The sequence below is a fragment of the Pinus tabuliformis genome, chromosome 2_1 (genome assembly GCF_031772625.1).
Source record: "Pinus tabuliformis cultivar Carrire ecotype Pingquan chromosome 2_1, CPIR1, whole genome shotgun sequence".
Classification (NCBI taxonomy): Eukaryota; Viridiplantae; Streptophyta; class Pinopsida; order Pinales; family Pinaceae; genus Pinus; species Pinus tabuliformis.
Genome location: NC_142299.1, coordinates 542,456,473 through 542,528,561, shown reverse-complemented (window position 1 = coordinate 542,528,561; position 72,089 = coordinate 542,456,473). Strand labels below are relative to the sequence as shown.

The 72,089-nt window shown below is 35.5% G+C and overlaps 1 protein-coding gene across 1 annotated transcript; it reads left to right on the top strand.

Moving 5' to 3' along the window:
- Window positions 1-45,876: 45,876 nt before the first annotated feature.
- On the top strand, window positions 45,877-47,106 carry LOC149201430 (Snf1 kinase interactor-like protein). Its single transcript, XM_089399720.1, has 2 exons — window positions 45,877-46,513; window positions 46,619-47,106. Exons 1-2 carry the CDS (start codon window positions 46,259-46,261, stop codon window positions 46,826-46,828), a joined length of 465 nt encoding a protein of 154 aa, XP_089255846.1. The 5' UTR covers window positions 45,877-46,258; the 3' UTR covers window positions 46,829-47,106.
- Window positions 47,107-72,089: the final 24,983 nt, after the last annotated feature.

Genomic DNA, 72,089 nt, shown 5'->3' with positions numbered 1-72,089 from the left:
GAATATGTATGGGAGCACCTTGGGATACAAATGAGAAATTTTTTGATAAGGACAATATATTTCTCAGTACATCTTGGACTACATTATGTGAGAAGATGGACACGAAGTTGAAGAGGTCTGCAACATTCCATCGATAGGCAAATGGGAAAACATAAGTAGTCAATAGTACTTTAGTGTATATTCTGAGGGGTTACAATTAGAAGCACCTAAAGACTTGGAATGAACATATGGTATATATACAACACTCTTATAACAAGTAGTCCACACTTCTATTGGTAAGTACCCATTTGAAACTTTTTTTTTGATATTTGCTACCCTAACCTTTGGATATTTCATAATGGAAACAAGGATGAGTGTGGGAAGGATATCAAAGGGGATTCTTTAAGAGAAAAAAAATTGTTGAGAAGATTAGGTAGATCCATCTGCAAGTACAGGAGAAATTGAAGAATTCAGAGGAAAAATACACCACTAAGTATGATCAACAGAGAATAAAGAATTCATTCACAGTGGGAGACAAAGTATGGTTACAATTGTATAAGGAGATGTTATAAGGTCTTGGTAAGAAAATCAAGGCTCTATAATATGGTCCTTTTGAGGTATTAGAAAAGGTCTAAGATAATGCTTGCAGACTCAGTCTACCCCCATACATGCAGTTTTACTTAGTTGTGAATGTGGAAAATATCAAACTCCATGAGCCTTCCATATTGGACTAGGAAGAGGAGAAAATCCTACCTTCCATATAGGATCTAGCTCTAGATTCCCAAGAAGAGTTGAAAGAGGATATAATTTCGCATAACATCTCTAGAATTACAAGACAAGTGTAACATGACTTTTGGCATATTGCATTGAAAGGAAAACTTCTACACAAATCAAAGTGGTGCTATAAGGATAAAGTAGGAGGAAAGTTTCCTCATCTCATTTAATAAAATATTTTAGGGACTATTACCACTCAAACTAGCAGGGGTCCTAGGAGGGGATCCTATGGAGCAACTACGAGATCAAGGGGTAACAATGGAGTGATAGCCCAGTGTCACCTCAGCTAAGGCTCCCTTCTCTTTATAGACTTCGATTGATGGGAGAAGACCTGGTATAAGGGGAATCACTATATTAATAGATCAACAAGAGGATAATGAGGGGTTCATAAGGTCGACTCACAAGAGAGACTCGATTATATGGCTTTATTGCTTGGGAAGCGAGGTAATATGCTATCTAGGAAGGGCTAAGAGGATTGTCAAGGCTAGGGTTTCAGAGTATATCTTGTAAAGATGATTCCTAGGCCTAGAAATCCTTATGGAGAGTTGGTATTTATGTGATCTTTGTGGAATTTGAGTTTTAAAGTTCCAGGACCAAGTGGACCTAGAATTAGGTTAAGGGTGTGGAGTTGATCAACCAAGGAAGGGCTTGACCAAATTATGGAAGAGAAGAGGATCAAAGGGGAAATTTTATTTTGAGATTTGAATGCAATGATCCTAATGAGGTCACTAACCAAAATCAACCTAGGGCAAGAAATTGTTTTGTAGCTAGGGCTTGCTATATCTCGGGATTCCACCATCATAATTGCTTGAAATTTGGAGGACCTCTTGAGTAAAATACAACGCAGTAGTGGACCAATTTTCAAGGGTTTACGATTTTGTACAATTCCCTAGGATACCTTCTCAGGTTAGGCCTAGAAGTAGAAGAAAGTAAGAAAAGAAATGTTATTTTGACCACTAAAGTGATACGAGGATCAGTGCCTTATTGCTTGGGATTAATGGAGTCAAGATACATATAAATCATGAATTTTTGTGATCTAAGGAGCCCTAATTGATCTTTGCTAGCCTCTCTAAGGGAAACAACTAGATCAATAAAGATTTATACTTAAAATTTGCGATGGAGACAAAGTTTCAATGTCTTTAATCTAAGAGGTGCCTCTAGGAACATTCACCTAATCCCTCAAAGGTAAACACATGCATTTAATCACTTATTCAAGGTCCCGTAAGAATTATGCATTACATTTAACCCATACAAGAATAAATATAACAACATACATGCAGTTAACTAGTAAGATAACAAGAATATCATCAAAATTTTGACTCACAAGAGAGAGATAGTATATCCATTTATCAACTTCACATTAGCGAAGATCCAAAGACAATAGCGAAATCCAAACATCATAGTGCATCAAGAAAATCTCCAAAAATATATCCCAACAAAAAGTGTGAAAATTTCATAAGAGATACTAATCCAATTCAAGTGATGGTGATGAAATTGAATCACCTCACTTCTATTTATACAATCACTAATAAGTTTGATTTGCATAATTTTTCCTTATTGAGCCCCAGATAATAAAATAATGTGCAATAATAACATCCCTTGGTGACAATCCCACCAAATAGCTCAATAACATAATAGTAAGCCTCTCAAGAAGGTCGAATGATCAATAAAGCGAGTCATTGGGCCTTTGAGGAGGCCTAATGAAGTCCTGAGTGTGCCATGATGTGAGAATAGACCTCAAACATAGTGTATAAGGGGTTGGCCCCTTTTTGTCCAAGAAAATCCCTATGGTGCCCCCAAGTGGGTGTGAAGGAAACAAGGACATCCTCATGGGTGACCAAGTGGATCAAAAGTGCATGTAAACCATCTGTGAGGGCTAGGATGATGGCATAAGCTTGATACATCATCATCTGGACCCTCGAACATCTGACAAGTGTTTGGTGAAAGTGTGGAGCTGGATGGGCATGGTGATCCAGGTGCATCTTCCTCATCCAAAAGGTGGGACATAAGAAATCAATGAGTGGTGCTAGGGATCCATGAAGTACTCTCTATTATGGTGGAGGCCCATGGTTCTCAACACTCACCCTACAAGTGCCAATGTGTTCCACTGGAGGGCTAGGACCCCGTATAGGAGACCAAGCCCCAAATGGAGACCCACCTGCAATCCTGCATAAGATCCAATGTGTCCCCTTGCCTTCCAATATAACACATCATTAGAATAATCAAGTAAAAGAATTTACAAGTCACGGAATCATTGGGCCACTTCATGGTGGCATGCCCTTCCATATCGAGTTTTGGGATGTACAAGTGTCTCCAAGCTCAATGAGGGGTTAATAAAGGACCCTATTAGGTGGCTTCAACCTTTAAATGGGCTGACATGTCTATGGTACGTTTCTCAAGTGGTAGGTGGAAAATGATATAGTAATGGAATAGAGTGGGGATCAGGGGAATCATCTAGACCACATGTCATGGTATAATGGTAGCTATAATAAGGGCATCCCACACTTGGGTATATGAAGGTAGGAGGGATAAAATCATGGTATGTGAGTTACGCCAACATTTATTTTTCAACCCTTCTTCATATGCATTTTTCCTTTGATTGTTTTTTCTTCATAACTGCTCGGGGCTCTAGGGGATGAGAGCATGAGTGTAGGATATAACAATATATACCCCCTTAAGGTGGGGTAGTTCATTGCCCACCAAGGGTTGGGACAATCATGGGTTCCTTAATGATGGAGAGGGCTCATCTAAGGCCCATAGGAACCAAGGTGATGGCCATGGATAAGGGATTGAGCTCATGTTTAACTTTTTCCCACGTGCTAAGTTTTTATGCCGCAACCATACTTTTCATTTTGTGGTATATTTCCTGTTAAGAGTGGCCAAATTATGTTTTTTCTTTTCCTTTTAGTTGCATCAACTTCTGGGAATTGTTCTAGGCCCGACCCAAGGTGTGGATAATGGGAGCGGGAGGCTAATCCTATGTGGACCCAGTGGACACAAGTGGACCCGAATGGGAAAAGAGATGAATGTGGATAAAATAATTGGAAGGAAGTGATGTATATGGTGTTGGAAAGTGGGACCACACAACCAAAATCGAGATTTCCCATGTAGTGTCAACCCTAAAGATAATGGTCATTAAAGGAGATCCCATGAGACTAGGATACAAGACTAACCACAAAATCAAGCAATTGAGACAAGAGTACAAACCTAACGCACTCTTCTATTGAATCCCCCGACCAATCCATGGCCAAAATTTCTCATGACAAGTGAGGTAACTTACTCAGTTATACCAATGAAAATCCATACCTTTGGGGTTAGGAGGCCCACCTTCAAACATACAATCACAACATATGGGTGAGGGACCACATGGTTGGCTTAGGTAGCGAAGATAATGGCACATCGAGTTATCTCGTGGCTGCAAGGGGTTGTTGGTTGAGGACCATCTAGGAGAAAAAATTTCTCATATATATACAACCCACAGGTGGTGCGTAACAGGGACCAAAAGCCTCCTAAAATGGGGAGGTATGATTTAGATTATATTATTATATTAATTTTCATGTATCTCAATGCTTTTATAATGGAAAGAAATTAGAGGAATCAACATACAAAGCCATTTTTACAAGTGAGTTCGAGTTTCAAGAATTGGGCCTAAAACATTTTGAAGGAAGTTTGAGGAATTAAACAAGCTTTTTTGGGGTGAAAAAAACTCTTTCTTGTGCTATATCCCCTAGTGTTATTTTACACATCTCCAACAGTGCAAGAAAGATGTCAATTAGAGTATGTATAAAAGTTATGCCACCTAGAAGTTGACCTTATTGTTGGACCACCATGGTTCTAAAGGATGCCAAATCAACCTCAATTACTCATGCAAAATAGGTTAGCCATGTGGGGAATGCAAAGAATACTCTAAAATGGTCAAAGTTGTAATTCTAGTTGAAAGTTGAATGAGTGAAAATTTACCCCTAGGTGGCTATTAGACTATGTTATAACTGGGACACAAAGAGGAAAAACAATTTAATTTATTTTTTATTGCATCTTGTTCAACAATAGAGCAAAACAAATTGGGAGTATGGGTGAGAGATCATATTAGATGGGTTTTAATGTCTATAACAACATATTAGGCCACATGTTTCATGTACTCCACAAAGAGTGCCTTCTCCTTTTTTACTTGCATTATTTCCATTTTAGAGAAAGAGGAAAGCAACCCAACCTTCTAGCTGGGTTTTATCCCTTAGGGGTTTCCTAGAGCATATCGTGTCTATTTTATCGTTCTCTATTTTCCATATTTTATTTATTAAATACACAAGCATAACATAATAATAAATAAAATTAAAATCTAAGAAAATTAACCCATATATTATAGATTTCAATCTATTTTTATTAGATCTATTGTGATGATTTTTCCAATGGAATATCCATGGCCTTTTATAGATAACCATGACATAGACATCTAGAGAATAGAAATTGCCTCAAGAACAACTTTAATCAGAATGGATCTTCCTCCCTCTACTTGACAACCACTTGTAACTCCAACATGCTAACCGATTTTCAATTTTAAACACAAGTCAATGCCAATCTTGTTTCAAATGGTCAAAACAAATATTCGTTATCAATATTCCATTAATTATATACAATCATCTGTTGCTTCTCATTATTATTATTATTTTGGTTTTCTATACTATTTTGTAAACTATATTAAGTAGATTAATTTTTATATCAAGCAAGCTAACAAAAATTGAAACCTACATGGAGAGTATTAACATTGTTAATCCCAACTACTCAATTACCCACAATTCGATATCTAATGTATAGTGAGATTTCAAAAGCTAGGATCAAACCAGAGGCTTCCATAGAAATGATGTCCCTCAAGAAATTATAGCATGATAGAGGTAACAGCCACTTGTAACTCCAACATGCTAACTAATTTTCCATTTTAAATTCATGTCAATTCCAATCTTCTTTGAAATAGCCAAAACAAATATTTATTATCAATATTCCATTAATTGTATACAATCATCAACCCCAAGGGATAACTCAATTGGTTCCCTTTGCTAAGTACCTTGCCAATTGGGAGGTCACAAGGTCAAATCTCTTCGACACCCTTGGAGTTAGGCTCGACTAGATAAGTCGGTGGGTAGATCCCTTCAGGTGGATCTACCCATATTATTATCCATGGATGTAGCTCCCTTCGGGTGGATCTGCGCAGATTATTACCCATGGATGTAGCAGCCACTCAGTGATTGTGAACCACAGTTGAAAAAAAATAAAAAATGTATACAATCATCTTTTTCTTCTCATTATTATTATTATAACCTTTTTAGTTCACTATATTATTTTGCAAACTATATTACGTAGATTAATTTTTATATTAAGTAAGTTTATTAACATAGTTAATCCCAATTACTCAATTACCCCTAGTTGAATATGCAATGTTTCAAAATACTTAATAGAATAAGATTTCAAAAGTCACTAATCAAACCAAAGACTTACAATCTTGTTTGAAATAGTAAAAAAAATAAAATTTTATCAATATTCCATTAATATTATACATTCATCTTTTTCTTCTCATTATTACTATTATAACCTTATTGGTTCCCTATACTATGTTGCAAACCATATTAAGTAGATCATTTTTTGTATTAAGTTAGCCAAAAATGAAATTTGTATGGAAAGTATTAACATTGTTACTCCCAACTATTCAATTACCCACAGTTGAATATGCAATGTTTCAAAATACTTAACAAAGTGAGATTTAAAAATCCACCGATCAAACCAAAGGCTTCCATAGAAATGATGCCCCCTAAGAAATTACAGCCTCATAGAAGTGACAACCACTTGTAACTCTAACATGCTAACTAATTTTAATTTTCCATTTTAAGTTTATCAATATTTGTAATATCCCTATAAACTGCTTTTACATTGGCAATAATTATGGAAAAGATTAATTTTACTATGTTTAATGATATGGTTGAAAACAAGAACCATTATGATTTAGTTGGAAACTAATTTGAATCAAATAAAGAAAATGGAAACTCATTGAGATAGTTGGCAACTAATTTGAATCAAATAAAGAAAATGACAACTCATTGAGATAAAGAAAGTTTTATAGGTTCTTTAAATTCATTCACAAAAACGATTTTCATCTTCATCTACTGGATTTTTCATCATGTGAGGTCTCGAGGCATTGATCATCACAACTTTGGTGAAGAATGTTGTGGCTCTAATGAAAGATATTCCTGAATATGAGGTATGCAGATGGGACTTCATGGTATTACACACAAAAGATAAGTAACCATGAATTTATTTGGAAAGAAATTGCATATGTGTTTTGTACAAGGATGATAGGTTATTTCATTAATTGTAATATTGCTCTAGACTCTTGAAAGTTGCAGGGATTTTTGTGTACATGAATTAATTATTTCATTGGAACGTTTTTTATGGTTTCAATGTAATAATTTTCTAAAAAAATGCACGAGAACTTTACATATTAAAAACAAAGAAACCACGTAGTTTTATTAAAAAAATATATTGCAGGGATGTTGCTTCTCTTGGAAAGAGAATGCACGTGAATCCTGCACACAAAAATATATAAGAAGTCATATTACTTTTCATAAATAATGCATGTGAAGTTTCCATGGTAAAAGATAAAGAAATGATATTACTTTCTTGAAAGAAAATTGCATGGTAAAAGAAAGAAATCACATTACTTCACTAAAATAAAAATTGCATGGTAAAGATAAGTTAGGGACGTTTTTTTCTTAGAAAGAAAAAACTGAAACTTGCATACAAAATTATTAAATAAATCATGATATTTTTCATTGAAATAATGTAGGTAAACTTTTCTTATGAAAAGAGAAAGAAACTAAGTTATTTGATTAAAGAAAAGATTGCTAGGAAATTATGAGAGAAAATTAGATTATTAATTTCCTTGAGAGATTAACATGATTCCTATAGACTCTTAATAGGAATATGTGCACAATAATAATATCCATTATATTGGAATTCTTGAAATAAATTTCTATGTTAATTCTTAAAAAAAAAAATATTAATTGCATGCATCATTGTATTAGATTTCGAAGTGAAATGTTTTTGCATACATTATCAGATTCTTGGAAAAGAGAAAAGTTAATTAGATTAATTTTCTTGGAAGAGTTTTGATGAATCTGTATGCATATATTACCCATGTTGTTTATTTAAATATTGCAAGGATTTGAGTGCAGAAAGACTTGCATAGGAGTTTTGTGCATGAATTGATGAAAAATAAATATTGTTTTCTTAAAACATGCATATGAATCTTGTTCATACAAGAACAAGAATGCATGCTTGTTTCTTGAAAAGATTATGTGCATTGAAGTAAGCATCATTGTGTTAGAAAAAACACATGTTTCATGTACAAAAGGGTAGTCATTGTGATATAGAAAATATGTTTTGCTTGTAGATAGAGAAAGTTATTATGTTAATTTTCTTGAAAAGAATAATCTCTTGAAAAGATTGCTTGGCTAGATGAATTTTGTTAATTTCTTGATTTAGGTGCATAAAAGTTTAAGTTAACCTTGTTATTGTTGTCTGAGTGTTATGCATAAAAGATGGGTATATATGGTAATTTCTTGAAAAGGGAAGCATGAGAAACTTGCATGTAGAAAGATAGAAAAACAAGGTTATATTAACTTCCTTTTGAAAAATAAATATGTATTTGTTTACATGAAAATATTAGTTAATGATAGTAGAATTCTAGAGAAGGAAATATGTGTTGCGTACATTAAAGAAGGGCTATTATGATAAGCTCTTGCATGCACAAAGAATAGTCATTGTGTTATAGAGATATGTTCTTTGCATGGATAGAAGAACTATTGAGCTATATTTCTTTAGAAAAGAATTATATGTGATTATTTTTATGCTATCATAACTATTATGTTAGTTTCTTTTGGAATAAGATCATGTATATGCATGCAAGATTTGTATTAGATTTCGTTTGAAAAGAATATACATTTGTATGTGGGAAATGATAGCATGTTGTGTTAGCCTACATTGGAAAAGATTCTTTGGGAAAGAAGATGAATTTACATGCACAAAAAACCATAGTAATGTGTTGGTTTCCTTGGAATATATATGGGTAATGTTCATATGCTTTATTGCATTATTTTTATGGAAATGAAAACATGTTTTTGCATGCCCTATTATGTTAGATTTCCTTGGAAAGGAAACATGTGTTTGCATGCTCTATTGTGTTAAACATTCTTTTGAGAAGATTCTTTTATAAAGTATATGCATTTGTATGCATAGGAACAATATTTGTTGTGTTAGTTTTATTTACGTATTTGCATGCACCAAAAGTAATAGCTGAAGGGCTAGTTCTTTTGATAAAATTTATGTAATTCACATGCACTAAGATCATAAATGATGTGTTAGTTTCCTTTAAAGGAATGTCTGAATAGTTGTAGTGATTTGTCTTGCAAGAATGTGTGCTTATGCGAGGGGAATATTAGTTAATGTGGTATTTGTTTATAGAAATGCATTGATGGTTATACGCTTATAACTAATGCATATGTAATTTTGTTAGAAGAAGCATGTCATGATATTTTCTTTTTATTTCATGAATGCACATGAATAGATGGTGAAGCACCACTAGTAAAGATTTATGAATTGGTATGATTAATATTTAATTTAATCATGATATCAAAGGTCATTAACAATAGTAGTTGCAGGAAAAGGTTGCGACATATAAAGATGGATTAAGTTACCATTATGGTAGGCAATAAGTTAGTGGTTTATGCAAATTGAAGGAATGTCGACTGTAGGATAATCCACTAATGGCAAGAACCATGCCCTAAAGACACAATTCTCAAAGGTTTGTGGGTAAATAATGTCATGATGATTGTAATAGTTTATAACAAGTTATGTTGTTTTTGAGATGATATTATTTGTAATATTTTATGACAATGGTCAAGGGATGGGCTCCCCTTATAACCATTGAGTGAGGAGTGAACACCCTCATGAACATTAATAATAAAATTAAACATTTGCTGGTTTTCACCCTACGGGGTTTCGAGGGTATATCAGTGTCTAATGATGTGGTTGCCTATTGTGCCATTTTTATGATGTTGATTCCTTGCATGATGTGACATTTATATTATTAAGAATATGATTAACTAATTGAGTTAAAAGAATCATGGAATTGATGCAAGGTTACATCAGAAAGTTTATGTTAATATGCTACAACAATGGTTGTTAATGGTTATGTAATTTACTATTCCTTTACTAAAGTTACTCTATGTAATGATAAAGATTCTATATAATGGTTAATGAGGAATATGGAAGAGTAAATTGGATAGTTACCGTGGGTAAATTTTGTCAGAAGTTTTTTTAACTCTGTACATTTTCATGTGAGGTGACCGAAGGATGTTTCAAGTGGTATTAGAGTTGAAGGTTGCAGCACTGGTGCCTTTTTGGAATTGGTAAGCGGAAAATAAGTAAAGGTATGAAACTAGTGGGCATAAACTTAGGTATGATTCTAACAAACTATATAATGAAATATGTAGTAGACTACTTTTGACATGAGATGCATGATGCATGTTTATAACTACATTGAAGAGTAGTAAGTAATAAAGTCTGCTGCAAAAATGTGTTCATGACATTTGAATCTTGATGAAGATAAAATATAATAAAACCTCTATTTCACCTATGAACAATCCTAAGCACTCACTAGTGAAAATGAAAGTTGACTACCAACCTTTGCAAATATGAAAATATTAATGATACATCTAATGAACATGACTATGACTAAAGTTACAATGCACTACTTTTAATGAGTGAACGCATGAATCTAAAATATGGGGAATGTCATTGAAGAGGATGATAGTGTTTTAAAAGGACATTGGAAGAACCCTTTTAGATGTTAAAAATAAACAATGAGTCGAGTAATGAGACTTGACTGTAATAGCTAGTTGTTGATTGAGCCTTGTCATGATTGCATTAATATGGTTGGTAACATTGATTAGTTAGTGTTACATGACTAACTATTAGAAATTATATGCATGAATTGGATTTGATTAAATCTTATTGCAAGTTGTAAACAAGTGATTATGGTAGTTACTTCATGTGTTGGTCTATTGGTAACAATACACTATGGGAAATTGGAAATGTTTGGATTGTTACCCTAATTGTTATTGACATTTACAAATTAATGAATATTTGCATATAATTTTATGCATGACAATATTGTATGTATGAAACTAAAATGATTGCAAAATTGAATACTTGTTTAAACAATGCATATTTATGACTAACGTTGTTGATGGGATTAAGCATGGGCAACTTAATAGAAACATGAGAATATGTGAAGGTAAAACAGTGCAATGTGAATTGCAACAGTAAATGAGAAAGTATAATGTTATGATGTGAATGATTGTGTTATTTGGAAAATCATAGTGTATACCACCTATATGTATTCTTGTCAATCTAGATATTGTGGACACATGTTGAGGGTCAAGTATGAATGTATGATGTATATAAAATGTGCTTTTGCTTTATTGATAATGTGCATATTTCTCATTATGTAAATTATTGTGGGAAATAGTGCTAAAAGAGAATTTCACATGCCAGAAAGTTTTAGACAATTGTGAAAGACCATAAGGCCTGGGGTTGATGGCAGTTTCCTGCCAAGAAGGGGTTGATGGTGCTTGCCTATTTGGATTTCCTTTCCCTAGAGATAAGATGATCTTAGTAAGGGAAAAGAGTTGGCCAAGATGGTGAGAGGGGAAAAATATTGAGGCAACTCTATAGGTTTTGGAGCCTATTGGGGGAGGCTCAAAATTCCTCATATATGGGATGTTGTCAGAGGACTAGGTAGGGCGTTGCCAAGTGGAATCTTGTATTGGACCTTGTGTGGTCACTGGAATTATTGAGCTGGTTGGCCAGTGGAATTTCAGACTAGACCTAGTATGGTCTCTGTTTGAGAACTGTCTGGATGTGAAAATGACTCGATTTGGTTGTGGAAACAAATTCTCATTGGTGGGGGGAGCATTCTTTTGCCCACTAAGTTCTCATAGCGAAACAAGTTAACTAATCAGTTATGTGTTGTACTAAAATGAATTTTCTATGTGATTGTGTAAATATTGACAAGAAAGGAGTCAGCACTCAAAAAAGAATTACTGGAAGCATTAGACAACTTTTGAGGTCTAAAATGGGGTTCCTAAGAAAAATGCGCAACCAAAATAAACTTTATAAGAACCAATAAGATTCAAGATGATGATGTCAACCATGGGGGATGATTCACCATTTTTGGGGTAAAAAATTAAAAAGATTAAAAAATAATAAAATAATAAAACTACTTTTCCAAATTGTATTTTCAACTTACTTACCTAATGTTTTACTCAAATTTTGAGCAATAGTACTCGTTGGATGCAAAATTTAATTCCTCGTCCAAGGAGTACCCATGTTGCATACTTTCGATGGACCCTACTACGCAAAAAATGAGAAATACATGAAAAAGACGTGATTGAAATCACATTTTTAATGTATTTCTCATTTTTCATGTAGCAGAGTCCTTCAAAAGTGTGCAACATGGGTACTCCTTGGATGATGGATCAAATTCTACATCCAATGAGTGTTCCCTATCAAAATTTGAGTAAAACCATAGGGAGATAAGTTGAAATTACAAGTTGAAAAAATAGTTTTTTCTTTTTTCCCTCTAAAATTTGATGATGTAAACTAATCTTATTTTATTATTTCCATTATTATTTTATAATTTCCTTAGGAGGCCCATTTTAGACCTCAAAATTCCCCTAATGTATAAGTTCTTTTATTGTATTACTAATCTTTTTATTGTCTTTGTAGGGGCTAAGACAATATGCACTTGGTGCATTTATTGGTCATTTCGATGATTAGAGAGCTAGGTGCTCTCTGAGTACTTTTAGAAATATTGTGTGGATGTCTTTAGCGGGAGCTAAGATAGTGTGCACGTGGTACAGTGATTTATCATTTTGATGATTAGAGGGTCAATGCTCTCTAAGTACTTGTAGAAATATTGTGGTAAAAATATCTCTTGAAATTGCATGAATGATTGATAGTTAAAAGTATTTCATTTGATTGAAAATGTCGTGACTAATGTGATTACGTTGAATTTGTTGATCATGTATATAGGGTGCTTGCCATGGAGGCTATGAAACCACATACAATTGAAAATTATTGCGTAAGGTAACGATGATTTTCAAGAGTAATTGGTATGTAATGGTAAGTTGGTATAGAGAATTGTTTTTCTCCAAAAACTTGAATAATGGCTAAGTGATGGAAAGTAGAAATTACTTATTTATGTAGTTGTAAATTCTTATGACTATTGATCAATATTATTATTTTTTTGTCTTATTGATATTGTCTAGAAATAAAATCCTCCATTTTAAAGGGAGCAGTTCCTCTTTTGGTTGTTTAGATCATTATATCATGGGTAAAAGTTAATGATAAACACAGAGGATGGTGTTTACTTCAAGGGGGAGTATGTAATATATCTATAAACCACTTTTACATTGGAATTCATAATGGAAAATATTATTTTTACCATGTTTAACAAAATGGTTGAAAACAAGAACCGTTATGATTTAGTTGGCAACTAATTTGAATCAAATAAAGAAAATGATAACTCATTGAGATAAAGAAAGTTTACAGGTTCTTTAAATTCATTTGTAAACTAGAAAAATGATTTTCATCTTCATCTACTAGAGTTTTCATCATGTGAAGTCTTGAGGCATTGATCAACACAACTTTGGTGAGGAATGTTGTGGCTCCAACGAAAGGTATTCCTGAACATGAGGTATGCACATGGGACTTCATGGTTATTGCACACAAAAGATAAGTAACCATGATTTTCTTTGGAAAGAAATTGCATGTGTTTTGTGCAAGGAATGATAGGTTATTTTATTAATTGTAATATTGCTCTAGACTCTTGAAAGCTATAGGGATTTTTGTGTAGAGAAATTAATTATTTTATTGGAAGGTTTTGCATGGTTTCTATGAAATAATTTTCTAAGAACATGCATGAGAAATTTACATATTAAAATAAAAATAACCACGTTGTTTTATTAAAAAAATATATTGCAGGGATGTTGTTTCTCTTGAAAAGAGAATGCACATGAATTATGCACACAAAAATATTTAAGAAGTCATAGTACTTTTTCTAAATAATGCATGTGAACTTTCCATGGTAAAAGATAAAGAAATCATATTACTTCCTTGAATGGAAATTTCATGGTAAAATATAAAGAAATCATATTACTTTATTGAAGAAAAAAAATTGAATGGTAAAAGATAAGTTAGGGATGTTGTTTTCTTGGAAAGAAAAACACACCTAAAACCTGCACATAAAAAAATTAGAGAAATCATGATATTTTTCATGGAAAGAATGTATGTAAACTTTTCTTATGAAAAGAGAAAGAAAATAAGTTATTTCATTAAAGAAAATATTGTCACAAAATTATGAGAGAAAATTAGATTATTAATTTCCTTGGAGATAATAACATGATTCCTATAGACTCTTAATAGGAATATGTTGTAGTGGCTACAACCACCCTCCAAAATTTTGCCTTATCTTTGTTTTGGAGCCTCCCTACAAACCTTTCATAGCACCTTGTCTTGCATCATCAAGTACACAAGATTCAGTGTTTTTCTTGCATAAAGGTAGCTTGTTGATCACAACTTGATGCATTCCCCTCACAGGTTGTTCATCCGAACTTGGTCCAGCTGCAGGTTGAGCAGCTCCCCCAAGAAATTGTACAATTCTAGAGGGAAACCAGCCTTCCCTCCAGAAATTGTGCAATCCTGTCTAGCAGACTTCTAGGCTCCAGAAATGCGCAATTCTTCCAGTCAACCCTCATAGTGCAAAATTGTGCAATTTTCCCCAGTAGGGTTGCTTAACCTAGAATTTGCACAAATCTGGGCAGTAGTCAGCTGATCTGCCCATAAATTGTGCAAACCTCTTGGGCAGCGAACCCATCTCCCAGCTAGAAATGTGAATTTCCTTCTAGCAGTTGAGCAGCTTCATGTATGAGTAGTTGGGTTGACCGGTTCCTCCCGGGACCAAGGAAACTTGACTTTCATGCATGGCTTTCTTTTTCCTAGAATAACAAAAGTCAACATGAAAAAGGCATCCCATGATTCAGGGAGCTATTTTTAGCAGCTATAGGTTACATGCAAATTTTGTTAGGAACTTTCCTCCAAGTGTCGCTTTTTCCTAGATTTGTGGCATGCGCGTCATGAGCTCAACACTTATTTATTTGACACATCAGAGCTCATTCTTTCACATCGATCTTGGAACTTTGAAATCCCACAGCACATCCAGGACTCTTCTCTTCGACACATCCGACTCGGTTATTCATGGGTAAGTGGCCTCAACTTGTCTTTTTTCAGCATTTCTGTCGCTTTTTGTGTTTTCACTTGTGTGAGTGTTGTTTGGTTGATTGTTTTGAACGATTGTTGTCATTTACATGTATACTAGCTTGTCCTAGCACTGTCTTCATTGCTATCCCACTGATGTCGCATGCATGAAACTGTTTTGCACGAATAGTCGTTGATTTAGCGACTTGCTTCACCCACATGCATGTTGATCAGTTTACTGAATCTTTCATTCATGTTTGCATGCACTGTCAATCACTTCACTTATGCTTTCACTTAGTGTCTCCATGCATTCACTTTTAGATTTTCTTTCAGTTGCTCGTCGGCGGGTCTGGGCAGCCTTGGCCTGGACTCTCCCTCATCAAGACAACATTGCGCAATATGGGGAAGGAAGGTTTTGTCTTCCTCTCCAGAAATGCGCATTTCTGCCCAAGAACTATCCTCCAGGATTATTTTGCACATTTCTGAGGGACAGTGATTGTTGACCCAAAAAATTACACAATACAATCCCTGAGCCTGCAGTCACTCCCAGCTGGAATTGTGCATTACGCAATCCCAACAACTAGCGACCAGTCTGGATTGCGCATTGCGCAGATCCAGCTGCCAGTATTGCCTCCTAGACATCCTAGACTAACTTTTACGTAATTCTGGCAGATAGTCACCCAACCTCCCAAAAGAAATTACGCAAATCTTGCCTATCAGTTCCCCAGGTATGTGCTATGTCATTCTCCGAATTTGCTTTGGTTTTCGCTGACAAATTTCTTGCCATGCATGTTGCTTTGTCTCTAGATCTTTCACGTGTTCATCGACCTCTTAGCAGTACAAGATCAATGGCCTCTAAGAGAGCAGGCTCACAAGACACTAACGGAAATGCAGTTGGAGAAGCAGTTTTGCGAGTGTCCTCTAGTCTAACAATCTATGAAGATACCAAGTTGTTTCTAGACAAAGACATCAAATTGAAGTGGTAAGAAGTCAATGAAGCATTTGCTGGCACTTTTGAGGAAGACCTCGAAGACTGTCAGGTGCACGTGAACATTCACAAGTCCGGCTTGTACCGAATTGCATGCAAATATCCCACATTCCCATGTGTGGAAATGATACACTGGATCATCTCTCACACTGATCCCGAGACGGTGACCTTGAGAAGTGTTAGTGGGACGAAGCTTGCAACCTTTTGGGCACATGATTATGATGAGATGTATCAGATGTAATAGCCCATGAATATCATGAAGACTCCCTTCTCTTACCCAACAACAGTGCTAACTCCAGAGAAATTCTGAAGAACTAGGTAAAGGAGCCAGCTTGATTCAAGTTGACACCCAACCAGATCTACAAGACAAAGATACTGTGGAAGGCATATCAATACTTGGTCATATTTTCATGTCTACTATATGGCCAAGAAAGCACGAAAACCTTCCCACAGAGTTGGGTGATCGTGTTGGACCAATTGGCCAAAGAGGGAAAACCATGTAATTGGTCCAACATGATGGCTCATCAGCTGAAGGAACAAGTAACAAAGGCTTGACAGTCACCCGGAGGTATGCATGCAGAGATTTACATGTCCTCCTACATCTTAGATGCAATTTGTGCCTGACACGAGTTCCCAGGCTTGGAGTGGGCACGGTCACCAGTAGAGACTATTGTCAACACATATTTCAAGTTGTTATTCAGATGCAGCTTCAGAGGAGTAATCACATGGTTGTCTGATCATTTTGTCACCCTAGTTTACAGGATGATATACAAACATGATCCAACCTACATGTCAAAGGAAGAAATGGAGTCACTGTTAGACATTGCTGATTGATATGCCTCACCGTCTGACACCTTCATCAGAATGTTCAGTGGGGAGAAGCCTCCACATGTTCTATCGAAGTTTGCCTTGGACATACTTGTCATGCAGGAAGTAGCATATCACATCTCGGCAGGATTGATAACTATACTGCACCGGAAGAAGAAGGCACCTTGGTCCACTCTTCCATTGCGGATTGGGTTATGTGAGATCTGGAGTATCAAGCAAGTGGATGTTGAAGCAGAATAGATGAAGAAGTATCCATTCGACCTCCAAAGTTACAATCCGTATGAACCACATTGCATTGTGAAGGATCACTACAGGAGAGCACAGTTCAATTGGATCCACAGAGAATTTCATCAGGTCGAGGAGGAGCCATGGAGATATTGCTATAGTTTCTCCAGACCTAATGAACAGGTCGGCTTCACTGTGGAGTGGTTAGCGAAGCAACATGAAGCAGCATCACGAAGAACACCAACACTAGTAGCAGCAGAGGTAAGAATACCTATGTGCGACAAGGGTAAGAGGAAGATTTCCGATCGCATGGAGGAGGAGCAAAGCTGCAAGTTCAAGTAGATCCATTAGTACAGAAAGCAGCTATGGCTATAGATGCATAGAGGCACTAGTGCAACATGCAAATCGCGTAGAGGCAGAGGGATAAGAGAAGAATGGAAGAAGCACAGAAGGAGTTACATGAGCTAAAGGAGCAACTCTGAAAGGAACAAGAGATACACAAATAGGAGAGGGAAGTGTAGCAGCGACAAGTACAAAAGGGGGCACAACATGTGCAAACAGATGAAATAGTTCCCGTACGTGTAGTGGATTCATTAGAACAATTGACATCACACAGACAGGGTGAACCATCATAGGAGAAAGACTTCACTCATGAGATAGAACAAGCACTTCAACAGTTGGATGCAGACATGGAGTAGCAGGAGTTGGAACAGGACACCGACCTCATGCCTCATCACCAAGAGGTCGACTTACCTGCTTCACCGCATCCAGATGATGAGCAAGTCTCAAGTGACCAAGGAGGCACTAAGATCCTTGGTGATCAGCCAGAAGGAGAGATGCACAACATCTCATTCGACGAATCTCAACATAGAGTTGTGCAGTCTCACAAAGTATCAACTCTAGAGGATCATACATCCCCTGCACAAGTTGAAGAATGAGTGATCGTGACTGATGTGCGCAAACATCTAGAAGCCTTGGCTGATGCAACCATAGTGTATGTCGAAGCCACAAGCTCAAGTGTTCGATTTTTGATAGCTGAGAATGAGTGAATGGTGAAGGAACTACAAACGACCAAGCAAGGAGGAGAGTTTGTGACAACGTCTACTCGAGCTGAACTGAAGAAGGCAATACTAGATGAAGTATTGTCCCTTGACATGGTTATGTGAGCGTTGTACTCCAAGTTTGGTACCGTGCATAAGGCAGTCATCCATCTCAACAAATGGTAGCAACAATGTGCTAGAAGAGAATGTATCTTGACGAACTTGCATGGTGTTGTTGATGACATGCAAACATGGACGATGAAATACAAGGGAGCCCCACTTCACTTACCTAATATGATGAGGGCTAATGTGGTCGAGCTGAAAGCACGTATCTGGAGTCAGATCTGGAACTATGAAGAGCTCCCGCAACTCATCACTAGCATACAAGCTACCCATGCACAAGTATTCAAGAGTATGGATGTTGTGGTGCGCACACATGCGATCCCATCTATTGGGACTCCTACCTAGGCAAAGACAAAGGCATAGGTATGACTAGAGCTTAACTCTTACTTTGATGAATTGATGCGCATTGCCACCAGCCTAGACTTCCCCATCAACGCAGACATCATGCACAAGTATGTTGTTGGTTTGGCTGCATTGAAGACAATGATGTGCATGCTTTCAGACGAGTTGGACAGAGGAGCCTGAGCAGTGTACCTAGATGCTATGGAGGTAAGAGTTAGGTTTCAGACATATGTCACCGCGGAGCACAGGGACACCATCAAGGACTATTGATCTTGGAATCAGTATGTTACTATCGATCAGCATGAGGATGTTGAGGAGTTGGATTTCCATGGTTGTCTAAGTTAGAGTGATGCCTAGCATGGCTTGCTCAAGCCATGTTGTCTCACATGGGTACATGTGCATTTTAATGTAAATTCATGTCAAGTGTAAGTCAAGTGTCGATAGTTGGATGTAACAGTCATAGAGTAGATGAAGAGTCATCGGGGTAGTTGAATTGTCACAAAGGGGAATGTCAAGGGTCACCCCACCATTTGCTATAAATAGTCCCTCATAACTCATTGTATAGGCTTTTGGTTAGCCAAGCTTTCGATAAGACTATCTTGGAGAGAGCTTGGACAATATTGTAACGAGCCTTGGCTTCTCCACTACGTAGAGCTAGTACATATCTTTGGAGGAGCAAGCATTGTGGTTGTAACGTTCTGCTATTAGGACTAGTGGTTAGACATGGATGTATTGTATGACTGGAACTTACACTTCTTTATATAATAAGAGCCAACACATTTCATGCATATGTTGTATTATATTCTATGTTATCTGGTTTACTCTAAATGATATATGTATTGGTTTTCTTACGCATGCATGTATAGAATCTTATGTATAAGTATGTATGAGTCTTTCTAAAATGTGTGCTTGGTCTAACCATCACTTTGTATTGCTCGCTAACTTGCCTTCCATGTTGTGATGTATATTTTCTCGTGTGTTCCCTTACAAGCTGAGTGCTATCACAGGTTTCCAAGGGGCACGCTCATCTCAATCCTCATGTGTTAGAACCTCTCATGCACCTTCCTTGACTCACTACAATTGTCACGCCCGTACTACCAACAGATTTATCTTACTTGCCTCTGTGCGAAATCGTGGTTGAGGCATTACCATACGACCCACTGTTGGGACTCCTACACCAAACGGTCTGAGGTCTAATTGGGACTTCTTACTGGGGAGATCCCCTGACATTTTGGCGGGTCCAACATTGTCAACATTTCTGGTGCTAGAAGGAGGGCTAGATGACAAGCTGTGTCCTCTCATCCTGTTTTGTAGCTTTGCATATCTTTCATGGATTCTTGCACTCTTCTCCCTCTGTGATGTTTTTTGAATCATGAAGATGTCACCATCACGAGGGAGTTTTTCGATTACTTGTCCACTTACACGTATGATGGTGAAGGCGAAGTGGCATGGATTGAGTACTTACATGCCTTTCTTTCCATGCTTCATGAGGAAGATGGGTGTTCTAACGAATAGGCTAGCTTGATGCTTGCATACACACTTCGTGAATCTCCACTTCGATGGTTGTTCATCCTACTAGCTGACAGTGTGTACTCACTTGAGCACTTCTATGATCTCATTGAAGACACTTTCTATCTTTTTGATCTAAACCATCTTGACTAAAAATTGTTACAACAACGGAAGGCTCCGCATGAATCGATTATGGGTTTTTGGCAGCGCTTCCATGACTTGTATTTTCAAGCTCTAAGGAGCTAGATGAAATTCCTCTATCTTTGGGACCGATTCGAGTATTACATTAAGAAATCTGCTCACCCAAGAAGAGGTTTGAAATCAAGCCTCGCTCAACATTCTTCAGTGAGGGAGCTACGCAATCTCAGACAGATGCGGTCACTGTCACGGGTGATTGTCCACCATCCCTTCATCAAACAGCTCCACCACTGCCGAGTGATGTTGAAGATCATGCTCACACACTTGTTCAACTTTCACATCCTCCCAGCATCACTTCGCTTAATTTTCGTGCATATTTGGTTGTGAGTCTATCGAGTTATCATATGCATTCTTTTCCACAACCTCCGTCTTTGCACTCGACTGTTCCTTCGGATGATATTGTCTTGTGTTCTTCCATTCCAGACTCTACACTTGTTGTGATTGAGGAAAAATCCATTGACGGAGTTGGTGTTGCACAACCAACATGCGTTTCCATTCATGAAGAGTATGAGTGAGAGCTTGAACATCAACACTCGGCGAAGGATGACTCCCTCCGTCTGAGCCTCCTTCATTCTTCTCTGACATCTTTAGTGAACCTGCCATCCATGATTTTGCATGTGTATCTCCATCCACGGATGCACCCATTGTTGATCACTCACGGGACACATCGGATGTCAGTCCATCATTCAACAAAAGAGAGAATAAGTTATTCATTGAAAATCCACTTGATCTTTCATCTGTCTTTTCCGGAAACATAGAGGATGAGTTTGTTCGATTTTCATCTACCCCTTTGTTTGATTCCTCTAATCATGAGGATGTCGGTGATCTCATTGATTTTTCTGATTGTGGCGATCATGATCCATTTGCTTCCATATTTGATCACGATCATGACTCTATCGTAGTTGATCTTTTGAAGCCACTGGTTTATGATGATCTACCTGATGACGAAGTTGAAACACCTAAGACTGTCGAGGCGCTTCATCCTGAGCTAATGGTTATGTCAGGCCCTCACTCTCTATGGGTTAGTCTCATTTCCAATCAGGAAACCATTCAATCACCCAAGGCTCCTCATCACTCATTTGTATGCATTGAAGATCCATCTCACATACAGATCATGCTTCCTCCACTCGAATTACACGATCTATCGCTCATGCATTGGAGGAGTCTTACATTGCAAGAATGCATGCACGATGCAAGTTATCTTTACTTCTTTCATTTTCTTGCATGTCCCAGTCAAGAGTGTGCTTATGCTTCAAAGTTTCACGCAGTGTCGCACAACTTCATGATAAGTCCACGGACTGCTCATCATGCACTTGTACTCACTTACTTATGTCTTGTGGGCACTTTGAAACATGAAGTGTGGTTGTCTTCATTGTTATATATTTCTTGCTTGTTGGTTTGCACAACTAGGTTGCTCGCGGACCAAGCCTTCACCAACATGGGTCAACCAATGCGCCGGTGGCTGCATTGGAAATATCACTTCATGTGATCAGGCCCATGCATCGTTAGCTTAGGAGTAGGAGTAGTGTTTTCTTTCAGTCAATTTGCTTGCATGCTTGTTTGCTTACTTGCTTTGTTGGTTTGTTTGCTTTCTTTCTTGTTTGCTTACTTGCTTTTCTTTCACTTTTTCTTCTGCTCTTGCTTTGTTTTGTTGTTTGTTAGTTCACTTGTTTCGTTCGTAGGTTAGCTTCGCATGAAACCATGTATGACTCTTGAAACAAGCTGGGTAAAGTACAAGAGGGCTTGTACAACTATCACTACTTGGTTATTTGTCATCTTGCCTCTATATGAAGAACTTGTTACTTTTAGTCCATGATACGTTGAAGGAAAATACATATTGTTTGAAGTGAACCTTGGTGAAAACAAAATGCTTGTGTGCTAACTAGTGTCACCTACTATAGTCGGTTGTTTTTGGGTTGACCCTTGTCAGCTCAGTCAAGTAGAGTAAGGTGAGGGGGAAAACCTTAACAAGCACGTCAGAGATATAATAAACTACTTCTCTGCTGGAACAACCTCTTCTGCTCTCAATAAGTCATGATCCCTCTTTCGCCTTCGAAATGAATAAGTGTAATGCACAGTTAAAAAAAAATAAAAATGGAAAAAATGAAAAGTAATAAAAATTCAAAATGAAATGAATAAGGTGAAAGAAGAGAAAGATTTCCTGCGTAGAGAGGTGATACAAGTAACTCCGCCAGGGTATTGACTAGTCTCACTGGCAGTGGAGCCATACTTGTGTTTCTATGTGACTCTGCTGGGGTACTGTCCAGGGTTATTAGTAGTGGAGAAACACTAGAGATGAAACTAAGACTCTACCGACTATACTTCTTGTGCACCAATATACCCCTCAACCCCAATCAAAACAACTGTGTTTCCTTGGCTTGGAATGTGTGTGAATTGATCAAGAGCTTGGCATATGCTACATCTTAAAATTAAGCTAGTGTGAAACCAAGATGAGCTGAGAACTAAATAATAATTCTGGGGGTGTTAGACTTGCTTTTCACGAACAAGGTCCATTCAGAGAGCTAGAGTTCTGCCAGTGTGTCACCACGTGTTGTAGTGGCTACAAGCACCCTCAAAACTTTTTCCTTAGCTTCGTTTTGGAGCCTCCCTACATACCTTTCATAGCACCTTGTCTTGCTTCATCAAGTACACAAGATTTAGTGTTTTTCTTTCATAAAGACAACCTTTTGATCACAACTTGATACATTCCCCTCACATGCTATTCATCCAGACTTGGTCCAGCTGCAAGCTGCGCAGCTCCCCCAAGAAATTGTAGAATTCTGGAGGGAAACCAGCCTTCCCTCCAAAAATTGTGCAATCCTGTCTGGCAGCCTGCTGGGCTCCAAAATTGCACAATTCTGCTAGTGAACACTCACAGTGAAAATTGCACAATTTTCCCCAGCAAGGCTATTCAGCCCATAATTTGCAGAATTAGGCAGCAGTTAGTTGCTCTACCTAGAAATTGCACAAATCTCTTAGGCAGTATGCCCAGCTCCTAACCAGAAATGCATATTTCCTTCCAGCAGTTGAGTAGCTTCATGCATGAGCAGTTGGGTTGACCAGTTCCACACGGGACCAAGGAAACTTAACTTGCATGCATGGCTTGCTTTTTCCCAGAATAGAAAAAGGAAACATGCAAAAGACATCCCATGATTCAGGGAGCTATTTTTAGTAGCTAGAGGTTAAATGCAAAGTTCGTTAGGAACTTTCCTCCAAGTGTCGCTTTTTCCTAGATTTGTGGCATGCGCATCATGAGCTCAAAACTTATTTATTCGACACATCATAACTCATTCTTTCACATTGATCTTGGATCTTTGACATCCCACATCACATCCAAGACTCTTCAACACATCCGGCTCAGCTATTAATGGGTATGTGGCCTCAACTTATCTTTTGCAGCATTTCTGTTGCTTTTTGTGTTTTCGCTTGTGTGAGTGTTATTTTCTTGATTTTTTTGAATGCTTGTTGTCGTTTACATGTATACTAGCTTGTCCTAGCATTGTTTCATTTTTCTTTGCTATCCCACTTTGTCGCATGCATGAAACTATTTTGCACGAACGCTCACCGATTCGGCGGCTTGCTTCACCCACATGCATGTTGATACGTTTACTGAATCTTTCATTCATGTTTGCATGCATGGTCAATCACTTCTGCTTTCACTTAGTGTCACCATGCATTCATTTTCAGATTTGCTTTCAATTTCCCATTGGCAGGTCTGGGCAGCCTTGGCCTGGACTTTGCCTCATCGAGACAACATTACGAAATATTTGGAAGGAAGGATTTGTCTTCCTCTCCAGGATTGTTTTGCACATTTCTGAGGGACAGTGACTGCTAGCCTAGAGAATTGCGCAATGCAATCCCTGAACCTGTAGTCACTCCCAACTGGAATTGCGCATTGTGTGATCCCAGCAACCAACAACCAATCTAGAATGTGTATTTTGTAGAGCCAGCAGCCAGTCTTGCCTCCCAGACAACCCAGAATGTCTTTTGCATAGTTCTAGCAGCCAATCATCCAACCTCTTAGAAGAAATTGTGCAAATCTTGCCTATCAGTTCCCTGGGTATGTGTTATGTCATTCCCCGAATTTGCTTTGGTTTTCATTGACAGACTTATTACCATGCATGTTTCTTTGTCTCTAGATCTTTTAGGTGTTCATCCACCTCTTATTAGTACAAGATCAATGGCCTCCAAGAGAGTAGGATCACAAGACAATGATGAAAATACAGTTGGAGTAGTGGTTGAGCGAGTGTCCTCTAGTCTATCGGTCTATGAAGATACCAAATTATTTCTATACAAGGACATCAAAATAAAGTGGCAAGAGGTCAATGAAGCAATTGCAGGCACTTCTGAGGAAGGCTTCGAAGACCGTCAAGTGTACGTGAACATTCACAAGTCTGGCTTGTACCGGATTGCATGCAAATCTCCGCATTCCCATGAGCAGACATGATACACTGGATCGTCTCTTACATTGATCCTGAGATGATGACCTTGAGCAATGTCAGTGGGACAAAGCTTGCAACCTTTTGGGCCCAAGATTATGATGATATCTATAAGATTTAGAGCCCGTGACTATCATGAAGACTCCCTTCAGCTTACCCAACAACAGTGCTAACTCCAAAGACATTTTGAAGAACTGGGTAAAGGAGTTGGCTCAATTCAGGTTGACATCCAACCAACTCTACAAAACTAAGATACCACGGAAGGCGTATCAATACTTGGTCATATTTTCATGTCGACTGTATGGCCAAGAAAGAAAGGAAACTGATGCAGGAGCATACAGCTCAACAACTTCATTACATTTTAGTTAACTTAGGGGGTCTTGTGTTTTCAAGGAAGTTGGATTCCTATGTATGTAATTATTAATGTTTTGAGTGATTAGAATAGGAATTAATTAGATGTTGTGAGGATATTTGTAAATGCTCTCAAATGTAGGAGAACATGAGTAATGATGAGTGATGACGAGAGAGTTGGAAATCAATTGTAAGTCTTAGACTAGGAAGTGGAGTCATGATTCATGGAACTAGAGAGGATTCGTAGGGATTACTAGAGTTAAAAGTTGACTTAGAGGATATTAAGTATTTAGTTCAGTGAATTAAGGATCTGAACCCGAATTGGTTAAACAGAACCTTTTGTATAAATGTAAGCCTAAAAGGCATAGTAGTTAGAGAAGTAGTTAGTGAGTCAGGTAGTCAGTCAGTCAGATTGTAAGCCTACAGACAGGAGAAGAAAGGCCACTGATATAGAAAATCAAGCCGAGAAGGAATTCACTGTGTAAATATTTGTTTATTAATACAGATAACTCAATTATGAGTTTGTATGATGTGTACTGTGTATTTGAATTATAGGTTGTGTGTGTGACTAGAGTAATTATGCGTAACTTAGGTTGCAGGTGTGCAGAATCAAAGAAGGAGTAATAGAGAGGAGTGTTACGGCTTTACACACAAAAAGTACGGGAGGAAGCTTTTAATGTTACAGCAAAGGTGAAGAAGGCATAAAGGTGCAAGCGAAGATCGAGATCAGAACAAGTGAAGATCGGAAGGCGAAAACAAATACACAGGCAGTAAGCCGAATGAATGGCTATTACACAGTAAGAGACAAAAGAGCATAGAAGTGAAATGCAGTCGTTGGATCAATCAGATGAATGAACGAGAGCGAGGGAGATAGACGGACAAGATTAAGACACGTAGAATAATTCAAGAAGATGGATGGCAGAGATTAAACCCATGTACTAGAAAAGGATGAAGCAGTCTCGCAAAGGGTAAGCAGTTTCTCACGTAGCCTAAAGGTAGTAAATGTTATTCAAAATTATACGCGATTAGCCTTTGACATGTAACACATGGAGGAAAGAGAAAACCACTTTTCTCACGTGCCTTCATTCTGATATCGATCGTGCTTAATTTTGTGCGAGATTGCTCGATAACCATTGGATCAAGTGGGATTGATCAACGGTGAAGATCAGCAAAGCTTGTTGGCAATTGGGTGACGCGACATCCATTGGATTGGGCGGAGCAGATCAATGGTAGACATCAGCCAGGTTAGTTGATGATCGGGTGATGCGATAACCGTCGTATTGAGGAATGAGATCGATGACGGAGATTAAACGCGCTAAAGAGAACATCGATATATGTGCAAAGATTCGAAGAAAGGCGGAAAGGTAAAGGTTAAGTGGCTTTTATGAGTTATTTCTATTATATGAAAATTATAATAGAAATAGGTAGAATTAATGTTCTATGGGTTAAGTTGAGTTTTAACCAAGGTCTAGAGACATGGTATGGTTCAGAAGCGCGGGTGATTAAAACCAAAGTTAAAAGGGTATGGTTAATATGCACGATTAATAAGACTTAAACAAAGCTTATGAAAGGTTATGAAAGGTTTTGCTCAAAAGGTTATTAAGGTCTAAACTTGGGATAGTTAGATGAATATATTTCCTCTTAAAGACTTAACCTTTGATAAAGTGGGTTTTCATCATATGTTATATTTCCATTGGTTAAAACTTTGGTTTAAGAGAATTTTCCTAAGTATGGAATATTTAGGAATTCCTGGGACACACATAGTGTGACATGCAATTGTATTTGCATATTGTGGGTATATGTGGCTTAGGCTGCATCATTATGGTGTTTGCAGCTTAGGTTGGCATCATTTGGTATCAGAGCAGAATAAGGAAATTTTGTGTATAAGAATTCTTTGAGAGAACTCTATTCTAAGAGTTATGTTTTGAAGGTATGTATGCAGGCAAGAGGAGATCAGATTTTAAATCTGAAAAACAATATGCACACATAGATAAAGTGTAGAAAAATTGCAGATGCAAAGGAAATAGAGAACAATCCATTCAAATTGCAGGTGAATGGTAGAACCAGATCATGCAGAGGTCTTGAAGGTGAGAAGATTGCAGCAACCTAGAGCAAGGAGTGCTCAATTGTTTCCAGAGGAGAGAACTAGAGAGATGCCAAAAGACTGAGCTCAGAGGAGAGAAGATTAGTGAGGCATGTGTAACAAGAAGGAGACTTGTTACTATAGAGGTTTTGTTGCAGATCACAGAAAGATCATAAAGGCAATTCCACAAGAGAATGTGGGTAGAATTTCTAAGGAATGAAGAAAGCTGGTAAGAATTTTTGAGTGAAAGAAGAGGTGGTCAGAACCTACTATTTCAATGTGATTAAAGTACAATAGGACATTTGTGTTCTTAAAAGGTGTAGATGAGTTGAAGCCTAGATGGAGCAGAGAGAAGTGCTCAAAGAGGTTCCAGAGATAGAGAACCAAGTGCTTTCCAAAAGACCAAGCACAGAGGAAAGCTTGGTGAGGTAAGTGGCAAGAGGGAGGACTTGCTATTGCAGAAGCTTTAATGCAGCTCATAGTAAGTGAGTAAGGAATTCATGAAGATAGAGAAGAAGATGACTACTGATAGTCATAACAGAGGTAATAGAGGTTCTGAGGAAGACCATAACAAAAGAAAAATGAAGAAGGAGGATTCCAAGGAAAATGGAAAGAGAATGGGTCAAGAGGAGTGTGACAAGGAGATTGGAGAGTTAAAAGAACAACTCAATGTATTAAGGATGATACTAGAGGAAAACCAAAGACAAGGTTGGGTCTTGAGGAAAAAGGTAGTGAAATGGTCTAAGTTATAGAGAAGGCTACAACAGAGGAAAGTGAAGTGGCTAGTGGAAAAACTCAGAGAAGCTGAGTTAGAAATGGAAGTTTCCATTTGTGAAGTAGAACAGGGTGAAGTTCTGGATAAAGATGAATATTGGAGATATATGGAAGATCTTATGAATAATTCAAGACAACAAGGAGATATGATGACTGAAGCATCAAGTGAGACCACAAAGTCTTATGTTTTTAAAACTGATAGGTTGTCTGTGAATGTAGGTATGGAACTAAATAAGGAATTTGTTGCTATAGAGATAGCTAATGACCATTGTTATGATCAAGGAGTCTTTTGTGAACCTGAAGGAAATTGGAATGATTGTTTTTCATTCCATGAAGTTGAATTTGCAGCTCAATTGGAGAAAGAGTCTATGGATGAGTTACTCAATGAGAGAAGACAGCCATTTGAAGCTATCATGGAGAAAGAAGATCAGGATCTTATTCTGATGAAGAACGAAGAAATATTGTCTTAGAGAGGTAATCTAATGACTTTTGATGAAGAACAAATGTAGGAGAATATGCAGATGATGGGGTAAGGATAGCTCTTGAAGAAGGATTACAGAGAGACAGCAAGGGAAAATGTATTGAAGAAGAAGGACATCTACTGAAAGATGTTAAGAAATAAGAAGTTTGTGCTAAATATTTAGCAAAAGGAGGAAGGACATCTGATGATTGGTCACTAACAAAGGAAGGTTTTTCAGAGGATGAGCAGTCTTTTGAAGCTATCAAAAGTATGGAAGAGTACCTTTCAGAAGATGAATACTCTGAAGTAAAGAATGACAGAGAATGTCTCTTAAATGAGAAAAGCAGTGAATTATTGTAAAGAAATAATTTAGTAATACATTGATGTTTGAAGCTATTACAATCTAGGAACAATTTCTTGTGAAAGAAGGAGATGAGATTCAATCTGAAGAACTGATATGTGAAGCAACAATTGAGATTGTTGAACCTTGTAATTTTCAAATTGATAATTTGTGTATAAATGCAGGAATTATAAGTGATGATGAAATACTTATGAAGTGTCATAGAGAAATTGAATTATTGGAGTATTTGTTGGAAAACTCAGAGTATGACAGTGTGATTACAGAAGAAGGAGTTCACTACAATGGACAAGAGCAGAAAGACATCATTGAAGCAGATGGTGTGGAAGAGAGATTTGCTGACAGTTTTGAGAGTCCTTTGGAGGATTCTTTAAAGAGGTTGAATCAACATACTGATGTGCTGATAGAGGAGGAAAAATCAGAGCAACATATTGAAATGTTGCCAAAGGAAGAAGAGGCACTGAAGCCTTATGTTTTTCATTTTGACAATTGTTTTGTGAATGCAGTTTTCGTTGCAGATGTTGGAGAAAATTTGGCACATATGAGCAGCCAAGTAAAGATGGAAGAGGAAGAAAAATACGCTGGAATTGATGAACATCATAGTGATGTATTTTAGAGGAATCAAGTACAAAGGAAATTGGAGGAAAATTTACTTTTTGAAAGTAAATTAACAGATATTGAATAGAGGTTGTTTGGAAAGCAACAAGAGGGTAAGGATGAAAGGGCGGTAGTAAGGATCCAACAACTTCAAAGAGAAGACAACAAACAATAGTTTGAAGATGAGTGGACAGAGTACAACAACAAATGGTAAAGTAATTATTAGTCAGAAGATAAATTGTACATAGAAATTGAAAGAATAATAAGATTGATGATGAAGGTCCCTCAGAAGAAAACAACACTTAGAAGGCCAAGGAGCAGCAGAAAGAGAAAGACAGCAACAAACTATGAAAGCTTATCTAGTGGAGCAAAGCAACATAAAGTGTGGAAACCTGGAGAACAACAACAAACAACGGCAACAACTAGAGACAAACTACAGAACAAAGTATGGGATCCAGGAAGACAAAGGTCAAAAGATCATGATTATTTTAACCTTGGGAGTCTGATGCACGAGCATACATCTCAACAATTTCATTACATTTTAGTTAACTTAGGGGGTCTTGTGTTTTCAAGGAAGTTGGATTCCTATGTATGTAATTATTAATGTTTTGAGTGATTAGAATAGGAATTAATTAGATGTTGTGAGGATATTTGTAAATGCTCTCAAATGTAGGAGAACATGAGTGATGATGAGTGATGACGAGAGAGTTGGAAATCAATTGTAAGTCTTAGACTAGGAAGTGGAGTCATGATTTGTGGAACTAGAGAGGATTCTTACGGATTACTAGAGTTAAAAGTGGACTTAGAGGATTTTAAGGATTTAGTTCAACAGATTAAGGATCTGAACTCGAATTGGTTAAATAGAACCTTTTGTATAAATGTAAGCCTAAAAGGAATAGTAGTTAGAGAAATAGTTAATGAGTCAGGTAGTCAATCAGTCAAATTGTAAGCCTACGGGCAGGAGAAGAAGGGTCACTGATATAGAAGATCAGGCTGAGAAGGAATTCAATGTGTAAATATTTGTTTATTAATACATATAACTCAATTCTGAGTTTGTATGATGTGTACTGTGTATTTGAATTAGAGATTGTGTGTGTGACTAGAGTAATTATGCGTAACTTAGGTTGCAAGTGTGTAGAATTAGAGAAGGAGTAACAGAGAGGAGTGTTATGGATTTACACACAGACAGTACGGGAGGAAGCCTTTAATGTTATAGCAAAGGTGAAGAAGGCATAAAGGCGTGAGCGAAGATCGAGATCAGAATAAGTGAACATCGGAAGGCGAAAACAAATACATAGGCATAAAGCCGAACGAATGGCTATTAGAAAGTAAGAGACAAAAGAACGTAGCAGCGAAACACAGTCGTTGGATCAATCATATCAATGAACGAGAGTGAGGGAGAGAGATGGATAAGATTAAGATGTGCCAAATAAGTCAAGAAGATGGATGGCGAAGATTAAAGCCACGTGCTAAAAAAGGATGAAGCTGTCTCACAAAGGGTAAGCAATTTCTCATGAAACCTAAAGGTAGTAAATGGTATTTCAGAATTATACATGATTAGCCTTAGCAACTAACACGTAGCACACAAAGGAAAGAGAAAACCACTTTTCTCACGTGCCTTCATTCTGATATCGATCGTGCTTAATTCTGTGCGAGATTGCGCGATAACTGTTGGATCAAGCAGGATTGATCAACGGTGAAGATCAACCAAGATTGTTGGTGATCGAGTGACACAAAAACCATTGGATTTTGCGGAGAAAATCAATGGTAGAGATCGTCTGGGTTAGTTGATGATCGGGTGATGCGATAACCATCAGATCGAGGAACGAGATCGACAACAGAGATTAAACATGCTAAAGAGAACATCGATATATGTACAAAGTTTCGAAGAAAGGCAGAAAGGTAAAGGTTAAGTGTGTTTTATGAATTATTTCTATTATATGAAAATTATAGTAGAAATAGGTGGAATTAATGTTTTATGGGTTAAGTTGAGTTTTAACCAAGGTTTAGAGACATGGTATGGTTGAGAAGTGCAAGTGATTAAAACCAGAGTTAAAAGGGTATGGTTAATATGCGCGGTTAATAAGACTTAACTAAAGCTTATGAAAGGTTATGAAGGGTTCTGCTCAAAAGGTTATTAAGGTCTAAACTTGGGATAGTTAGACGAATATATTTCCGCTTAAAGACTTAACCTTTGATAAAGTGGGTTTTTATCAGATGTTATATTTCTGCTGGTTAAAACTTTGGTTTAAGAGAATTTTCCGAAGTATGGAATATTTAGGAATTCCTAGGACACATATAGTGTGACATGCAATTGTATTTGCATACTGTGGGTATATGCAACTTAGGCTGGCATCAAAAACCTTCCAACAAAGTTGGGTGATTGCGTTGGACCAACTGGTCAGAGAAGGAAAACCATGTAACTGGTCAGATATGTCGGCTCATCAGCTGAAGGAACGAGTAACAAAGGCTCGACAATCACCTGGAGGTATGCATGTAGAGATTTACATGTCCGCCTACATCTTAGATGAAATCTGTGCCCGACAAGAGTTCCCGGGCTTGGAGTGGGCATAGTCACTGATGAAGACTGTTGTGAACACATATTTCAAGTTGTTATCCGAATGCATCTTCAGAGGAGTAATCACATGGTTGTTCGATCATTTTTTCACCCCAGTTTACAAGATGATATTCAAACAGGATCCACCCTGCATGTCAAAGGAAGTAATGGAGGCACTGTTAGACATTGTTGATTGGTATGCCTCACCGTCTGACACCTTCATCTCAATGTTTAGTGCGGAGAAGCCTCCGAATGTTTTACCGAAGTTTTCGTTGGACATAGCTTTCATGCAGGAAGTAGCATATCACATCTCGGCAGGATTGACAACTAGACTGCACTGGAAGAAGAAGGCACCTTGGCCCGCTCTTCCATTGCAAATTGGGTTATATGAGATCCGGAGTATCAAGCAAGCATATGTTGAAGCATAATAGATGAAGAAGTATCCATTCAACCTCTGAAGTTACAATCAGTATGACCCACATTGCATTGTGAAAGATCACTGCACAAGAGTACAATTCAACTGGATCCATGGGGCATTTCATTGGGCCGAGGAGGACCCATGGAGATATTTCTATAGTTTCTCTAGACCCAATGAACATGCCGGCTTCACTACGGAGTGGTTAGCGAAGCAACATGAAGAAGCATCATGAAGAACACCAGCACCAACACCAGCAGTAGTAGTAGAGGAAGCACACCTGTGTGCGATAAGGGTAAGAGGAAGATTGTTGATCGCATGGAGGAGGAGCAAAGCTACAAGTTTCAAGCAGACCCATTAGTACATAAAGCAACTATGGCTATAGAGGCAAATAGGCACCAGTGCGACATGCGAATTGCACAAAGGTAGATGGATAAGAGAAGAATGGAAGAAGAAGAGAAGGAGTTGCATGAGTTGAAGGAGAAACTCCCGAAGGAACAAGAGATGCGCAAATAGGAGAGGGAAGCACAACATTAGTAGGTACAGTAGGGGGCACAACATGTGCAAACAGATGAAATAACACCGATACGGGTAGTGGATTCATTAGAACATCTGGCATCAGGCAGACAAGGTGAACCATCGCAGGATAAAGACTTCACTCATGAGATAGAACAAGCACTTCAACAGTTGAATGCATACATGGAGCAACAGGAACTGGAATAGGACACCGACCTCATGCCTCATCACTAAGAGGTCGACTTACCTGCTTCACCGCATCTAGATGATGATCAAGTCTCAAGTGACTAAGAAGGCGCTGCGATCCTTGGTGATCAGCCCGAAAGAGAGATGCACAACATCTCATTCGACAAATCTCAACATAGAGTTGTGCAGTCTCACAGAGTATCAACTCCAGAGGATCATACATCCCCTGTGCAAGTTGAAGAATGAGTGATCATGACTGATGTGCACAAACATCCAGCAGCCTTGGCCAATACAACCATAGTGTACATTGAAGCCGCAAGCTCAAGTGTTCACTTTCTGATCACTGAGAATGAGCGAATGGTGAAGGAACTATAGACGACCATGCAAGGAGGAGAGTTGGTGACAACATCTGCCTGAGCTGAAGTGAAGAAGGCAATACTAGATGAATTATTGTCCCTTGACATAGTTATGTGAGCGTTGTACCCCAAGTTTGGTACCGTGCATAAGGCAGTCGTCCATATCAACGAATGGCAACAACGATGTGCTAGAAGTGTATGTATCTTGATGAACTTGCATGCTACTATTGATGACATGCAAACATGGGCGATGAAATACAAGGGATCCCTACTTCACTTTCCTAAGATGATGAGGGCCAATGTGGTTGAGCTAAAAGCACGTATCTAGAGTCAGATCCGAAACTATGAAGAGCTCCTGCAACTCATCACTAGCATACAAGCTTCCCATGCATGAGTATTTAAGAGTATGGATGTTGTGGTATGCACACATGTGATCCCATCTATTGTGACTCCCACCTAGGCGAAGTCAAGGGCATAGGTCCGACTAGAGCTTAACTCGTACTTTGATGAATTGATGCGCATTTTCACCAGCCCAGACTTTCCCATCAGCACAAACATCATGCACAAGTATGTTGCTGGTCCGGCCGCATTGAAGAAAATGATGCACATGCTTTTAAACAAGTTGGATAGAGGAGCCCAAGCAGTGTACCCAGATGCTATGGAGGCAAGAGTCAGGTTTTAGACAGATGTCACCGCGGAGCACATGGACACCATCAAGGACTACCGATCTTGGCATCAGTATGTTACTGTTGATCAAGATGAGGATGTTGAGGAGTTGAAATTCCATGGTTGTCTAAGTCAAAGTGATGTATAGCATGGCTTGCTCAAGCCATTTTGTCTCACATGGGTGCATGTGCATTGTAATGTAAAGTCATGTCAAGTGTAAGTCAAGTGTTGATAGTTGGATGTAACAATCATAGAGTAGATGAAGAGTCACGAGGGTATTTGAACTGTCACAAAGGGGAATGTCAAGGGTCACCCCACAATTTGCTATAAATAGTCCCTCATAACTCATTGTATATGTTTTTGGTCATCCAAGCTTCCGATAAGACTATCTTGGAGAGAGCTTGGACAATATTGTAACAAGCCTTGGCTTCTCCACTGTGCAGAGCTAGTACATTTATTTGGAGGAGCAGGTGGTTGTGGCTATAACGTTCTGCTATCGGGACTAGTGGTTGGACATGGATGTATTGTATGACTGGAACTTACACTTCTTTATATAATAAGAGCCAGCACGTTTCATGCATATGTTGTATTGTATTCTATGCTATTTGGTTTACTCTAAATGATATATGTATTGATTTTCTTACACATGCACGTATAAACTATTCTGTATAAGTATGTATGAATATTTCTGAAATGTGTTATTGGTCTAACCATCACTTTGGATTGCTCGCTAACTTGCCTTCCATGTTGTGATGTATCTTTGCTCATGTGTTCCCTTCCAAGCCGAGTGCTATCATAGGTTTCCAAGGGGTGCACTCATCTCAATCCCCATGTGTTAGAACCTCTCTTGCACCTTCCTTGACTCACTACAGTTGTCACACCCTTGCTACCAACAAAGTTATCTTACTTGCCTCTGTGCGAAATCACGGTCAAGGCATTATCGTACGACCCACTGCTGGGACTCCTACACCAAACGGTCTGAGGTTTAATTGGGACTTCTTACCATGGAGATCCCCTGACATGTTGGTGGGTCTAGCACCATAAACAGAATATGTGCACAATAATAATGTCCACTATATTGGATTCTTGAAATAAATTTCTATGTTAATTCTTGAAAATAAAATATTAATTGCATGCATTATTAAATTAGATTTCGAGGTGAAGTGTCTTTTCATATATTATCAGATTCTTGGAAAAGAGAAAAGTTAATTAGATTAATTTTTTTAAAAGGGTTTTGATGAATATGTATGCACATATTACCCATGTTGTTTATTTAAAGACTATAAGGATTTGAGTGCAGAAAGACTTGCATAGGAGTTTCGTGCATGAATTGATGAAAAATAAAGGTTGTTTTATTAAAACATGCATATGAATCTTGTTCATATAAGAACAAGAATTCATGCTTGTTTCTTGAAAATATTATGTGCATTGAAGTAAGGGTCATTATGTTAAAAAAAACCACATGTTGCATGTACAAATGGGTAGTCATTACGATATAATAAAATATGTTTTTGTGTGTAGATAGAGAAAGTTATTATATTAATTTTCTTGAAAAGAATAATCTCTTGAAACAATTGTCTAGCTAGATGAATTGTGTTAATTTCTTGATTTAAGTGTTGGAAATACTAGGGGGGGTGGAGGGTGAATCAGTATTTCTTTTTAATTGTTCTTTTTATTAACACAAACAGTGCAATGGAATAGATACAGTATAGAAATGGTTGCATTCAGTTGCCAAGCACCAACTTGGACTTTTGTGAGGCTCCAACCTCCAGAGCACCAACTCTGTTTTGCCAAGGCAATAGTTCTGCACTTAGGAGCACCAACTCCCAAGGATTCCAATCCTTTCAGTTCTGAGGCTCCAACCCCATGGGCTCCAACCCTAACCTGGTATAAACTGTTTTGCTGTAGTTCTCTACTCCCAAGCCTGCTGAGCTTCTGCTTCACTCCTGTTCTCCTGCTTCTCCTACCTCTGCCTGAACTTCGGCTTCCTCTCACTCTGATTATACGCAAACACACAATCCTTTCCTTTTTTTTCTTGTTTTATGTATTCCTAATGCCCATGGCTGTTCGTTTATGCTTTCCACTAGCTCTTCAGCTTCCTCAACGCTCGCTTCAACTTCCTCTACACTTGCTTGCCTCTTCGACTTCCTAAGTCGCTTTGGTTTCCTCTGTGCTGGCTTGTTCTTCGATTTCCCGGCTCTTCATGTTGCTTTGGCTTCCTCTGTCTCTTCAAGTTCACCAACACTCCAAGGACACGTAAATTCATAAGAGAGGACCGAAATACATAGAGCAAAACATGTTGCATATTAAAACTGTAACAACGCTCCTTTTACAATAATAATAGCATACACATGACTTTATTGTTTATGGAGAGATTTCATTGGAGAGATAGTACCAACAAGGAGGCCCCACATGCCACGTCACCATCGCAATCGAAATCGGCATCGTTCAGGCCTACTGAACTATCGGAACCGTTATTTATGCATTTTGGCCTTCAAAAACCCCGAGCAATACATTTTTGAAATACACAGGAATATACGAGAAAACCTGACCAAAACTCTAAAGGGCGGACTTCAAAAACATTATACCCGCATCTATAACTGCATTGGGTCTGTTCCTCCATAACGTTATCGCAATCGACAATCGCGGCTTCCGGAGGTCCTTTATACGTCGAGCCCATGACATTGCCGATGGCTGACGGCCGATTCTTCTGCGGATGCGATATGATAATAAGCCAAATTGTAATGTTGCATCGGGTCCGCAACATATATCGCAATCGGTGCTTTCAGGGGTGACACCCCTTTGTATTATTGCGATGGGCGGATGCGATATAACATTAAACCATTGCATAATGTTGCAGTGGGTCCGCAACATATCGCAGTTGTATGATATATATATATATATATATATATATATATATATATATATATATATATATATATATATATATATATATATATATATATATATCGCAATTCACATGTTTTATCGTGGCAAGGCTTAAGGCCCGCATATATGAAATACACTTAAAACCATGCTTCGACACCCTTGGCGGACTTCACCTGTTTATACACCTGAACATATATGTTTCGTCGGGTCCGCACATATATATCATTGTCGGGGGTTTCAGGTAGTAGTGCCTCCGATAATGTATATTGCATATATGTATATGTTTGTGCCTCTGATAGTGTATATAGAATATATGTATATGTTTGCACCTCTGATAGTGTATATAACATATATACATGTTTTCTGCCTCCTTTGACTCTTCCGCCCCCTATAACTCTTCCGATAGTCCTTTTTTGGGTTCCGTTTCTCCTGATACTCTTGATATGCTTCTGATAGCTCTGTTTTTCTCCTCTGATGGCTCTGTTTGCTCCTTCAATAGCTCTGTTTTCTCCTCCGATAGCTTTGTATTTGCTGCCTCTGATATGCTCTGTTTTGCCTCCTCTGGCTCCTCGAATATTGCCATATTGACATCAATGACAATCTATGTCAACAAATCTCCCCCTTTTTTATTGACGGAAATATTCTTCTTCTCTCCCCCTTTGACATCATTGGCAAAGGAATGTATACGTATTCCCCCTGTCAAACTGCTCCCCCTGCCCTGTAACATCTTTATGAATGAACTTGAGTGATGCTAAAGAGATAACCCCCATCTTTTGACGAAGATGTTCAAATGCTTCTCGAGGAAGAGGTTTTGTGAAAATATCAACTATCTTCTCCTTAGTATTGATATGTTCCAAGATGATGTTTTGTTCAGCTACTTGTTCATGAAGGAAATAATACTTGATTGGTATATGTTTGGTCTTCGAGTACATCACTGGATTTTTGCTGAGACTGATAGCACTTGTGTTATAACAATAGATGGTAATTGGTTGATCTGTACCTATGTTGACATCTTTTAGAGCTTCCTTCATCCATAGTATTTGAGTACAACAGTTTGCTGCAACTATATACTCGGCGTCGGTTGTGGATAATGATATATATGTATGTTTTTTGCTGAGCTAGGATACTAAACAGTCTCCCAGGAAGAATGCATTTCCACTAGTAATTTTTTGATCATCTACACTTCCGACCCAATTAGCATTGGTGTATGCAGTAACAGTCAGTGTTGAGCTCTTAGGGTACTAAAGACTGAAATCAGGAGTTCCTTTTAGATATATGAGAATTCTTTTTACAGCTGACAAATGGGATTGTTTAGGAGCACATTGAAATCTTCCCACCATTTCTACTGCCTGCATTATATTGGGTCTCGTAGTAGTTAAGTACAGAAGGGCTCCAATTACTGACCTATAATGAGTTGCATCTACTAGAGGGGAGTCATCATTTTTGCTCAATTTGCAATTTGTGGTCATAGGTGTGCTCATGGGTGCGCAGTCTTCCATTCCATATCTTTTAAGCATGTTTTTAAGATATTTGACTTGAGATATAAACAATCTTGCTCTGGTTTGAGATACTTGTAGTCCAAGGAAGTGAGATAACTCTCCTATCATCAACATCTCGAACTCTTTTGACATGTTTTGAGAAAATTCATGGTTCATCTCATCATTATTGCTAGCAAAAATTAGATCATCAACATAAACAAGTGTGACTAGTAACTTACCTTCATCCGTCTTTATGTAGAGATTACTTCCTGCCACTCACTTCTTGAAGCCTTGTTGTTGTAGATAGTGATCCAATATTGCATACCAAGCTCTTGAAGCTTGTTTCAACCCATATAATGCCTTTTTCAACTTACAGACTAAGTCTTTTCCTTCTGTTAGATCAAACCCTTCTGGTTGCTCCATGTAGACTTCTTCCTTGAGTTCCCCATTCAGAAATGCTAATTTTACGTCCATTTGATAGATTTTGAATCCTTTTGAGCAAGCAAATGCCAAGAACATCCTGATAGCTTCCATACAAGCTACTGGTGCAAATGTTTCTTCAAAGTCAATTCCTTCAATTTGTGAATAGCCTTTGCAAACAAGCCTTGCCTTGTTTCTGATGATTTGTCCATTTTCATTCATTTTGTTTTTGAATACCCACTTGGTTCCAATTATATTTTTATCCTTTGGACAAGGTACCAGCTCCCATGTCTCATTCTTCTCAAATTGATACATTTCTTCTTTCATGGCTTCCACACAATCGGATTAAAAGGGAAAAGTTAATTAGATTAATTTTTTTAGAAGGGTTTTGATGAATATGTATGCACATATTACCCATGTTGTTTATTTAAAGACTATAAGGATTTGAGTGCAGAAAGACTTGCATAGGAGTTTTGTGCATGAATTGATGAAAAATAAAGGTTGTTTTCTTAAAACATGCATATGAATCTTATTCATGTAAGAACAAGAATGCATGCTTGTTTCTTGAAAATATTATGTGCATTGAAGTAAGGGTCATTGTGATAGAAAAAATCACATGTTGCATGTACAAATGGGTAGTCATTACAATATAATAAAATATGTTTTTGTGTGTAGATAGAGAAAGTTATTATGTTAATTTTCTTGAAACAATTGTCTAGCTAGATGAATTGTGTTAATTTCTTGATTTAAGTGCATAATAGGTTAAGTTAACCTTGTTATTGTTGCATGGGTTTTATGCATAAAATATGGTTATCTATGGTAATTTCTTCAGAAGGGAAGTATGTGAAACTTGCGTGTAGAAATATAGAGAAACAATGTTATATTAGTTTCCTTTTGAAAAAGAAGTATGTATTTGTTTATATGAAAATAATAGTTAATGATGGTAGAATTCTAGAGAAGGCAATATGTATTGTGTACATTAAAAAAGGCTATTATGATAAACTCTTGCATGCACAAGGAATAGTCATTGTGTTATAGAGATATTTTTTTCATATAGATAGAAGAATTACTGAGCTATATTTCTTTATAAGAAAATTATATGTGATTACTTTTATGTTATCATAACTATGATGTTAGTTTCTTTTGGAATAAGATCATGTATATGCATGCAAAATTTGTATTAGCTTTCATTTGGAAATAATATACATTTGTATGTAGGAAATGATAGCATGTTGTGTTAACTTGCATTGAAAAAGATTCTTTGGGAAAGAAGATGAATTTACATGCACAAAAACCATAGTAATGTGTTGGTTTCCTTGGAATATATATGGGTAACGTTGATATGCTTTATTGCATTAGTTTTAAGGAAAGGAAAACATGTTTTTGCATGCCCTATTGTGCTAGATTTCCTCGAAAAGGAAACATGTGTTTGCATACTCTATTGTGTTAAGCATTCTTTTGGGAAGATTCTTTTAGAAAGTATATGCATTTGTATGTATAGGAACAACATTTGTTGTGTTAGTTTTCCTTATGTATTTGCATGCACCAAAAGTAATAGCTGAAGAACTAGTTTTTTTTTATAAAGTTTAGTTAATTCGCATGCACTAAGACCATAATTGATGTGTTAGTTTCCTTTAAAGAAATGTATGGACAATTGTAGTGATTTGTCTTGCAAGGATGTGTGCTTATGCGAGGGGAATATTAGTTAATGTGGTATTTGTTTATAGAAATGCATTGATGATTATACGCTTATAACTAATGCATATGTAGTGTTGTTAAAGGAAGCATGCCATGACAATTTGTTTGCATTTCATGAATGCACATGAATAAATGGTGAAACAACACTAGTAAATATTTATGAATTATTTTGATTAATACTTGATTTAATCATGATATCAAAGGTTGCTTACAATAGTAGTTTCAGGAAAAAGTTGTGACATATAAAGATGGATTAAGTTACCGTTATGACAGGAAATAAGATAGCGGTCTATGCAGTTTGAAGGAATGACAACTGCAGGATAATCTACTGATAGCAAGAACTAAGCCCTAAAGACACAATGCTCAAGGATTTGTGGGTAAATGATATTATGATGATTGTAATAGTTTATAATAAGTTATGTTGTTTTTGAGATGACATTCTTTGTAATATTTTATGACGATGTTCAATGGACGGACTCCATTCTAACTATTGAGTGAGAAATGAACACCCTCACGAGCATGTAATAATAAAATTAAACGTTTGTTGGTTTTCACCCTAAGGGTTTCTAGGGTATATCAGTGTCTAATGATGTGGTTGCCTATTGTGCCATTTTTATGATGTTGATTCCTTGCATGATGTGACGTTTATATTATTAAGAATATGATTAACTAACTGAGCTAAAGGATCATGAAATTGATACAAGGTTACATTGGAAAGTTTATGTGAATATGTTACAACAGTGATTGTTAATGGTTATTTAATTTACTATTTCCTTACTAAAGTAACTCTATATAATGATAAAGATTCTATGTAATAGTTAATACAAAATCTAGAATAATATATTAGATAGTTACTAGGGTAAATTGTGATAAATTGTGTAATTTTTTTAAAATAATAAATTAGATAGTTACTATGCATAAATTGTATAATTTTTTTTTCCACTCCATATATTTTATTCCATTGATTATATGCGATCATTTATTCCATTGATTACATACAATCATTTATTATTCCTATAACTTTTCTAATTCCTATACTATTTTACAATCATTTATTATTATTGTAACTTTTTTAATTCCTATACCATTTTATATACTCGTGGATTAATTTTTATATTAATACTCAGTAAATTAATTTTTATATTTAATCCGGACAACTACTCATTATTAAACATACAATATTTCAAACTACTAAACAGAGTAAAATGCAGGAGACGGAGGCAAGTCCCAACCGAGAGCGGGCATCTTTGCTTTAAACAACAATTAAACACCTTGCAACGTGACCAGTTCATTTCCTACTCTGGTTATGTCAAAGCGGCTCTATTTTCTATTTTTTTGGTTGGATAATAAAGTAAATTGCCCCATTTTTCTATGGAAACACATTATTTAAAATATTAAATATTAAATATTAGCATTAAAAATATTAATATGGTTGATAAAACTGAAAGGTTTTATAAATATCACAAAAAAATATTATTCTAACAAAAAAATTATTGTAACACGAAGAATGTCTTATTAATATACATATTTATTGATTAATTTTTATAAAAAAGTTATGAATCAATTTTAACTTGAGGAAGAAAAAAATTACACATCTTATTGTAAAATGGACCATTTTACTAAATAAAATTTACTTATATGTTAATTTCTTATCTAATTAGAATATGAACTTATTAGAATTGGAATAATCTCAAACCCTTAGAAAACTGGTGAGCAGGAGCCACGTTGCATGAATTATTAAAAGTCAATGCAACCTAACAAATTCACCTTAAAGTTGAAATAAGAAGCCTTCCCTCAATTATTTTACACCCAATGATTTATTTTTATTTGTTTTGGGAGTAGTTAAATCGATAAATAAAATGGCTAAAGTGAAGAGATCATCATCCACCTAAGTTGAAATAAGAAGCCTTTTGTCAATTATTTTACACCCAATGATTTATTTTTATTTTTATGGGAGTAGTTAAATTAATAAATAAAATGGTTAAAGTCAAGAGATCGTCATCCACCTTGAAATAAGAAGACTTTCATCAATTATTTTACACCCAATGATTTATTTTTATTTTTTGAGAGTAGTTAAATTAATAAATAAAATGGTTATTTTACACCCAATGATTTATTTTTATTTTTTTGGGATTAGTTAATTAATAAATAAAATGATTATTTGGTTAGCCAGTATAATTTTTAATTAAATTGTGATTTCTTGTTAATTAAAACACATTTTTAAATGCACGAATAAATTTAACACAAGGAAAAAACTCTAAAACATTCCGTGTTTACAAATTAAACAACTTAAATTTATATTTTAAAAAACCTTATATCAAATATTGAACAAAATTAACCAGAAAGAAAATGTTTTATTTTTTATTTTTTAGTTAAACTACAAGAACTAATAAATGCTAACCAATTAATAAAATTGACATTTTAGGGAAGGTCTATTTTTTTCAAGATCCATAAAGAGTAGTTTTTAAGTGTGACATTTTAAAAAAATTTCAAATTTATTTCTAATCTAATTTATCTAGAATCCTACAAAAATTCATTAAACCACAACACAAATCAAGATTTAACCACAATTTTTTCACAAAATTCTAAATCAAAATCCAAAAATTCACACTTACTACTACTCCCTTAAAAATTACAACATTGAGTAGGTCACTCATCACTATCTTTAAATTTCAATTCTTAAAACCATGAAATTCAAAAACCATGTTGATTTTTGTGTTTTGCATCAGGTGTTGGAACCGCACTAACCCTTAAAAAATGTGCTGTCACTATCACTTTTTCAGAGCTAGATGTGGATTTGACTTTATATTTTAGTGAAGTTAGTGAAGTTTAACAGCACTAGTACAGAAGTTACCGTCAGAATAAAATAGGCGCTCACATATCCCGACGTAGAAATGGCGGAAATTACAAATATCAAACTGTCAGCGGGAAGAAAATAGCATCGTGTTGAAATTGGAGAACACACCAACCGCCTACTCAAATGAGTGGATTTTTTCCCTCCCTTTACCTCGATAGGTTTTCAACTATTTTGATGGAAATTTTTAAAATTTCATAGAAATTGAAAAATTGTAATTTAAACTTTATCAAATTTTATAATTAAATTTTGCAGATGTTTTCTAAGGAGTTAAATTTATTTCTACATTTCGAAAATATAATTTAAATTTGTGAAAAAAATATAATTTAAAGTGTATTAAATCGTATAATTAGATGTTGTATATGCTTTCTAAGGAGTTAAATTTGATTTTAAATTCCAAAACTATAATTTAAATTAGTCAATTTTATTTATACATTCTAAACATAAAATTTAAATGTGTGAAAATATTATGATTTCTAAACATAAAATTTAAATTTGTGAAAATATTATGATTTCTAAACATAAAATTTAAATTTGTGAAAATATTATGATTTCACTAACTTAAAACATTATATAGTAATTTAAAATTAAAAACACAAACATCAAACATTTGACTTAAAATCTTAATATATTAAAATCATTATATCTTTCCAACTCAATTATTAATTTAATTAAGAGATAATTTTTATATTTTTTAAAATTGTAAATTTGAATAATGTAATTCATGAAATTTAAGTGTTTAAAAATCTCTTTAAAATATTAGTTTATTTATATATTAAAAACACATTTTAAATAATAAAAATCACAATATAAAACACCAAAACATCTCTTCGTTCACTTTTATTTATAAAATTTTAATCATTATTTATTTATTTAAATACTATTTAAAATGCTATATAAAACTTAAAAGAAATCTACAAACTAGGTACGCAGTCTTTTCAATATATTTCATAACCAAAAAGTGAAAAATATATCTTCTTCACTTTTATTTATAAAATTTTAATCATTATCTATTTATTTAAATACTATTATATAAAACTTAAAAAAATCTACAAACTAGGTGCGCAGCTTTTTAATATGTTTCAAAACCAAAAAGTGAAAAACGTCGACTCTCAAGTAAGCTAATAGACCCTCAACCATGTTTGTTTGTTTCTTGATGATAATGAAGGTATTCCAGAATCGCTCAGGTTTTATTATCGGTTGGTCTATCTAAGTTTCACTGTAAATATGCTTATTAGAAAACTATAATTAATATATAAATTTTTAAAAATATATAATTTATACAATATTTCATAGCACTTGTTATAATATTTTATATCGTAAGTGATATGAAATATTGTGTAAATTAAAAAATCTATGGATCAAATTCTGTACAGTAATAGGGAGCGGAGCATGTAATCAATCTCTTGGATTACAATCTAATTTGATTGCCGATTTCATATATATATATATATTTTTGTTTTATTATTAGTTTGTTTTTATATGTTTTTTTTGTTTTAGTTGGCAAAGTTTTATTCAAGAAAATAATTGAAATTTAGGCAGGATTTTAATTGAATTTGGTAAAAAATTTCACCAAACCAAGACTTCGAGGTATTTGGAAAGAGTGAAAGCTTACCTTCTTAGCTGGTAATTCCAAATGCTATTGTCTATGGAGGCCACAATTTTGCCCAAAAGTCATTTTTCACGGGAATCTGGTCATTGTTTTAAAAAATATCTGACTATAAGAGTATTTGAATAGTTTTTTGATGGTGAAAATAGATTCACCACCATAAAAAACCCCTGGGCACTAACAACTGTGAATTAGATTTTTTGCCAAAATCATGTCAGAATTTCCACAATCTTATGGGCAAAATGTGGTCTCATTAGACTACTGTATTAGAGATATCCTAATTTTCCTTGAATAACAATGATGAGATGAGACAACCCTAAATTATGATAATTTTTCCTAGATAATATATGCATAATAAACATTTTGTAAAAATGTATAACATTATTTTAAATAATATATACATATATATGTTTGTAGTACCTCTTAAAATTGTTTTTACTTTATTAATAATTTGTATTTCTTTCTTAAATATAAGAAATAGGTTAACAATCCAAAACTCACAGGTATTTGGAAAAACTGAAAGCCTACCCTTTAATGAGATAGTTCCAATGACCTCATTTAAACTTGCATAATAAACTTGCATAATAATTAATAATAATTGTTTTCATTATTATATTACAACTAAATTATTATAGATTTCCCCATAAAAATATATATAATTAAATATATTTAAAAAAATATAAAATATGTATAATTAAATATATTTTAAAATATATAGCTTTTGAATTTGAATGTATTTTAAATTATGCATTATTTTAAGGCTGTCACAAAGTGCAGAGTGCCATCCAAAATCACAAGTGATCCACAAGATGGCTGCACCGTCGGGATTATCGATGAATCTCCTTACGAGGGAGAAAATAATATTCCAACACCCATCAGAAGAAAAAATTTATGCGTGATTCCGTGATAAAACTTCGATTGGGTTCTGGCGTAAACCGCTCTTGGCCGCGCTATCCACTTGTTGCAACTCCTCCATTGGAACCTCCGCCAGATCTAATCCCATGCCTCTCCGCTTAAGACATCGAGTCATTTACTTCTTCCTTTGCTACAGTGTCCAGACAGAATACTCCGTGCTTTCTGTCCGCTATATTTAACGTTTGTCGTACCAGAGCTGGGCGGCCTGTGCATACTTTTGTCACAAGGGCTTTGTCTGAGGGCGGAAAACCTGGTTGTTCTGCGGCAATGGGGGCGGACACGGTTGCTCAGCCTCATAGAAGCAAGTTAACAGGCTTTACGACCGAGCTGTGGAGGCCCGGGTTCGAATCCCTGGGCCCGAAAAGGAAGGATAGGACACCGGCAGAAGCACTTCTGCCTCCTCCCGACTTCGACTCGATGGTTTATCCGCGGGGATGGGCGGTCGGGAAGAAACGGAAGCTGGTGAACGTGGACGTCGTGGAGAGCATGAGACGGATTGCCATTCAAGAAATGAACAGGAAGGTTTTGCCTCATCCGTCTGCCTCCTCTGTTTCTTTCTTTTTTTTTTTAAACCCCTTTTTGGATTTAAGAGGTGTGGGGTTCGAATCCCTGTATTTGTTTTGGCAGGATTGTGAAATAGATGGACTGAACGAGCAGCTGGAAGAAGACTGCAAGGCGATGGAGCGGCTTCAGCTGCAACTTCAGCAGGAACGGGCCAAAAGATTGGATGCAGAACGCGAGAATGCGTGGCTGCATGACCAGGTTGGCATGCTTATGAACATGCTCAATGACAATGAGGGGGACAATACGGAGACACCCCAAAGCCCTGTTAAATGACGGAGAATAGAATATTCTCTTGATTTAAATGTAATGTATGTGAAAAGGGTCGTTTCAGGATTGAATCCAAATCATGTTATAATGCATCGAGTTTATTGCGAGTTGGCTTCACTGGTCAGCGCTCTGGAAAATCTGTCTTCTTACAGTTTTCCTTATTTTCTATTCCTTTTTTCTTTATTCTGTTTCCAGTTCCTGCTTATTATTGTGCATACATTTAATACATTTTCAAACAAATTTGGAAATGGTTTTCTTAATATAATTCATCCTTCTTTGTTTCATGATATTCCTATAACAAGGTGTCTCTCTAGTTCACCCATTGCTACTTTTTTGATTCAGTAGTCAACTATGTCTTTACACAGAAAAGTGGAAATATAGTCTACTCACCAACAATATTTGTGCTTTACTGATATAAATAATACCGCCATATGAAATTTAAAGCTAACTAATAGCATCATTTGAAAAATGATCACATAAGGATAGGTTTTGAAAAGAGAAAAAATCATATTCTCTTCACTAACATCATGACTTCTATTTGACTAACTTAATAAAAAATACAGGACTAAATGTGAGGGACTTGCATACAATATCTCCACTATTAGTACCTTCCTTGGGTAACACTGGATCAGTAAAGTGGGTATGCCTTCGAAGGCAACAGATTTCATCTCTGCACCGTCTCTATGGTGCAGACGCCTGCTAGACTTGCCTTGTAATACTCAGTAATGCTATTTCTGTTAATGCCTGATAATATTTTCTCACTACAGAAATAGACTCTCTAGAAGTGTTCTTATAGTTCATCCATACTTTTCTTAAGGGCCTTTAAATGTTGGACGATGTGGGATGTTGTGCTGTCTATGTTCATTCCCAAGCTTGATTGTGTAGATTGATCAGTCTCAGTGTGTCATAAATTTGGTGTTTGGAGCTGAAATTGAGGCAAGAAGTAAGAATCTCACAACATGTCTATGGAATCTCATAGCATGTCTATGATGATCTTTGAACCACATGATTTCCTACTTAATTGCTTGAAGATGGCAAAGGGTGGATTTCAGCATTTTTCCAACTTCTTGAACATATGGAGAGATGATGGCTAAGGGTGGATTTCAGCATTTTTTGAACTTCTTGGACACATGGATAGATGATGGCTAGGGGTGGATTTCAACATTTTTCCAACTCCTTGAATAAATGGATAGATGCATTTAGATTGAATCCTTTCCTTTATCTTCTATCCATATCATATGAGTAGATGTATTTCGATTGAACCCTTTCCTTAAGATCTATCATATGAGTAAATGCATTTAGATTGGAATCCTTAAAATCTATTCATATTTGTGAATTGTTTAAACCAAGTCAACTTTGTATCTATTTTGTTTCCATGACTTTGGAGGATCTCTTGTTACTCCATATAACACGCTCTTGAGGATCTCTTGCTGATGATGGACTTATGGATCTGAAACATCAAGAAATAAAAATAAATATGATACTTAGAGAAGTTTCTGCACCCAAAACTCCCAACTTGTTTATGCTGTTTAGGATCATGTACCTATTGTAACTATGTTGAACATTGGACATGCAGTCATGAGGAAGTGAGATTTTACTTTCCAGTGATTGGGTGAAGCACTGGAGTCAGAGTTCTGAGTATGGCAACCCTCATATTCCTCTATCTTCAGTTTTTTTTTTGTCTTCAGAATCTTTGAATAATCATGCAGATAATATATTACGGCTTGTATTTTGAAATAGGGGTTGTGTCTGTGTAACCATTTGCAAATGATGATCTCTCCCTCTTGACCATGGGTTTGTAATGGGAGAAGCAATATTATAGATGTCGGACTGGAATCCTTTCCTTGAAATTTATTGGTATCAGTGAATTCTTTGAACCAATTCAACATTGTATCTATTTTCTTTGGATCTCGTCCTGCTCCATCTTCCACGATTCTGACTTGTTTATGTTGTTTAACATCCCGTCCCTATTGTAACTGTGTTGGACATTGGACATGTAAGTATGAGGAGGCCATATTTTATTTTGCCCTGTAAATGGTTGTGCGAAACTGTGAAACACCTGAGTAAGAGTTCCATCTTCAGTTTTCTACCTTTAATACACTTTGATTGCTCCATCTTCATATACTTTGATTGATCATGCTTGATAATAGATTTCAGCTTGTATCTGAAATATGAATAGGGGTTTCGCCTGTCCAACTATGTGCAATTGTAAATGATGATCCCCTTCATTTGCAAACGATGATCCCTTTCATTGGTTTTGTTATTTTTTTTTCTACATCGGTCATTCTTGACAATGCGTTTTGGCGTGTAGTTTGAAATAGGGGCCTTTTTTGGCTTGTAGTTTGAAATAGGGGCATTTTTTTGGCTTGTAGCTTGAAATAGGGGCATTTTCTTTTTTCGTTGTACTCTTTGATTGATCATTCTTGATAATGGGTTTTGGCTTGTAGTTTGAAATAGGGGCATTTTTTTTGGTCGTTGTACTCTTTGAATGATCATTCTTGATAATGGGTTTTGGCTTGTAGTTTGAAATAGGGTAGTGTCTGTCGAACTATGTACCTTCCCTCTTGACTTTAGGGTTGTATGGTTGAAGTAATATACTTGGGTAGTGTTCATTTAGAGGCAGGAGATAGGTTTTAAACTCTATTGTTACTGGGTTCATTGTTGGTATGGTAAATCCCGTAAGAACTTGGTTCAATATGCTCCCACCAACCTAACTGAATGTGTAATAAACGGCATTCATTATTCAATAAATAATGAGTCAACTAATGAGGTTTCCACCCAACAAACATCGAATGAGCCCCACCTCGGAAAAAAGTTGGGGGAGATATGATGGCTGAGAGTTATAGGAAATGGCCTGTGGCATCGTTGATAAATATATCAACTAGGCTTGATTCATATTTTGGTAAACCACGGTGGGCGCGAGGCTTCTCATGACAATTTCTTTCGAAAGAGATAACTTATGGCTTCTCATGACAATTTCTTTTGAAAGAGATAACCTATGAATTATTGTTGACATTACGTGTTATAAGAACCTTGCCTTGCCATGAGCAGGAGTCAAGACTATTAGCTTTGTACAGGATCTGCAATATCAATCAGACAAAGAAGTGATTTATGTGAAAATTTTGGTATAAAGAGTAATTCAAAATTTATCATTTTTTTATTTTTGGCAAGTGAGAATTTTAGTTTAAAGAGAAGCCAAAATTTATTTTAAATTAAATTATTTTATTAATTTTTTGTGATTAAGTTGAGGTTAAGGCAGAATTAGCTTGTTTATTGGATAGAAGAAAAACGATCAATTTACTATTAGATGCTTATTGGATAGAAGAAAAACAATCAATTTACTATTAGATGTTTAATTTTCATTGGAATTGTAATTATGGGAAAGTGGTGGAGCTACTTCTATTCTTAATTTTTTTTTTCATAAGATTTGAACCTGAAATCCAATAGGAGCTAAATCCCATGCAAACCAATTAGTCTATCCCTCATAAATTATCTTAAATTAAATTATTTAATAAATAAAGAATGGATCAGTTTTTTGCTAATGATATTCTCTTAGAAAATAAAAAAGACTTCAAACACTCACATAATGCCTACCTCAAAAAGGAGCTTAAATGATTGTTCTACCATATGTATATATAACAAAAGAATTATTTATGAATTGGTTTGGTCATTTAACTAACTAGAACTACCCAAAACAATGAAACGTTTTTTTTTAACTTAAGATGACTATGTCAATCACAACATGATTTCATATTTTATATGCATACTATACATGAATCAGGGTTGTTAAGTACATCCTCATCTGCATGTTATACATAAAAGCATAGTCTAACTTATAGATGAAATGACTTTTTTCATCACATTTTTTTTGGTTAGTTTTAATCAAAATGGGACAAAAATTTTAAAAAACTTGAGTTTAAGTTGATTTGTAAAATTCCAATATGCCAAAATTTTTTTTAGAATACTGAATCCATTTACATATTTAAAAATATGTTTTAAACAACAAAACAATTTTTTTTTTTGAATTATTTTACAAGATTTAAGTAAAAAATTCTATTTCCTCTTTAGAGAATAAGACTTATTAAATGTAAAAAACATATAAACACTTAAAAAAGAGTTAGATGTATTGTTTGGATCATGTGTGACCTATTTTGATGTCTGAGAGGTATTTGGTCACTGCGTGCTGAAGCTTTCAAGCTTATGAAGTAAAAGACATCGCAGTTTGGCAAAAAAATTCTTTCAAGCTTATGAAGTAGATGAAGATGAAGTAGTAAAACGTTAAATAAACTTTAATCACATGATATCTTAGCGTTTTGATTTAATTATATTCATTAAGGGAACACCTTCTCACTGGTTATTAATGATGTAGATTTAGGTATAAAAGGAAAAATAATTTGATACTATTTCGAATATTGTTAAGAGTGTTTGCGTGAGGTTGAAAGAAGGTTTTTATATGCTAAATGAAATATTGAAATTAGATAATATAATAATGATTAAACAGAAATGGTATTCTAATAATGTCTTTTTTGATGTTATGCATTTGCTGTCTTTTTAAATCGCACACTTACACATATACAAAAGCACTACACCTATTGAAGTATGAATTTTAATTGTTTGAATGGGGTGACCTAAATTATTTTCTTTTAATGTTCTGAAAAAATTATTTTCTTTTAATATTAAATACAAGAAAAGAAATGAAATATATTAAACATAGAATATAATAATTAGACAGAGAATAAAGAATAATTAGAAAAATAATAAAAAGGTTGATAAATTAAATTAGTTTAAATTTATTTTAATTTTGTATCTACATACCAGAGGGATTAAATCTCTTGAGATGCAAATATTTTTTAGAGTGAAAATAGATTTGATCCTTTATAGGCTTGGTAGATCCCATATAACCTAAATTATAAATAAAATATTTCAATGTCGATTATATATATATATATATATATATATATATAATTTTTTTCCCTCTATATAAAGTAGATATAAAATTATATTCTTTAATATAGACACAAAAATATTTATTTATTTATTTAATTTAATTATTATTATTATTATTATTTTTTTTTTTTTTCTTTTCGGTCGATTAAACTTTCCATCACTATTGCCAATTGTGCTACCACCCATAGACACAAATATTTTTGTTTTAAATATCACATGTAAACTAAATATAAAATGAATTATACATCATGTAATATCAATAATACTATTTCCTATCATCTTTGTATTAAGTATTTGAGAAATTACATTTCTCCCTTTTAGTAAAAAGTAATTTTTTTTTATTCATATCCATATTAAATAGTGAAGAAATTACATTTCTATTTTATACTATTTTTTTTTAATACTTTTAGTTACTTTATATTTTTATATAAAATTTTGTAAAATTAAATTGCAAATTGAAATATTTTAATTATAGCTGAAATTAATATTTTATTATTATTATTATTAATTTGTTATTTTAAATTGCAAATTGAAATATTTTAATTATAACTGAAATTAATATTTTATTAGTATTATTATTAATTTGTTATTTTAAATTATCATTTTAATATTTTTAAATATAACATTACCTGATACAATACTTTTCAATAAAAAAAATTAAAAAATTAATTAAAACTTGTAACATAGAAGTCAAACAGTTTTTGAATTTCCAATAAAAATAAATATCAAATTTGTGAAGAGTTCAGGTTTATACACTAGAATAGGTTATAATATTTTAGCTATTTAAACTAATGGATGAAAGTTTATTTCCTTGGCTACCTAACGACATGTAGGTGGAAGTTTTCAGAGATATACTTGTGATTTTATCTATAAATGTTGTCTCTATGATTTTAACTTTTGCACAATAATGTAATTTTCAAAACTTCTCCAAGGTACTAATTTTAACTTTTGCACACTAATGTAATTTTCAAAACTTCTCCAAGGTACTAATTTATTTTATTTATAAAGTTTTATTAATATTAAGCGAAATTTAAACATGTTAATTTTTGTTAACAATTTGCATGAAAAAAATAGTTGCACTTTCAATACACTACAGATCAATCTCATATATCAAACATATAGGTATGCAGTAAAGAATCATCCCATTATACAACCTAGGTAGTTTTCCTCATGTTGTGAAGAATATCTATGAAAATCAATCTCATATATCATCAAATTATATAGTATATCAACTATATAGCTCGCCTTTGCCTTATTCATAGGAAGATCATCTATGACATTCAATTAATGGGAAATAAATTTCTATGTATAAGTGCACGTCCTCTCAATGCTCATCATATTTGAATAAAATATTTATTTCACATATCTATGTCATATGACATTCAACTGATGGGAAATAAATTTCTATGTATAAGTGCACATCCTCTCAATGCTCATCATATTAGAATAAAATATTTATTTCACATATTCTATGTCATATTAACAACCTCTCAATGCTCATCATATTATAATAAAGTATTTATTTCACATATCTATGTCATATTAGTATAAAAGATTTCTTTCATCATATTTAATAATAGATGAAATAATTAATATTACTTTTAATAAACCATATTACTTATGAACATGACAACTCTTTACTCTCTCTATCACTCATGGGCAATCTTTTACTTTGAGCATATTTATGTTTGGTTGCCTGCTTTATACAACATAAGAGAATCATCAATTTATACAAACGATATACCTTGCCCTATTTATATGAAGAATATCTATGACATTCAACTAATGAAACATAAATTTCTAGGTACAAGTGCACATTTTCTCAATGTTCGTTATATTAGGATAAAAGATTTCTTTTGTCGAATAAATAATATAATTTTGTCAAATAATTAATATATTTTTAATAAATTATATTATTTATAAATATGATTTTTTTCCATAAGAAAATTTTGAGTAATTTTATGTTTTATTGTTTGTAATAATTTATATAGTAAATAGTATAATAGTATTGTTGGTTATTGTAAAACTAATTTAGATTCATCTTAATTCTAGATTTATCAAAGGTTGGGAGGGATTAAATGTTTTGAGATGTAGACCTCTTTTAAAGTAAAAAGAAATTTGATCCCTCTAAGAATTTTGTAGATTCCTAATTAAAATAAATTTAAACTAATTTATAAAAAAATAAATAAGAATTATATAAAAAAAAATTATAATATTAAAACAAAAATATACAAAATATTATAATAATTAATTATATTTATGTAAGCAATATTTTTAATCACATAAATAAGTGTTTATTTCGAAATATAATTTATAATATAATATTATAATTTATATTCTATATATATATATATATATTTATTTATTTAAATATGAAAATAAAAATATATAAAATATTATAATAATTAATTATAGTTTAATTATATCAAAATCGGTAGTATTTTTAATTTTATATATATATATATATTTTGGAATATGATTTAGAATATAATATAATATTAGAATATTATATCATAGTATAAATTGAGAGTTATATTCTTAGTTACATATATATATATATATATATTAAAATAAAATTATATAAAATATTATAGTAATTAATTATATGTAAGTAGGTAGTATTTTTAATTATATAGATACATGCTTATTTTGGAATAGGATTTATAGTATAATATAATATTAAAATCTCTCTCACATATATATATATATATATATATATATATATTAATTTTGATCTACCAAGTACCACAGAGATCAAATCTCTTGAGATGCAAACTTCTTTTAGAGTGAAAAAAGATTTGATCCCTCTTGGGGCTTGTTAGATCCAGTGTTAAGATTGATCCAGGCCAATATAATATATATGTGGTTGACATTGAACTATTTTATTTATAATTTATGTTTTGTATATTAAAATGTTAAAACATGACCCTCATATTTTTTCTTGAATACATTTAATTATTTTTATTATTAATATTTTCTAAAATATTTCATATCAACTTCATATTAAGCATTGAAAGAATAAAAAATGTTCTCTATATATATATCATGTTTAAACATTTTACTCAACCCACGTTAAACTTTTATTTGTTATTGATATTTTTTGAATCTTATATATCAACGGAAATAAGTTACACATTTCCCTAGTTATAGAAAGTGAAAAAATAAGAATTTTTTAATTTTCAATTATTTTATTTTTCTATAGATAAAGTAGATATAAAATTATGTTATTTAACATGGACATTGAAATATTTTAGTCATGGTTAACAATAAAATATTTGTTTGTTATTAATATTTGTTTGTTTTAAATATCACTTGTAAAGTGAATGTAGAATGAATTACACAACATGTAATATCAATAATACTATTTCCTATTAAAAGTGAAGACATTACATTTCTTCCTCATATTAAAAGTAAACTATTTTTTTTTACTCGTCTCCATAATAAGTAGTGAAGAAATTACTTTTCTTCTTTATACTAAAATGGTTTTTTTTTTTAGCTTTTGGTTACTTTATATAGGTATATAAAGGTATGTAAAATTAATGTACAAATTGAAGTATTTTAATTATGGACGAATAATTATAAGAAAATCTCTCAAGATGCAAATCACTTTTAAAATTTAAGAATAAAAGATAACTTAAAGCTCATGCATGAATATTGTAATCATATCCATAAATTATGTGTGTTTCTGTGTCTAAAGAGAGACACAATATTAATAATAACCATTTTCTTATAGCTCAAATATATTATTTGTGTGATCAAAACTAACATAGGTCCATCTAACATTAGATCTACCAACAACTAAGAGGAAATTAAATTTCTTCAAGTTCTGGACTCAAAAAGAGATTTGCATCTTGAGAGATTTGATTCCTCTCAGGGCTTGGTAGAACCAGAGTTAAACCTATATTGGTATAACATATGTGTAGCTGACATTGATATATTTTATCTATAATTCACGTTCTTCGTATTAAAATGTTAAAACATGCTCTCTCATATTTTTTATTTATGTGCATACATTTAATTATTTTAATATTTTTTTTATAAGCTTGGCAGGACTACATCCTCATCATGTCCAATACATCATCCCGATTGTTGGGGAGGGAGGGGGGGTGTCACGCCCCCAGGCCTACGGTATCCTTTCAACCGTACTTGGCGAGGTGTGGCACCATCGAACACTTTCTTTTCACCAATACTTATGTTCATGGATTACGCCTAACCAATAGTCTACTTAGTTTATTTTTCACAACCAAGTATTATTATGTTTCCTTTATACCAATGAACACCCATACACATTCATTATCATCAGCAATTATACATGAAAAACACAATTGCATAGTATAAAGGGAGGGGCAACTCCCTGAACAATGAGTCTACTTGAATAATATATTATACAATCTTTCAATGTTACAAAGCTTTACAAGTATACTTGGAAACACCAAGTTTCATACTTAGCCAATTTTACATCAAGGCCACACCTTCGTGTGCCAACCAAGTTCCTTGCCCGAGTTGGGCGGGCTCGCCCTCACACCGGACCGCCAATTGCACTCCTCAACTGAACTTCACCTTGCACGACGGGCAGGCGACCTACCCGAGTCACCTGAGTCACCCTCGTTCGCTTCTACATGGCGGGCGGGCGACCTCACCCAAGTCCCCTTTTCCACTTCCGGGTTTAGCCTTGCATGACAGGCGGGCGCTCACCTGAGCTACCCGAGACACCCTCATTTACTCCTTTGCATGGCAGGTTCACCAAAGTTTCAACTGTTCTGCTTTACATGTCGGGCGGGTGACTCACCCGAGTCTCCACCCGTGCTCCTTGTCTGAATGATGGGAGCTCCTACCCGCGCCCTCACCCAACATCTAAGTCTTTCATGCGATCGCCGTGCACTACTGCCTAAGAACGGGCGCATAGACCTGCGCCTCCTCTCGGCCTTCTAACACCTCACACCTCTTTACTTGATGCTCGAATGATGAAGTTCAAATGACTTGCTTCCAAGCTCCAACGCCTTCGTTTACTTATATGAATGGTGGGGCGAGTCAAGCTGCCCAAGCTGACTCGTCCACCATGTGTTGAACGCCCTCATACCATTGCAACTTCTCTTCTATTATTGGTCGGCCAACAATCTTTGCCCAAGTCGCTGCTCATATAAGGTTGGCTGTGGGTTATGTTCAACGCTCCCCATGCTATAAACAAACCATTGCTTAACCTTCCTTATGCATATTTTATCCATGTAACTCGCACACCTTCGTTAAGCTGCTCGCTCATCATGTTTCCAACTCGTTTGCTCACCAAACAAGTCGCACATTGTGTGGCGGTCGTGCCTCGGACCGCAGGTCCTTACATCCTCCCCCACTTGAAATCATTGTCGTCCTCGACAATATCTCATCCTGGCAACCATCTGTCACCAAGATCACCATACCAAGGTATACACCCCATCGGTATGTCATATATCAGAAATCATCTCAATCCATGATCATCGACCATCCTGTCACAATCTCCACATGCTGCTCCCCATCGTCGAAGGTTGGCCCCTCCATCTCAAGCTATACGTCCACTGCAACATATCGTGTCAACCACATCATGTATTGTCATCGTGTGAACTGCTGCCATGATACTCCAACAAATGCTAACACATATCTACACACTGTCGACCCCCATATTTGAACTAGTTGGGTGGCTAATCCAATTGTCACGCTCAAACCATGAGAATGCACATCCTCATGCCACCATTAGTTGTTTCTCTGAACATCCTGTCACATCATCAACACGATCAAGAATCCATCTCCATATAAGTGTAAGCCATGCTCAGGTCCATGAAGTAGTCCTCATCTCGTCTACAACATGCTGTTCATGATGTTTGGTGTCAATGTGCTGCATGAAATCAACCGCATCTATCCCAACGTCATCATCCATATGTGTATCTCCTCCATATGAAGATACCATCTCATCAAACTCCGACTCTCGATGTGCCACATCCAGGTCCATGAAGCAACCTTCATCATATCTGTAATGTGCCATCCCTCAAGTCTGCCATAGAAACAAGCATACACCTGTCTCATCTATACATGTGCTGCCCATAATCATAGATCCTCAAACCATGAGAATGCACATCCTCATGCCACCATCAGTTGTTTCTCTGAACATTCCATCACATCATCAACACGATCAAGAATCCATCTCCATATAAGTGTAAGCCAAGCTCATGTCCATGAAGTAGTCCTCATCTCGTCTGCAACATGTTGTCCATGATGTTTTGTGTCAATGTGCTACATGTAATCAGCCACATCTATCCCAACATCATCATCCATATGTGTATCTCCTCCATATGAATATACCATCTCATCAAACTCTGACTCTCGATGTGCCACATCCAGGTCCATGAAGCAACCTCCATCATATCTGTAATGTGCCATCCCTCAGTTCTCCCATAGAAACAAGCATACACCTGTCTCATCTATCCATGTGCTGCCCATGATCATAGATCAATCAACTCCCATGTGTCAAAGTGGTTAAGTCTCGGCTCAACCCATGCCCAAGTGTTGCCACCAAGGCATCATCATCGTTGTAACTCCATCACTCCAAAGTGTCTCATATCGATCCTCCACATCAAGTCACTCTTTCAAGCCACACCCATACATGTACTCGAAAGTATGCACCCCATTCTGCATCAAAGTCTCTGACCTCAGCTCCTCAATTCATCAGATCCTCTAAGTCCACCGTATGTGAAGTCTCCAAAAGTCACAACCTCATGTCATCATGAGCTCCATGAGTCATCTCCAACCAACATCTCAGCAAGCATACAAGTCTCGGCCCAAAGGTCTCTGCAAGATGCCTCAGCTCTCCATGTAGTAGGAATGCTCCATAGTCTGCTCACAACTCCATCCAAGTCCATGGCCTTATTGTACAAGAGTGCACAACCTCTCCATCGGCTCATAAACAAAACATATCCATGTCACCAGCAAATCCACCTGCACAACATCCCTGCCTTGGCACTCCTCATTGGATGCCCATAAGTGACACCTCTACAAGTGCTCCTGCATCATGTCCCTGCATAAGACTGCCATGCTCCATGTATCCAACCTGAAGTCCATGAGTAAGTTGCCCATGTTGTCCAACCAAGTAGACCCATCACAACAATCGGTCATCCCCATCCAAGTCTGCAATCTTCGGTCTAGTGAACTTGGTAACCCAACCATATCATCATCATTATGAGTCCCTTCCATCATAGCTCCCCCACTAAAGGTTCCACCAAGACTTGCTCTTGGTCTCGGCCATGAGAAGTCCACCCAATTATCATCAAACTCAAGTGTGTGCCCTCCTCCAATCTGTCCGTGAGTCATGCCGGGCACTTAGCCAATTCTCCATGTGGCTAAAGCATGACCCATTCATCTGAAATGATCATCATGTTCTTCCCTTGTCACAGGCCCTTGTACCTTCTATCATAAAGTCACAAACAACCCCAACAAGTCCTGCAACAATCGATAATCCCTGCTTCTCCATAAAAGGTCTCATCGTAGTCATCCATGGTAAGATCCTCCCTAGCATTGACAAACTGATTTTGCCCTTCCCTGCATACGGTCCATCTACCAAATGTTCAAGTGAAACACAAGTATCAATAGTACTTACATAATCATCATGAGGTTACTCCATGTGACTATCCCCATCCATCCATGTTTGCAAACTGCACGATCCTGGTCCAACTTGATCAATTTCAAGTTCGTCCTCCATCGTTGTCACATATGCAACATCCTCATTCATCACGAATTCCTCTTCCTTGTTAGCACAATCTGCAAATTCATCTTGTTCCATTGTCCAACCAAGTTGAAGAAGTTCGTTTTCAACATTCTTTTCCAAGACTTCAAGCTTACCTCGAATCCGGGGATTCTCTTCTTTCATCCGCTTCAACCTGTATAAGGTAAGCAAGGGCTTCCCTTCACATTCTTCCAAACCTGCCATGCCTTGTCGTTCAGCTTGGCCCAAGCACTAAGCTTCACCTCTGCTAAACCTATTTCACTATTCACCTGAATCACCCTGATATTCCACCTATCACCTACAAAGCTTGAACTTCCTTTCAAGTATTCGGTCTTTGTAGAATCAACTCCTTGATTCAGTTCACCAGCTTCACCAAGTCCCCTGCAACCATGAACCAGCTCTTGTTCCACTTGTATGTGAAACCAACTTCCTTCACCTGTAAGTACTTGCTTCCACTGTCATCAACTGTCAAGTGTATATGCACTTGCTTCACCTAGCTTCCTGCAAGACTTCTCCAAGTCTTCAGACTAGCTCTGATACCAACTATCACACCCCCAGGCCTACGGTAGTCTTTCAAGCATACTTGGCGAGGTGCGGCACCACTGAACACTTTCTTTTCACCAATACTTATGTTCATGGACTATGCCTAACCAATAGTCTACTTAGTTTATTTTTCGCAACCAAGTATTATTATGTTTCCTTTATACCAATGAACACCCATACACATTCGTTATCATCAGCAATTATACATGAAGAACACAATTGTACAGTATAAAGGGAGGGGCAACTCCCTGAACAATGAGTCTTCTTGAATAATATATTATACAGTCTTTCAATGTTTACAAAGCTTTACAAGTATACTTGGAAACACCAAATTTCATACTTAGCCAATTTTACATCAAGGCCACACCTTCGTGTGCCAACCAAGTTTCTTGCCCGAGTTGGGTGGGCGTGCCCTCACACCAGACCGGTAACCACACTCCTCAACCGAACTTCGTTCACCTTGCACGACGGGCGGGCGACCTACCCGAGTCACCTGAGTCACCCTCGTTTACTTCTACACGGCGGGTGGGCGACCTCACCCGAGTCCCCTTTTCCACCTCCGTGTTTAGCCTTGCACGACGGGTGGGCGCTCACCTAAGCTACCCGAGACACCCTCATTTACTCCTTCGCACGGTGGGTTCACCAAAGCTTCCACCATTTTACTTTACATGTCGGGCGGGCGACTCACCCGAGTCTCCACCCACGCTCTTTGTCTGAACGACGGGCGCTCCTACCCGCGCCCTCACCCAACATCCAAGTCTTTTGTGCGATCACCGTGCGCTGCTGCCCGAGAATGGGCGCATAGACCTGCGCCTCCTCTTGGCCTTCTAACACCTCTTCGCACCTCTTTACTTGATGCTCGAATGATGAAGTTCGAATGACTTGCTTCCAAGCTCCAACGCCTTCGTTTACTTATATGAATGGTGGGGCGAGTCGAGCTGCCCAAGCCGACTCGTCCACCGTGTGTTGAACGCCCTCATACCATCACAACTTCTCTTCTATTGTTGGTCGGCCAACAATCTTTGCCCAAGTCGCTGCTCATACAAGGTCAGCCGTGGGTTATGTTCAACGCTCCCCACGCTATAAACAAGCCATCGCTTAACCTTCCTTATGCGTATTTTATCCATGTAACTCGCACACCTTCGTTAAGCTGCTCGCTCGTCATGTTTCCAACTTGTTTGCTCACCAAACAAGTCGTACGTTGCGTGGTGGTCGTTCCTCAGACCGCAAGTCCTTACAGGGGGGGGTTGGGGGGAATTGAACGATGACTTCACATGAAAGAGTGCCTTAACAGGGTGACTTCAGATCAAAGAGTGCCTTAACAAAGCACCCCAATCACCATCTATGCAAGACCCTGTGAACTATTTTAATTATTAATATTTTTTTAATATTATAGGAAAATTTGTAACATTAAAATAAAGATTATATATATATATATATTACTTTTAATTATAATAAGTAGTATTTTGGAATATGATTTATAATATAATATAATATTAGAATTTGAATGAATGAGAATTTATAATATGAAAATATAGATTTTATATTTAAGAAGGAAATATTTTTAATTATTTAAATAGGTGTATATTTTTAATGTGACTTAAAATATAATATAATATAATATTTTTTTGTTTGACTTAATGTGAGTTTGATTGGTAGGCTCAACTTGTGGTTCAAGTAATTGCAATCCAAGAGCATTTAAGCTATCAAAATCACTTGAGGCTAATAACACCTAGAGATCGTGTAACACTCGTGAGCATATAAACAACCAACAATTACATTTACTAGCTTTTACTTTACTTACTTTTATTGTTTCATATAAAACTCAATAACTTAATTTGATATAGACTCGTAAAGGAATGTAGGAATGTATGGTGTTATTATTAATAATTTATTAAATAATGTTTAGCTAAAGAGATAACGGGAAATACTTGACAAAGAAGATGTTAAGCTCAAGGTGGTTAGAGAGTTACTTCCTCCGAAATCCCTCACTTGGGAAACTCACAAGGGTGAGGAGAGGAAGTAAGGCACAAGAAAGAAGAAGTCTCTAACAAGACGTTGTTAAGCACTGCAAGGGAATTCTAGAGTTGGTGGCAACCAGTGGAACCCTGAATGAACATTATGGATTGAACTAAGGCTATGAGGTCTAAAATGGTTACTGTATTTAATCACTTTTGAAGCTAAGAGGTTCAGGGGAGACCTAGACATTATTTCTAGTCTCACAGTTTGGGTGGTTAAGAGTCTGTTTCCCCAAAAAAAATCTCTAGAAAGGCTAAGTGACACATATAAGTTTAAATTGTTGATTTACGTTGTTTGTTGGATCATTTGAAAATCACTGATTATTTTAAACAACATTTAGATTTTTTAGGCATTCTAAAGATATATGATTGAGCCGGTTAAAAGTAGGACTTGTTCTTGGATTAAATTTGATTGACATAAATATATTGATATTCTAGAAATCAAGATTGAATAGGGCTAACCCGAGTGCTTGCATTGGATCAAATTCTGTCGTTAAATTAATTTAGTAATGAAGTGTTCTTTCCTTTCACTTGAATAGCTACAGTAGCATAGCATATCTAATGCTGTAAATGTAAAGCATGCTAAGCTTATTCATACACATAGTATGTATACTTTCCATAACCAACGTTAACCAATAATAAAAAATAAGCAAAGGTTTAATAAAATTTGGGTTGCAATGCATAATAGGATTGCTATGTAAACCCTCAAAAGATAAGAAAATGAGTGTGGCATTTTGGGGGTGGCTTAGTCGTCCTTTAGGTTGGAACCAGAGAGGAGGATAGTCCTTTCCCTCTAATAGATGGTTGTACCGAGAGTTAGGACAAATTCTAGGGTTGGATTCCATCCTCACTGATACCTGTTTAGTTATGGAAGAACTAAAATTTAACAAACGAAAAGAACCAATTTTCTTTACCTAAAATGGAACTGAGTACATAGAATAATCACCTATGAAATCGCCAGAGTCAAGAATCGCAAGAAGAAATTCACTATAAAACAACAATCCAAGTCAAAAAAGACAAACCGAGCATAAATACAGTATAGTTCTTTATTATTACAAACATACGGCATAATAAAATAGTAGACTAGACAAAATGTAAGTAACCACAGGGAAACTCCATTCATATTGTGTTTAAACCTTTCAATACCAAGACTAAGCATATACAATAAAGGTATTACATAGTTTCTAAGCAGAGGAAACTTCCTATCTCCTAAGTTAATGGAAATACATAACATAACCTCTACATAAATAAGCCCTCAATTTCATTCTATAAGATAATCCCTAAAAGAGGTGGAAACCCTCGGTACAGAAACGATGTAGACAAATTGTATCACAATAGTCAAGAAACCCTTAACCATTGAAATACCTTTTAAATTGCCACATGAAAGGGAAGTGACCAAGAACTTGGAACATGTGAAGTTTCCAAGTGAATTAGGAATAACCCATGAGTTTAATCGCTGGAAAAAAGTGAAAGGAAATGGTGTCGAGATTGTAACTGTTCCCAAACAAAAATGATGTTGTAAGAAAATGAACTAGAAAAATCAAAATTACAATAATCAATGATTTCAAACCCTAGAAAAGACTTACCTTGGAAAGTTTTCTCGGAAGGTATGGTGCGAATATGCGTGATAAAACCTAGCCACAGGGAACTAAGTTAACCAGGGTTTCACCATGGAAAAATGAAACTCCAGAGAAACATAAAACTATACCTGAAATGCTGAATGCATGGTATGACCCTTCAGATTCAGAGCCCAAGTAACGTATAAGAGACCTAAAATGAGCCAGAGATACATTGTTGCCATAGAAACATGGAAAAGATACAGGAAATACTTAGAAGAATTTAGAAAGGATTTGAGAGAGGACCTGAGAGCATAGTAGTAACGTTGTCGTGGGAGAGTTGCAGAATGACGAGACTGGAAATAGATAGGGTTGGGATCGGTTATTTCTAACCATCCCTTGCAATTTCCACCGTTCAATGGAAGCTATGATGCATGTACAAGAAGGATGAAGCTAGATGTCAGAAGTATTGAGACTCAGAAACACCAAATACAATTCACCTGGCGAAATTCTAGAAAACTCTAAACTACAGTGAGGTGAATTGATTAATGAAGACTGTAAACCCAGTTACCTATGCATTGAATGGTACAAAAGGATTTAATGATACAGCTGTCATAAAATTAAGCGTAAATCAAATCGCCCCCATGGTAACGGAGTCTCTGAACCCAAAGGAAATCACTTCTAAACTAATGTTACATAAGTGCTGCTATGAAATGTTATAAAGGTGTTGATGTGAGACATAAGGTCACATATGCGACCTAACCAATTGTATTGGGAAATACTTTGTGACTGTATTAAATAATTACTTGAAAGTTAGACATTATAACTATATCTAATATGCTGTTCTTTAAAAAGAAAAAATTAAATAAATTTGGTAATAATGCATTTACCCATAGTTGTTTTTTCACTATTTTTTGGATATTTGGAAGACGACTGTGACAAGTGGTATTAGAGCCCGGTTGCAACACTGAGGCTAGGTTTGGGAAACTAATTAATAGATGCATGTGTTGTGATCACAAATAGATAGATCAGAGAGAGAAGAGAGTGAAGGAAAAGAAACATGATTCGTAGTGGAGATGGAAGTACATGGCCCATATGACCGTCAATAGAATCAAGCTCTATAAGGGTGCAGGTGCTAAACCGGAGGTGTGGGTACAGTTGGAAGGAAACCATCAAAATACCACTACTATGATAATGGAAAATATTCAACAGTTGAGAACCAAGATGGTCAATCTATGGGAAGATAATGAGAAATTAATGCGAGATTAGGAATGAATACTGAAGAGCTTGTCAAATCACCAAAACCATAGATCTTCAATACCTAGCTCTAGTAATGAAGAATAGAATGAGGAACTAAGGCAGGGAGGTGAGAATGCACCCGAGGGAAGCCATACTCAGTGTTTGGAGCAAAATAACGGTGGAAATGAGGAAAAAATTGATAACACATCAGACCATCAAAATAATAAGAAACAAAATCCCGAGTTAAAAGGGGAATTCAAAAAAATAAAACCTCCAATTTTTGATGGAGAAATGGAGGAAGCTGCTAAAGCTTGATTGATTAACATCAACAAATATTTTCAAATTTATGAATATGATGACAATTTGAAAGCAAGATTGGAAATTCACCAGCTTCAAGGCAAGGCTACACAATGGTGGGAAGAATTTAAGACGTGCATGCCATCAATGAGAAAAAGGTGATTGGGGAGATTTCCAAAAATATTTTATATAAAAATACTTGACTAAACGATTTTATGATGATAAGGCAAAAGAATTTCACGACCTTCAATTGGGACAACTTTCTATGGATGAGTTTGTGGCCAAATTCACATCACTGTTGAGGTATGTACCTTACATTTGGGAGGAAAATGCCAAAGTGCAATGATTTATGAGTAGCCTACCCAACTTTATGAAAGAGTGATTGGAATTCGATAATCCCAAAACTATGGACGAAGCCATCAGGAAGGCGCAAATGTACTATTAGTAGATGAACCACAAGGGAGAAGGAAACAAGTCTTGGCCTAACAAAAAGGCGTCGAAGCACTTTCAGAATGTGAACAGTGTAAAAGGTGGAAAATACACGACATATACCTAAGAATCAACCAAATAAAGTCTTTGGGAAAAGTCAACAGAAATTTAAATATCAGAATGAATCAAAACAGATGGAGATCTCTAGTAAATTAGAACCCAATCAATTGAAAAAACCTCCATTGCAGTGTTGGGGTTGTGGGGAGCTACATTATACAAAATTTCCCCCATCATGCTAGAAAGGACCGAGCTGCCAACATTTAGGAGGCGTCCACAGTTGGTGAAGAGGCACAAAGCATACCCATGATTAATGATTCCCTAGATGACCATCAAGCATAATACCAACCAACCATGATGGAGTTTGAAGGTAAAATGTTTAATCATGCTGTGTTGGTTTTGATAGACCTAGGAGCTAGTTTAAGCTATGATAGTCCTAAAATCATTGGAAAATGTCACTTGCAAACCAACAAAATTAAAAATTCTTGGCTAGTGCAATTAGCCACTGGGGCAAAGAGAAGAGTGACAACTAAATTAGATAAATTCCCCACTAAAATATCATGCCAATCAATCGATGTAGGTTGTTTCCTTTGGGATCTTATGACATTTTAATTGAGATGCATTGGTTGGAGGAAGATTGGTCTTTAGTAAACCGTAGACAAAATACCATTAGCTACCTTGATAAAGAGGGTGTTAGACATGAGCTGTAACGAGTTAAAATACCTATGGTACTGCAACCAATACTACCTCCTATTTAGGAAAATGTATACGTAAAGGATGTTTAATATACGTAGTCCAGGTGGGATTTACTAAATCCAAATATAAGTATGTCTCCTTAGGAAACTTGCCAGTAGTACAAGAATTTGCTGATGTGTTTCCAAAGGAAATACTTGGATTACCTCCCAAGCAGGATATTGATTTCAGTATAGAATCAATTCCAGGAGCTGCATCACTGTCACAGACCCCTTACTGAATTAGTATACCCGAGTTAACTGAACTTAAAATGTAAATGCAAGATTTGATCGATAAAGGATATATTCACCCAAGCGTGTCTCCTTGGGGAGCCCCTGTGTTGTTTATCAGGAAAAAAGATGGTACCCTAAGGCTATGCATTGACTACAAACAACATAATAAGCTAATTGCTAAAAATAAGTACCCTCTACCAAGGATCGACAACTTGTTCGATCAAGTCAAGGGATCCACAATGTTCTCTAAAATAGATTTGTGATCCAAGTATCATCAAATAAGAGTAAAATAAGAAGATATCCCAAAAATGTCCTTTAGAACCCGTTGCGGTCATTATGAGTTTGTGGTTTTCCCCTTTGGGATTATCAATGCTCCAACTACCTTCATGGGTCGTATGAATGGTATAGTCCATCCGTATCTTGACAAATTCCTGTAAAATTCATTGATGATATCCTTATATATTCTAAGAATTTAGAGGAGCATAAGAAACATTTACAAATTGTATTACAAACATTGAGAGATCATCAACTATATGCCAAATTCAGTAAATGCGATTTTTACAAGGACCGGATACAATATTTAAGCCTTGTGATTTCTGCAGAAGGGATATATATTGATCTCGAAAAAATTAAAACTATCATGGAATGGTTTGTTCCTGCAAATGTTGCTGACATCCAATCTTATATGGGTTTAGTGGGGTATTATCAACGTTTTATTGAAGGATTTTGCAAGATAGCCTATCCTATAACGACCTTGTAGAAAAAGGGAAAAAATTTCAACTGTACTGATGAATGTCAACGTAGCTTTGAGCTACTAAAACATTTATTAACCACTAACAATGTAAACTTTGAAACGGGAACTATAAACTCAAAAAGGGAACTCTGGCAAAAAAACCTCGAAAAAACATCAAAAAAAGTGCTAAAAACGAAAAGTGTTGATTGTGGAATAACACCTTTTTTTTTTCTTGGGTAAATTTTCAACATGCTTTAAAATGGCGGTGAAAACCAATTTTTTGCGCATAAATTGTCCCAAAAACACCCTCAAAACGAAAAGTGTTAACGCTGGGAAAACATTTTTTTTTTCAAAAGTAAAATTTCAACATTTCGAAATAATGGCATCAAATATTTTATCATGACCCTAAAAAACGTTAAAATTTAAAAAAATAAATAATGAAAACATAAAATAAAATAAAAATAAAAATAATTAAAGCAATGAAAAAACACAAAACAAAAAAAAGGTTAAAAAAATAACAAAACATAAATTAAAATATATACTAAAAAAAAATCAATCATAAAAATGTAAAAAAAAAACACCGAACTAGTTTGTTTTTAATTTTTTTTCCCTAGCTTTTGCTAATGTTTTTTTTTAATTTCTCTATTTTTACTTATATATATATATATATATATATATATATATATATATATTCTTTTATGGTTTATGAAATATATATATATATATATATATATATATATATATATATATATATTCTTTTATGGTTTATGAAATACTTTTTTTTTAACCTTTTTTATTTTTTATTTTTGTCTTTTTTATATATATTTTTATATTTGTTTTTTAGAGACAATTATTTCATGTGGATTGAAAATTTAATTAACGATATATAAATATGTAGAATATCGAAAATGAAAAATATTGACCTTCTTCTTTAAATATGCAAAACAATAAAAACCTCACTACAAAAAAAATAAAAATAAAAATAAAAACAAGAAAATATGAAGAAGAAGACCACTTCCAAAATTATTAAATTTAAAAAATAATTATTTACATTTCATACATTATAAAATTAAAAGTGAAAGAAGAATAAGAAGAAGAAGAAGAAGCTAAAAAAAGGGCATGGTGTAAAATTACCACTTTTTAAAATCAACATCAAAATCACTACCATTCTAAAGTGCAATGTACATAAAAAAATTTATAGTGCCAAAGACTATGCTCTAAAAAAAACATGTGTGTTCTGCATCACCCCTTTTCAAAATCGGGTCACTTTTTTGCTATCTCTACAAAACGGGTAACATTATCAGTGACAGTATCTGATCAAAGAAGCTATTAGCAAGGACCCAAAATATAATTTTTGTGGCAACAGACCAATCAAATTAATAATTCAGAACAACAGGGTAATTACAACATAAACAAAGATAGCTTATTTACGTTGAAGAGAAGAATATATGTTCCTAATCAACAAGTTGTTAGACTGTAAATTTTAGATGAGTTTCACAAAATACCTTATGCTACCCACCTCGAATATCAAAAGTTGTTCTCTGCTATTAAGAATAATTATTTTTGGCACGGAATGAGAAGGGATATCAAGGAATATTTGGCTAAATGTTTGGAGTGCCAGCAAGTCAAAGTTGAACATCAACATCCAACTAGGTTGCTTCATCCGCTACCCATTCCAGAATGGAAATGGGAAGTAATTACTTTGGATTTCATAACGGGATTGCCTAAAACCAGAAGACAGAATGATTCAATTATGGTAGTGGTGGATAAATTAAGGTATCCCATTTCATTCCTATCCAATCTACATATAAAACTGGGCAAATCACAGATATATTTATGTGAGAAAAATTTATGCTACATGGGATGCCTAACATCATGATTTTTGACAGAGATGTAAAATTTACATCTGCATTTTGGAAAAATCTCTTTACAGGTTTGAGTACTCAAATTCAGTTTAGCATTGCATATCACCCACAAATTGATGGAAAAATAGAGCCAGTGAATCAAGTGTTGGAGGATATGTTACGAATGTATGTGATGCAAGAAATCAATAAATGGGAAGAGTACCTCCACCCAGAATTTGCCTATAATAAAAGTTATCACGAATCCTTAAAACTGATTCCCTTCGAGGTTCTCTACGGAAGGAGATGAAAAGCACCCATCAACTGGAGCAGCCTAGAGGACAGACTAATGTTGGGGCCTGATATGTTGGCAGAAATGGAAACCACCGTGAAGAAAATTCAGCAGAATCAGAAACTCGCTGAAGACAAGTGAAAGGCATATACAGACAGGAAAATAACTCATAAATAATTTCAGGTAAGGGATCACGTGTATGTTTGAGTAAGACCTCAAAAAACTACCCTGCAATGGAAAGGATGTGCGAAATTAGCTCCTAGATATTGTGGACCCTTCCAAATATTAGAGAGAATTGGGCTTGTTTCTTACCAACTAGCATTTTCAAGCCATATACGGGTCCATAATGCGTTCCACGTATCCTTATTAAAAAAATATGTATATGATTGTAGAAATATCATTAAATGGCAAGAAGTATAGGTAAGAGTTTAGTTAATTAATTATTTACAAGGTTAAATATGATTTTTACATATTAAGTCATTCATACCATTGTAAAATGTGAAACAGGTGGAACTGGATAGATAATTTCTGGTATAACCCCTCTGTATCCTCGATCGAAGAGAAACCATGTTATGAAAGTGAGCCATCCCCCACGGTAAAGTGTGGTGAAATAACTTCAGCCCGGAAGAGGCTACCTGGGAAGATGAAAGCTAGATGCAGGAATCATATTCTCACTTGTTCCAAAGAGATGATTAAACATTGGGGATTTTTTTTTGCACAAGGGGGGAGAGATGTAACACTCCTGAGCATATGAACAACCAACAATTACTTTTACTGGATTTTACTTTACTTCCTTTTATTGTTTCATATAAAACTTAGTAACTTAATCTGATAGAGAATCATAAAGGAATGTAGGAATGTATGTTGTGATTATTAATGATTTATTAAATAATGTTTAGTTAAAGAGATAACGAGAAAGACTTGATTAAAAAGATCATAATCTCGAGGTGGTTAGAAAGTTACTTCCTCCCTGGAGGGATTAAGGAGAAATCCCTCAATTGGGAAACTCACGAGGGTGAGGAGAGGAAGTAAGGTGTAAGAAAGAAGAAGTCTCTGACAACATGTTGTTAAGAGCTGCAAGGGATTTCTAGAGCTGGTGGCAACCAGTGGAACCCTGATTGAACATTTTGGACTGGACTAGGGTCTTGAGGACTAGAATGGTTACTTTCTTTAATCACTCTAGAAGCTAGGAGGCTCGGGGGAGACCTGGACATTATTTCCAGTCTCACAGGTTGGGTGGTTAAGAGTCTGTTTCCCAAAAAACATCTCTAGCAAGGCTAAGTGACACAGATAAGTTTATACTATTGATTTACGTTGTTTGTTGGACAATCAAAAAATGAATGATTATTTTAAACATAATATAGATTTGTTAGGCATTCTAAGATATATGATTGAACGGGTTAAAAGTAGTACTTGTTCTTGGATTAAATTTAGTTGACATAAATCTATTTATATTTAGGAAATTAAGATTGAACAAGACTAACCCCAGTTCTTGCATTATATTGAATTCTATTGTGAAATTAATTTAGTAATGAAGTGTTATTTCCTTTCACATGAATAGTTACAGTAGAGTAGCATATATAATGTTGTAAATGTAAAGAATAGTAAACTTATTAATAAACATAATACTCATGTATCAGAGATTGGAAATGTCTAGTTTCCATAACCAACCTTAAACAATAATAACAAATAAGCCAATTTTTAATAAAAGCTGGATTGCAATGCATAATAGGGTTGTTGTGTAAAACCCTAAAAATACAAGAAAATGAGTGTGGAATTTTGGGGGTAAGTTAGTCTTCCTTTAGGTTGGTACCAAAGAGGAAGACAGTCCTTTCCCTCTAACAAATGGTTGTACCGGGAGATGAGACAAATTCCAGGGTTGAATTCCATCCTCACTGGTATCTGTTTAGTCATGGAAGAACTAAAATTTAACATAAACGAAAAGAACCAATTCTCTTTACCTAGCATGGAACATAGTACATAGAATCATCACATATGAAATGGACAGAGTCAATAATCGTAAGAATAAATTCACCATAAAACAACAATCCAAGTCGCAAAAGATTACCCAACTATAAAGATATTATAGTTCTTTAATATTACAAACATGCGGCATAATAAAAGAGTAGCCGAGAAAAAATATAAGTATCCACAGAGAAACTCCATTCATATGTGTTTAAACCTTTCATTACCAAGACTAAGTGTATACAATAAAGGTATTACACATTTTATGAGAAGAGGAAACTTCCTATCTCCTAAGTTAATGGAAATACATAACAAAAACTCTACATAAATAAGCCCTCAATTTCATTATGCAAGATAATCCCTAAAAGAGGTGGAAACACTCGGTACAAAAATGATGCAGACAAAATGTATCACAATAGATAAGAAACGCTTAATCGTCGAAATATATTTTAAATCACCACAGGAAAGGGAAGTGACCAAGAACCTGGAACATGCGAAGTTTCCAAGTGAATTAGAAATAACACGTGATATGAATCACTGGATAATAGTGAAAGGAAATGGTGTCGATATTGTATCCCCATGTGCTATAAAATGGATAATGCACATCGAGGGTGGGAGTTATAAGGGGGGTGATAGTA

Excerpts from the sequence above, each read along its gene's own strand:
- LOC149201430 (XM_089399720.1), top strand. The coding sequence starts at position 46,259 with ATGGGGGCGGACACGGTTGCTCAGCCTCATAGAAGCAAGTTAACAGGC. Across the intron at positions 46,514-46,618 it reads TTCAAGAAATGAACAGGAAG|GATTGTGAAATAGATGGACT; the intron begins GTTTTGCCTCAT and ends TTGTTTTGGCAG.